At 62.6% G+C, this 65,535-nt stretch overlaps 6 protein-coding genes and 1 long non-coding RNA gene across 13 annotated transcripts in view; 4 read left to right on the top strand and 3 right to left on the bottom strand.

Moving 5' to 3' along the window:
- Nucleotides 1–712, bottom strand: part of LOC114497007 (scavenger receptor cysteine-rich domain-containing protein SCART1-like) — a 7,446-nt gene extending 6,734 nt beyond the window's left edge. The window contains exon 1 of the mRNA XM_036027539.1: nucleotides 277–712. Coding sequence (XP_035883432.1) covers nucleotides 277–712 — 436 coding nt within the window. The remainder of the gene's footprint in view (nucleotides 1–276) is intronic.
- Nucleotides 713–10,900: 10,188 nt separating this feature from the next.
- SPRN (shadow of prion protein) lies at nucleotides 10,901–13,054 on the top strand. The gene is made up of 2 exons (XM_036027480.1): nucleotides 10,901–11,137; nucleotides 11,897–13,054. Exon 2 carries the CDS (start codon nucleotides 11,913–11,915, stop codon nucleotides 12,339–12,341), a length of 429 nt encoding a protein of 142 aa, XP_035883373.1. The 5' UTR covers nucleotides 10,901–11,137; nucleotides 11,897–11,912; the 3' UTR covers nucleotides 12,342–13,054.
- A 1,805-nt stretch (nucleotides 13,055–14,859) lies between these two features.
- On the bottom strand, nucleotides 14,860–26,446 carry MTG1 (mitochondrial ribosome associated GTPase 1). Of its 2 annotated transcripts, XR_004903524.1 has the most exons (12): nucleotides 26,263–26,413; nucleotides 25,220–25,284; nucleotides 22,819–22,923; nucleotides 20,712–20,792; nucleotides 20,159–20,215; nucleotides 19,839–19,929; nucleotides 18,491–18,552; nucleotides 17,986–18,082; nucleotides 17,762–17,843; nucleotides 15,636–15,748; nucleotides 15,121–15,310; nucleotides 14,860–15,088 (listed from the first exon to the last, which is right to left on the bottom strand). XR_004903524.1 is itself a non-coding variant. In XM_028514137.2 (11 exons), exons 1-11 carry the CDS (start codon nucleotides 26,372–26,374, stop codon nucleotides 15,186–15,188), a joined length of 990 nt encoding a protein of 329 aa, XP_028369938.1. In that variant the 5' UTR covers nucleotides 26,375–26,446; the 3' UTR covers nucleotides 14,860–15,185. The 2 variants fall into 2 exon arrangements, 1 of the variants encoding a protein (XP_028369938.1); XM_028514137.2 differs by having other exon boundaries at nucleotides 14,860–15,310; nucleotides 26,263–26,446.
- A 231-nt stretch (nucleotides 26,447–26,677) lies between these two features.
- On the bottom strand, nucleotides 26,678–38,262 carry PAOX (polyamine oxidase). 2 transcript variants are annotated; one of them, XM_028514135.2, is made up of 7 exons: nucleotides 37,980–38,262; nucleotides 36,975–37,461; nucleotides 36,105–36,295; nucleotides 34,008–34,260; nucleotides 31,475–31,587; nucleotides 30,803–30,960; nucleotides 26,678–28,142 (listed from the first exon to the last, which is right to left on the bottom strand). In XM_028514135.2, the coding sequence occupies exons 1-7, from the start codon at nucleotides 38,161–38,163 to the stop codon at nucleotides 28,005–28,007; spliced, it is 1,524 nt and encodes a 507-aa protein (XP_028369936.1). In that variant the 5' UTR covers nucleotides 38,164–38,262; the 3' UTR covers nucleotides 26,678–28,004. The 2 variants fall into 2 exon arrangements, with proteins under 2 accessions (XP_028369936.1, XP_028369937.1); XM_028514136.2 differs by lacking the exons at nucleotides 26,678–28,142; nucleotides 30,803–30,960; nucleotides 34,008–34,260 and having other exon boundaries at nucleotides 31,499–31,587; nucleotides 37,980–38,246.
- A 96-nt stretch (nucleotides 38,263–38,358) lies between these two features.
- On the top strand, nucleotides 38,359–41,654 carry LOC118500938. The gene is made up of 2 exons (XR_004903523.1): nucleotides 38,359–38,962; nucleotides 39,063–41,654. It is a non-coding gene; the product is annotated as an uncharacterized LOC118500938 (long non-coding RNA).
- Nucleotides 41,655–42,900: 1,246 nt separating this feature from the next.
- On the top strand, nucleotides 42,901–49,612 carry ECHS1 (enoyl-CoA hydratase, short chain 1). The gene is made up of 8 exons (XM_028512930.2): nucleotides 42,901–43,054; nucleotides 43,911–44,108; nucleotides 44,561–44,688; nucleotides 45,446–45,545; nucleotides 46,667–46,771; nucleotides 47,233–47,352; nucleotides 48,619–48,686; nucleotides 49,466–49,612. Exons 1-8 carry the CDS (start codon nucleotides 42,967–42,969, stop codon nucleotides 49,529–49,531), a joined length of 873 nt encoding a protein of 290 aa, XP_028368731.1. The 5' UTR covers nucleotides 42,901–42,966; the 3' UTR covers nucleotides 49,532–49,612.
- Nucleotides 49,613–53,971: 4,359 nt separating this feature from the next.
- Nucleotides 53,972–63,566, top strand: CALY (calcyon neuron specific vesicular protein). 5 transcript variants are annotated; one of them, XM_036027478.1, is made up of 6 exons: nucleotides 53,972–54,216; nucleotides 59,767–59,921; nucleotides 60,900–61,013; nucleotides 61,833–61,946; nucleotides 62,852–63,194; nucleotides 63,419–63,566. In XM_036027478.1, exons 2-5 carry the CDS (start codon nucleotides 59,787–59,789, stop codon nucleotides 63,170–63,172), a joined length of 684 nt encoding a protein of 227 aa, XP_035883371.1. In that variant the 5' UTR covers nucleotides 53,972–54,216; nucleotides 59,767–59,786; the 3' UTR covers nucleotides 63,173–63,194; nucleotides 63,419–63,566. The 5 variants fall into 5 exon arrangements, with proteins under 5 accessions (XP_035883371.1, XP_035883370.1, XP_028368467.1 ...); XM_036027477.1 differs by having other exon boundaries at nucleotides 53,973–54,157; XM_028512666.2 differs by having other exon boundaries at nucleotides 53,973–54,224.
- The last annotated feature ends 1,969 nt before the right edge of the window (nucleotides 63,567–65,535 follow it).

Genomic DNA, 65,535 nt, shown 5'->3' with positions numbered 1-65,535 from the left:
CGCTGCTGTGTTTGTCACTCTGTCTGTCCCTGGGGAGCCCGGCTCTGCACAGCAGCATTTGCCGGGCTCCTCACAGCCGCTCCCCCAGCCCCAGCACGGTGCCTCTCGAGGACACGCGTGCTGGACGACTAAGGGAGGGCCCCTGGCACAGGAGGAAGGAGCAGCGACGAGAGACTGCACCGTCCCAGGGGTCAGGCCGGCTCCTGTGGCCGGAAGGAGCCCGCCCACAGCGCCCACAGGCCTGCCGCCCCCCGCCCCACCCCTGCGCTGACTTACTCGAGCACAGCACGACCACCGTCCACTCGTGGGGGCAGGGGCTGCGCGTCCACGCCCCGAGGCTGCACTCCCACAGCGAGGACTCGCCGCCCCTGCAGGACACGTTGTGGAGCACGGCCGCCGTCTTCTCTCCGGGCAGCGGGACGTACTTGGGGGCGCCCACGGCCCAGCCGCAGCCCAGCTGCCTGCAGACCACGGATGCCTCCGCCAGCGTCCACTCCCGGTTGCACACGTGTCCCCACTGGCCCTCGTGTTGGACCAGCACCACGCCATCACACGGGCTGTGTCTGTTTGCCAGCCTCAGGTTGCCTGGCCCGCCTGCGGAGGGACCCCCGGCCTCAGAGGGGCTGCACAGTCCAGCGCCAGTGGGGGGAGGTGGGGCCAGAGCTGCGTGGTGGCAGCCTCTGCATTCGTCCGGGGCCAATCCCAAGGCCATGGGAGCACCCCCCAGCCCTGCCCTGTCCAGACCTCTGATGCCTGCCCATCGACCCCTCAGCCCCTGGCACCCCCCCCCAGCCGAGTCTCATCACAGCCCCTTGACCCTCCCGCCTGGAGCCCCAGGCCTGAGCTGCGGCAGGAAAAGAAAACAGTGTCCGAGGACAGCCATGTGGGTGGGCCAGGTCACCCCAGGCCTCGCACCTCAGCACCCCCCAGGGCCGCCCTCCACTCACCTGCCCCCTCACACAGCCCAGGACCCCCCGAAGCCAGCCCACCCACTGTGGATCGGGGTTGCTGGGACAGATGCAGCCATGGCCCCTCAGTGCACCCAGCCTCTCGCCCAGCGCACCCCCAGGCTCCGAGCCCTGGGGTGGGGGCCCTGCTCAGGGCTGGGACAGGAATCCCCTGCATTTCGGACGCCCCAGGACGCCCCACCCACATCTGGGCTGAGTGAGGCCCAGGCAGCGGGTCACCCCTCAGGGTCTGGGCAGCTACAGAGCCACTGCTTCCAGAAGGTTCAGCGGATGGAGGAAGAAACTTACCAATGGGGCCTGCCCAGAGACTGAGGAGAAGGGGCCCAACTCCCAAGGCCCAGAGAGCCGCCCTCATGGCCCCTCGGCCCTGGGGCCTCAGCCGACACCTGCCGCTCAGCTGGGGCAACGGTGGGGGTGGCGGCCGGAGTCGAACCCGAAACTGCAGAAGCAAAAGCAGCGCACGGCCTCCCGGGACCAAAGGAGACGCGGGAGCCTCTGCAGAGAGCACCAGGGGCCCCACTCCCGTCTGCGAGCAGCGCAGCCAATGGGCTCCGCCGCCCAAGCGCTGCTCAGCTCAGCTCAGTGCGCGCAGGGCCCCCGGGCTGGGGTTTCCGCTCAGGCTCACGAGCTGCTGACGGGGCTGCCGCCTCCGAGCCGGGGGCAGGCGGGTGGGCCGACCTGCCCCCCGAGGCGGCAGCCCCGAAACCCAGCCGAGCCCGGCCGGCCCACCCTCCAGGGCGCGCCCTCGATCCCTGGTCAGGGAGCGTTCGGGAGTCAGACACCGAACACATGAACACGAGGAAAACAAGGGGATGCTCTCTCTCCCCCTCTTCCTCTCTCTCTCTGCAAAAAGTAAACACCAGGCCTGGTGGCCTTTGCCCCCCACGCAGACAGTGACAGAGTGACACCAGACACCCTGCAGGCCAGCAGGGCCTGAGCGGGGCCTGCAGCTCTGGGAGAGCGAGACTGGCCGGGACAGTACCGCACGGGCTGCGGAAACTCAGCTGTCACTGGACCTCAGAAGGCCGACACCTGTGCCCTCGGCGGCCGAAACAGGCGGCCACCTGCTGGAACAGAACATGCGAGGAGAATCCAGAGTCTCCTGACTCCTGTCTCCTGTCACACGAAGCTGATCCATCCAAGCTGACCATGAACTCGGTGGTCAGAGACAAGGGTGCCGCCGCCGGGCTGCACGAGGCGCCGGGACTCACGGACGCCCTTCAGAGCGGCGCCCACCGAGTTTTCCCCGCAGACGGCAGAGGCTTCTGACGCCAGTGGAAGAAAGAGAGAAGTGCAGCAAACACACAGAGGTCGTGAGGTGAGCCTAGGGCAGGCATGCGGAGACGCCGGGGTCCCCACACGCTTCGGGTGGGGCTGGGGTGCCCTGCACCTGCACCCCTCCTCCTGGGTTCACAGCAAAGAGAAGCGAAAAGCCGTGTCCACACAAAACCTGCTCCTAAGTGTCCGTGGCAGCGTCACCCATCATAACCAAAGAGACAGAAACAGCCTCAACGTTCACCGAGCGATCGACGGACACACACGCACGGTACGTCCGTGCCGTGGGGTGCCGTCCGCCCCCTGACAGGAACGGGGTCTGGACACAGGTCACGGCAGTGTGAGCCTTGACAGCGCCACGCTGAGTGAGAGAAGCCAGACACAAAAAACCACAAACATGATTCCTTTTCTGTGAAACGTCCTGAACCGGCAAATCCAAGACACAGGCCGCGGGCTGGCGGTTGCCTGGGCTGGGTGGGGGCAGGCGTGGACAGGGACCGCTAACAAGCACAGAGGGTCCTCTGGGGGCGCTGAAATACTCTGGAACTGGCAGTGGTGAGTGCTGCATGATTCTGAATGTGCAAAAAAAATGCTGGATCAAACAGCCCTGAAGGATGCATTTGGTGGTACGTGAATCAGCTCAGTGACGCTGTTAGTATTTTTTAAAGAACCACATGGATGTCAGGGAACTGAACACACAAAACCTGAAAATGGCTTTAATTCAGGGGACAGACTCAGTAGGACAGTGGAGACGGCAAAGATGGCATCCGAGACCTTGAAGACAGACCAGCAGAGTTTACGTGCTGTGGACACAGGGGAAGTGTGGGAAGCTGATGGAGCAGCAGAGGCCCCGGGGACAGCCGCGCAAGGTCTCGTGGTCTGTCACTGGGGCGGAGAAGACAGTGTCGTGCTGAAAAACTCGGGGGAAATAAAGATGCCTCAAACTTCCCAGATTTGGTGGAAGACATAAACTTACAGATTCAGGAAGCTGAGCAGACCCCACCCAGGAGAAACCCAAAGAGATTCACATTGAAGCCATCATAATTAAACTTTTGAAAACTAGAAACGAGGGAGAAGAATCCCAAAAACAGCCAGAGAACCGTGACGCATTGTCGACACAGGAGGTCCGACCTGCGTGGCTGTGTGCTTGTGGCCTGTGTGCGGGCCGGAGGCCGGAACGTGGGCTCCAGTGACGGAGGGGGGCGGTCGGAGCCCCAGTCCTGTGTCGGGGAACTGCCCCAGGGAAAGGGAGGGGAACAAAGACACCCTCCACCCTCTGTCGAAGGAGAACTGAGAGAATTGGTCACTGACAGACACGCCCGAAAAGCAAAGTAGTGGTGGGAGAAAACACTAGCGGGGAGGTGGGACCCCCAGAAAGGAGGGGGGTGCTGGTGAGGAGAAAGGGGGAGCCCCGGGCACTGCTGCTGGGAATGCAGGTGGGTGGGTGCAGCCCCTGTGAAAGGCAGTGTGGAGACACCTCAAAAATCACAAACGGAGAAGCTGCCTGATGACCCAGCGGTTCCACTTGGGGGATCTGTCCTAAGATTCCCGGAACACTGACTCAGAAGGAGACGCGCGCCCCGTGTCCACGGCAGCGTCTTCGACACTCGCCCAGTGATGGGGGTGGCCCGGTGCCCGCCGACGGGCGAGGCATCCGGAAGGCGTGGAGCACTCACGCCGGGCTGTAAAACAGGGTGAAACCTCACCACCGGCGATGGCATGGATGGGACTGAGGGCATTGTGCTCAGTGACATAAGCCAGCCAGAGAAACACGGACACTGCCTGCAGGGGAGGGCGACCCTCCCGCACAGGGGGGCCCGGGCCCGGGGCGGCAGAACCGGCGCCGTGCGCAAAGCACCCCGACGCCGCCCAGGCTGGCTGTCTCCAGTGCAAAGTCAGTCTAACATTAGAGAATCAATCACTAATTTGCGACATGAAAATACTAAGGGAGAAAAATCATGTTATCAACTGAAGAGATGCAAAGAATTTATATAAATGTCAACACCCAGTTACGATAATGGCCTTTGCAAACTAGAAATGGCAGAGAACTTCCTCAATCTGATAACAAGTATCAGCAAAGCCTCACCCACAGCACACGCCCTACTTTCTGACACCGCAAACAGCCCAGAACCCACTCTCACCGGGACGGGGCCTGTGGTCTTCACCAGGACGGCGAGCCAGGAGCGGCGAGGTTGGAGGGCCCCGCCACCCATGGACAGTGCCCCTGGGAGTGAAAAAAGTCCAGAAGAATCTACCAAGAAGTTAGTAAAAATTCATAAGAACGTTTAACGAGCTTACTGGACACAGTCAATAAACGAGAGTCACTTGTTTTTCTGCACACAGGCAATAAACAGGAAGTGAGTTCTTTTAAATAGCTAGCTAGCTATTTAAAAACCAACAAAAATATGTGCCTAGGAATAATGTAACAAAAGCTGTGGAAGATCTCCATGCACAGAACCGAGAGGCACTGGCGGGAGGCTCAGTGGACGGGAATGCACCAAGTTCATGGGCTGGAAGCCTCCACGGGCAGAGCTGGGAGCCGCTGGGGGAGGGGCCTGGGCCTGACACGGCGATTCTCAGGTTCTCACGGAAACACAATGGGGGGGGACAGCTGTCCACGTCCACACAACAGGACCGAAAGCCCCACACGGGTTAACATGATGTGGGGCTGAAGCGTGTTGGCTGGGAGTGTGGGATGGAGGGATGGCAGGGACCACGTCACAGGTCACAGGAGTCTGGGGGAGTCCTGCCCAGTGGGTGCGAGCAGGGGTCAAGAGGCAGGGATGCTGGCTGCTGAGGGGAAGAGAGCGTGGGGTTCCTCCCCTTGTTCACAGGACAGGGGGCTGGAGCCAGTTTCCAGGCTGACGTTAGAAGCCGGGAGGAGGAGATGGGGCAGGGGAAGGGTCCTCAGGGTGGGGGCAGGAGGCCCCCCCTGCTGCTGGGCAGGAGGCCCCCCCTGCTGCTGGGCAGGAGGCCCCCCCGGGGCACATAAAGATAAGGGTCACTGCAGAAAAGGCAGGAAGTGGTGCGCCACCCTGGCTTGTGTTCCAAGAAGGGTTGCAGCTCAGGGAGCCTGTGGGGAGGCTGGCGGAGGGGGGGTGGGGGGCTGCTGCAGGGCGGAGGTGGGGGCTCCACAGGTGCTGGGGGCACCGTCACTGCGGGGGGCAGGGTGTGGTGGGCCCAGGTCTTAGGTGCTCACAGAGGTGACAAGGGGTCCCCTGGGGGTGACTTGGAAATGGCAGGAACTTCATCTCCACGCCTGGACCTGGAGGGGGAGCTGAGGCAATGGGGGCCGGGTCGGGGTGGGGGGCTAGGTGGCTGGGGAGCAGGGCCCCAGAAGCAAGAGGCCAGGGGGCCAGCACCTCTGTCAGCGAGCTATCCACAGATAGCCCTGGGGTCCCAGGAAGAACATCAACCACGTGGCAGAGTCATCGACAGGAGGGGGGACTTCTGAGACTTCAGCAGCCTGAGACGCACGATGCCCAGACACGGCCCGGGGAGAGCTCCGCAGCTCCCCGCCCCCATCTTTTTGACGGGCCCCGGGGAAGGTGCACCTGCGTCTCCCAGCACTTAAAACTGCCCCCGTCAGAGCCGGCCGGAACCTGTGTGAACTGCACCTGAGACCGGGCACCGCGAGGCTCATGAGCGACTCCCGGCTGGTGGGGAGCTGTGTGCTGAAACACAGGCTCTCCCTCAGGACCAGGGCTTGGAATGGGAGACGTCCCCTCGTCCCCTCGGGTGCAGCCGTTCAGGGTTCAGGGGTGAGGCAGAGGCAGAGGCAGGCGGCCGGCCGGGCGCCGCGGGCAGCATGAGCAGCGGGGCTGGGTGGAGGCCGGCCTCGGAGCTGACCCTCCACTGGACCTCAGCCCCTCGCGGGTGGAAGCCGCCGCCCAGGGGCCCCTTCAAGACTCCCAGTGACGCACGTCCTGAGGTTCCCAGGCAGGAAGACGGGTCTCGGGCAGAGGCCCGGGGTGCCCAGTGCCACGGCTGCCGTGCAGGCAGGGCTGCTGCCTCCGGCCCGTACCTGCCGGGAGAAGCTGCCCCGGGCTGTGGCCGTGGGCCTGGAGCTGCTCCCTCCGAGTCTCTCCGGGCGCGTCCCGTCTGCTGACGGAGGGACGGCCCCACCTTCCCCCGGCCCTCGAGAGGTGACTGAGGAAGTCCCCAAGTCCCAAACACCCAACCCTCCGGGACGCCCCTCGGAGGGCCGCACCGGATGGCCGCTGTCACCAGACAGGAGGTCACCCCGGCATTACCTCCTCTTGCTCCCACGGTGCCGAGCGTGCCCTCCTGCCTAGGCCTTCCCACCAAACGCCAGGCTGCCTGCGGGGTCGCCACACGCGCTTCCTGGCTCCTGGGCGAGCTGTCCGTGCGTGCCCTGCACTCACCTCCTGGGGAGGGGCCCCAGCAGCCCCCGACCCCTCGCCTCCTTGGTGGCTGCCCGGGCTGGCGCCCGAGTTCCCGTCCCTCAACACCAGACAGAGGGCCCAGGCTCACCACCCAGCGCTGCCACCTCCACGGTGACCTCCCCAGGCCCCTCCCTCCTCAGACGGGGCCGCTGTCCAGGCTCCCCCTGCAGCCCGGCCCTCGTCCTGCCACGCACACGTCTCCTCCCCTCGCCCACACCCACGAGGGGAGCTCGGGGCCAAGCTCTGAAACCCCCGCACACCTGCTCCGCCCACACCTTCCCTGCCCCTGGGAGCGGGACCTGCCCTTCCGGCCGTTCTGGCCAAACCCGGCTGCTCCCCAGCTCTTCTGTTTCTCGAGCCCCACACTCAACCCGCCAGCAGCCGTGCAGGACCCGCTCTGAGAATACACGGCAGCTCCCTGCACCCCCGCCGTCCGACCCCACACCGCCCCCACCTGCCGCCGGGGTGAGAGCGAGGGCTGCCCGCCGGGTTCCCTGCAGGGTCTCGTCCGCACGGCTGCCCGACCCGACCTTCCACAGACAGCTGGACCCCACCACGCTCCACCCCTCACCCCCGAGGTGCACGTCCCGCCCCGAGCACAGCCGGGCCCGTCCGACCTGCATGGCCCTGTACACCCAGGTCCCGTCCACGCTGACATCCCCCCTCTGGCTCCTCAGCCCCCTCGCTTCAGACATGCAGGCTCCCAGCCGTCCCTCAAATTCCCCGCAAACACTCCCGCCCCCTGGGGACAAGCAAATCTGGGAGAGAAAGAAGTTGTAAAAATTGGAAGAAAGAGAGGAGTGGGTGGACGGGAGGGTGGATGGACAGATGGGTGTGTGGACAGCTGGACAGGTGGATGGACAGATGTGTGTGGTGGATGGACAGATGGGTGGATGGATGGACAGGTGCGTGTGGGGGTGGACAGATGGGTGGACAGATGGGTGCGTGGGTAATCAAGATGGCGAGGGAGCGGTGAAAACCTTGAGTTATAAAACCCCTAGAAGAGACTGGAAGGAGAAAGCCTTTGTGATCTCAGGTCCTCGAAGACTTTTCAGACTCAACACCGAGCGCACAGCCCACGAGGAAAACACGGACAGAAGGGACTCCGTCACTTGAAGAACGTCTGATCTTCCAAGGACACTGTTAGTAAAATAAAACACAAGTCATGGCTTAGAAAAAACACTTATAAATCCAATACCTGATATAAGATATGTATACGGAATAAAAAATTTCTCAGAATTCAATAATAAAAAAATCAACCAAGAAACCAAAGGGATGACAGACTGGGACACGTCACCAAAGAGGGGGCAGCGAGCTCACGGACAGACGCCCAACGTCACCGGGCCGGGGGACAGTGCAAACTCTTTCCACCCTCACCCGCGGACACGCGCCTGACTTCAGAGAGCAGAGGGCAGGGAAGGGGAGAGAGGGAGAGAAACAGCGGCGTGAGAGACAGAGGACGACCGGCCGCCTCTCCTCACGTGCCCGCAGCCGGGAGCAAACTCCCGCCCCAGGCGCCTGCCCTGACCCACGACCCTTCGGTTTACAGGACCATGCCCCACCCACTTAGCCACACCGGCCAGGGCGGAAAATGCGAATTTAAGCCACAAAAAGATACCACTACGAACACTTTAAATAACATTTTTTAACACTCAGTGCCAACTGGAACAGCAGCTTTGGAAAATATGTAACAGCTTCCTATAAAGTTAAACACACACGTGCCACATAAGCCAGGGCTCACATTCCACAATAAAACTCCATGCACGTGTTTACACTGACTTAACGCATAATCGACAACCCTGGGCTGGCGGACTCCGGCCGGCAGAGTCCGCCCGTCGTGACTGATGACAAGGACAAGTGCGCAGGCGACAGCCGTTCTGTGGAGGAAAGGGGGGTGGCACGGCCACTCGCTCAAGAGGAGAGCGTCCCGACCCTTGCCAAGACGAGCTTTTGTTGTTTTTCTCGGGTCTTACATCGCAGGAGAATTTATTATCTGTTACATGGAGTATCGGTGTCCACATCTCAGGTCCGTTCGAGGAAATGGAAGTAACGTGCAGGGTGAAGGGCGGCGAGCTGCTCCGCTCCGTCCTTGGGGGAATTCACACGGGCTTTGGAAATGACCTTGAAGACAGACAGCACACATGTGTTGTTTCAGACCAGGGCGAGGGAGTTTCAGCAGGAGCAAGCCGTAACCGTCAGTGTGCCTTTTCCAGGCCTGGTTCCCACGGGAAAACCCGGTTTGAGGGTCTGGCTCCTGCCCACCGCCTCGCTCCTGTGGGCTTTCCATCCAGAGCTGGGCCACACCCGCCAGACCCAAACAGGCCGGTCCCCTGCACCCTGGAGACCACCCAGAAGTCCCTCAGCAGGGGTGGGGGTGAGCCGTGGTCTCTCCACGCAGCGGAGTGCTGTTGTGCCAGCCCGGGGCGGGGCCGGGGGGCGGCAGCGGACAGCTGACCTGACATGTTCAAACCCCAAACGCCAAGTGAAGGTGGCCGGGCTGGACAACGCATGTTACTCTCAGGCCGTTCACAAGCCGTTCTGGGAAAGGCAACGCCGTAGGCGGACTTTTGATGGAGAAAAGGTTTACCTACAAAGGGACAGGGTTGGGGTGTGGGGAGTAATGACACAGCTCTAGGTTATTACCGAGGCGGCCCTGCCCGCCTGAGAGGGCCGGGAGCCACCCTGCCAAGAGCCTGGTGACAGACTTTGTCCCGCTGGGCCTCCCACAGCTGCGCCCCCCTGGAGGGCCGCTGCTCCAGTCACTCCTCACCGGCCACGCGGTGACCGTCCTGGAGAACCTGGTCACCATGGTGACCGCCCGAGCCAGCTTCTTCCTGGCCAGCGTGTCGGGTCTGGGGACTCTCTGCACCCCAGTCACCGTCCGCAAGCCGCTGGCTGACCTCAGGCACCGGTCGGGACTGGCCCCTCCTCCGCAGTCCTCACCCAGCTGCTCTCCTGGTCCAGCCCGGCTGCTCCAAGTGCTTCCCCCGGCTCCCCCTCCCGCACTGGCCACCACGGCCTGTGACCAGCACCTGGCCACCTGTTGCCCTGCACTACCTGGCCATCACGGACTCATGACTCTGCCTGCATCTGGCCCTCGGTGCCTGGGTGGGCGGCTTCCCGGCCTCCTCCCCGTCCACGGCTCTCATCTCCTGCCTCAGGTTCCCGCTGCACTGCCCCCGCCCCCATCAGGGGGCCGCCCCTCAGGTCCAGGTGGGCACCCTCCTCCCACCCTCTAACCCAGAAACGGATGACTATCTCCCGTGGGCCCCTCCGCTCCCCTTGCTCATTTCTTTCCTGTGGTTCCCATCAGGTCTCAGAAGAGAAGGGGGCTGGGGGTGTCTACAGCCAGCAGCCCTCAGTGGCCAGGGGCTCAAAGCCCAGTCGTCCCGCTGCCCCCCCCCCCCAGCAGGCTGGGATGCAAGCAGTATCCTCGCCCATCCTCAACAGTAGTACAATCTAGACGAACAAGCGTGGTTTTATTCCCACAGTGCTTCCTTCTGAATCATCTGGAAAGATGGAAGACATTTATAGAGGTGAGTGCTGATTCGCCCACTCTTCACACACTGGCTGGGCACTCCCGTGTGGCCGGCAGAGCTCTGGGAAGGTCTCGCGGGCAGGCAGGCAGGTGCCACAGCAGAGGCGTCTGGCCAGGAGGTGCCTCTAGCCCGGGTGGCATTTGAAACCAGAGAAAGAGGCGGCTCTGACCCTTTGGGGCCAGGAGGAGGGAGGTCCCGGTGCCCGCTCCTGCAGCCCCAGGCCCAGCGGCTGGGCTGGAACCCTGCTGTCCAAGGTGGGACTGGACAGGGCACCCCCCCCCCCCCCCCCCGCAACAAGACAGCACAGTCCCAGAAGTGCCCTGGGTCCCCCCAGGCGGCGGCTGAGGAGGCCTGCTGGCTTGGGCAGCTGGCTACAGGCGGCCTTGCCACAGAGGGGCCATGTCCCCTTCCCCAGACCTGGGCCGTGGGGGCGGCCTTGCAGCCACTGTTGGGGCTGCGCCGCAGGACTTGGAGCTGGGGGTGCGCAAACTCCACGGTCCCTGCCCCTGGGACATCCCCCCAGGGGCAGAGAGGAGGTTGAGGAATGTGGGGAAGGGGGACAGCTGGGGGTGAAGTGAGGACAGGTGCGGGCCCAGGGCCGGGCCTTCACTGCAGATGGAGACGTGGGGAGGTGGCAGACCCCTGGGGGCTGCTGGGCGCGAGCGAGCGGGCGGGTGGGAGGGCGGGCGCGGGCTGGGAGGTGGTAGTGCTGGGAAGGGAACGGGGCCGCGAGCTCCTGGAACTGCCTTTATCTCCTCCCTTCCCGCTCCGGAGGGACGAGCCTCTGTGTTTGCCCGCCCCCCATCCTAGGGCGGAGGCCTCGCGCGGATCCCAGCTGCACGGCTCGGCGCTCGGGCGGAGGGTCTCTGCCACAGCCGGCGTCTTTTCGCTCGGCTGCAGACCTTGGAGCAGCCCTCCGGCCCGCGGTTCGGACCAAGGCCGGTGGAGGGTAAGGCCGGGCGGCGGGATCCAGGCACGGGCCCGGGGCCGGGGATGGAGACGCCGCGAGGGGCTCAGAGGGACCGGGAGGGTCCAGCGGCGACCCGGATCGCTCGCCGCTCCTGAAGCGGGGCCTGCGTCCCGGCTGGTCCCTGTCTCCCGTCCCAGTAGGGGGCAGGGTTATCGGGGGAAGGTGGACCTCAGGGCCGGGGTCGGGTCCGGACCATCCCCGAGGTCCCCGCTTGCGGGGGCGGAGTCTGCACCGTGTCCCCAGCCACGCGTTCTCCGGGATTCTGGCCCCGCGCCCGGTAAATGCCACCCGGAAGGGCCGGGCGAAGGCTCCTGCGGTCCTTTCTCTGGATCCGGATCTGGGCCTTTGGGGGCCCTCGGCCCCTGAGACTACGGCCTCCGAACGCAACCCCCACCCCAGCGCGGGTGCGCGGGTCCTCCCAGAGCCGCCCGGGGCGGGGAGCCCAGTCTCCACCCCCCCACCCCCCACCCCCCCGCCACAACGAACTCCCCTCTCGGGCGCTGAACCTCTCGCCCCCACCTGCCCCTCCCCAGTTACTGAACAAGACCCCCGCCCCAGGCCCGAGTCCCCAGTCCGCGGGCCTTCACACCCCTCACGCAGCCCGCCCAGCCATGGGGGAGGGCGGCGGATCCTCTCACGGACCGAGCCCCAGCCCCGGGCCCTCCGCCCGGTCCCCGTCCCCAAGCGCAGCGCCCCGGGGCCTCGGAAGCTCAGGCCCTTTACTCTGTCCTCCCCCAGGTTTTGCCCCGCGAACATGAACTGGATGGCAGCCACCTGCTGGGCTCTGCTGCTGGCTGCCACCTTCCTGTGCGACAGCGGCGAGACCAAGGGCGGCCGCGGAGGGGCTCGTGGCAGCGCCCGGGGAGGGCTGCGCGGGGGCGCGCGCGGGGCCCCCAGGGCGCGCGTGAGGCCAGCGCCCCGCTACTCGGGCTCCTCCCTGCGCATGGGGGCAGCGGGGGCGGCGGCCGGGGCCGCAGCGGGCCTGGCTGCAGGTTCGGCGGGGAGGAGGGTCCTGGGGCCCTGGGAGGGCGGCCTGGAGGACGAGGACGCGGCACCCGAAGGCAACAGGACTGGCGTCTACAGTTACCGGGCCTGGACGTCGGGTGTGCGGCCCGCGTGCGGCCTGCACCTCTGCCTGCTGCTTGGCGGCGCCCTCAGCGCCCTGGGGCTGCTGCAGCCCTAGGCCCGGCCGGGCTCGGGGCAGATCGGCCCCGGCCCGTGCAGTCCCCGAGCCCCGAGAGGCTCCCTGAGTGGTGCTGCCAGGCCCAGCAGGCGAGGCTGCCTCCTGTTCACTGTCCTGCTCAAGCCCCCGCCCCCAGTCTCCCCACTCCCACCTGACCCGGGGCCCAGGGGCCCATCAGGCCCAGGACGCCCACTGAGCACTCTCGGTCAGGGTCCCCCCCCGCCAGAAGGGCAGCGAGTGCCCTGCGGTCCCTGCACTGCCCCGGCCAGCGGGCTCCCAGGGCTCCGGGGCTTCCCCAGAGACAGGTGGCAAGACCAGGTGGTTCGGGCCACTCTGTCTCTTCTGAACGCACCCCGGACACGTGGGTGGAGACGGTGCTGACCACTGGACAGAGGCACAGCCTGAGGACCGTGGTGGCCTCCCCCACAGAAGCTGCCAGAATGGACCCCGAGGCACTGAGGGTCTGGGGGGAGGAGAGGTTTGCTCACAGCTGCCGCGTGGAGAAGAATGTCCGGTGCCGACTGCGTCTGTGGACCTCGGAGCCTGGAGACACGGCCCAGCTGTGGCTCTGAGGCCGGTTTCCCAGGAACGCACCCCTGCCCCGGGCTCCGCTGTGCCCCACTCCGAGCAGACGCTCCGTGGGACCCACTGCCATGACTGCCTTGGAGCCACCACGCTCTGCCTCGAAACAGGCCACTCAGCCCTTCTTGGGACCCACCTGGGAAAACCAACGTTCCGCCTGAACTGCAAGTTTCCATTCCAGAGCCCTGGCCTTCGCTCCACGCTGCAACTGCCGCTCCCACTGAGGGGCCCACCGGCCGCGGTCCTGGCAGACGGGCAGCAGCACCCCAGTGGGCAGCGCCCTGCAGGAGGCGAGGCTATGCTGTGCACGGAGGAGGCTGGGAGCCTGGCCGGACCCAGGACCCACATGGCCGCATGCAGGAGGCTGGCAGAAGGCACAGGCAAGGAGCCCAGCACCCGGCACACGTGGGGCCATGAGAGCCTCGCCCGGCAGCAGGAAGCACCGGGGAGGAGCCCCTCCAGCACCACAGGGGAGTCTGCACACCACGAGGGCCTGGGCCAGGACCGACACCTCTGGGGTACACGGGATTTGCCTATGGCACCCCACACCCCCACCTACGGGCCAGCCCTCAGCCTCCTGAGCAGCCAGTGGCCCACCTCCCTCGGCCTGCTGGGGGCTCGGCTCTTCGCCACACCCTCCGGCTCCCATTCTCTGCCTCCGGGCACCAGACATTCTCCTCCGTGCCCCGCGGCAGGGCAGCTCCCCAGGCCTGGCCCCTTGGGACTTCACCTCCCTGGTGCTCTGCAGGAACCTCCCAGAATGCACCCTCGCTCCCCGGACCACAGGGCCTCTGGACTCAGCTGACGGACAGCAGGGCTGAGACGCGCTCCTGCTGGGAGCCTGCCCTCTGCTCTCCCTCGGGGGCGCTGGGCCGGGGAGGGTCTCCCCAGGCTCTTGAAGGCCTCCGGACTGGTGCCTTCCTCCTGAGACGGGATCGCTGAGCCAGAGGACAAAGCTCCCGGCAGCCTCCTGCGTCCACACTGCCAGTATTCTCGGGGTGCAGAGAGCCCCGCTGCCTCGCCCCGTCTGTCCCAGGTGATGTTCGATGTTACCAAGGGCCGCAGGGGCAGTGTGACCCCCTGCCTCTCTGTTTGCAGGTGGCAGGGGCGTCGAGTCCCGCACAGGGAGACCTGTGAGCCCAGCCTGGCTGCGCTCGGCCACTCGGATGCCCCGCCTCGCCGTGACCGGCTGTGTGGCCTGGCCACTGGCCTGCTCCGGGGATGAGGGGACAGCACCTTTGTCAGGAGTTCATGTCACCCCTGACTCTGGGTACACGGCTGATGTGCGGCACAGCCCTGAACCTCTGAGTCCCACCCCCACCCCCAGCGTCCACCCCCCGCCAGTGCTCAGGGTTCTGACAGGAGACAGAGGGTGCTCAGGGCAGGTCGCCTCAGGAAGGTCAGTCCGTGAGGAAGCCACGCGGCAGCAGGACCTGGAGGGACGCCTGCAGGAAGGAGGTCACCGGCAGCTCTGGGGCGGTCAGGCCACCTCCAGACACAGAGCAGCTGGGCTCCTGGCCAGGGGAAGCCCCCACCCTGCCCTCCCCTGCCCCCGGGCCCCCTCAGGAGCAATGACAAGTGCCGGGAGGGGCCTCCGGGAAGTGCCACTGTCCCACTAGCCAGAAGGTGCTCAGAAGCAGCGGGAGCCCCGGGTCCCCGCTGACCACACCAGAGGCCCTCCCGGCCTGCACACGGCACCGAGGAGACAGGCCAGACTCGGCCCCGTTCACGTGTGCGTGTGCGTGTGCGTGTGTGTGTTTCAGTGGTGCTGGGAAATAAACACTCTGCTGGCGACGACGACGGCTCCTCATTCCGGGACCCAGGGCACCGCAGCCCTTGGCCGCTGACCCGGCCCCATGCCGCTCCCCGCAGTGACAGGGCCCCACACAGCAGCCCAGGGGCTGCAGACACACGGCGGGCAGGGTGACAGCAGACAGGCTTTCAGTCTCACACGTTTAATGTACAGATCACACTCCTCCCAGGACAGCGCCAGCTCCTCCGAGCGCGACAGTGAGCTCGGGCGAGTGTCCTGGCCGGGCCGGGCTCACGGGGCTGACGCCATCGCCCATGCACCGTCCCCTGGAAGCAACAGCTGCCTGGCTGTGCAGTGGGGGCGGAGGGGGGAGGGCAGCAGGCTCCTGCAGCAGACGCTTGAGTGCGCAGTGGCCGGCCGCAGCTTCTGGCCGAGGGCACCCTGAGCGCCAGTCCCGGACGTGACGGTCTGGGACACCCCGTGTCTCGGGGCCGAGGGCCGGGCGGGGTCTACGGCGGGGCGCTCTGCAGCACGTCCCGGTCCAGCATCACGGGGCCCAGCAGCCCGCTGCGGAAGGCCCGCAGGAAGTCGTGGGCAGCGGCGGTGTAGTTCGGCTGGATGACGTTCACGTTCCCTGGGGGGATGGGGTCTGGTGGGGGAGGGGCCTCCACGCAGGGCGGGGCCCGGACCCCGTCCCACCTACCCTCTGTGACAGGGGCTCTGGGGCGGGCGTCTGTGGAGCTCGGGCCCCGGGGTCTCCTCGGAAGGGAGATGGAGCGAGCCCCCCGCGGCTGCAGGGGAGGGTGGACACACAGTGCACCCAGCACCGCCCGGGCCACGGTTGGGGGGGCTGGACAAGGGCCCCTCCCCGTGCAGAACCTTGGCTCTGGGGGGTTGGGGGGGGGCTGTCCCAGTGATACCCGCCCCGAAGGCCAATCTGCACGGGGCCCGAGCCTCACCTGTGCCCGTCAGCACCTTCACCTTCTGCGTCTTCCCCAGCCGCACGGCCACGTGTTTCAGCACGCTCCCCACGTCGTCACAGGCCCCGCCCAGGCCGTAGTGCTGCACGTACCTGCACGGGAGCCATCAGCCAGCAGGAGCCGGGCGGCCTGCAAGGCCCCACCCGGCCCCACAGAGGCCCCTGTGGGTGCGAGTGACCCCAGTGCGTGGTGGGGACTGGACCCTGAGGGCCCGCCGTGGAGTTGCTGACCTCTGACCTCCAACCTCCTGGGTGGCCATGGCCAGATCCCCCACTGGAGCCCTCGGTGGCAAAGAAACGACCGTTCTCGGCTGTCGTCCACCCCACGCAGAGCAGCCCGGGGTCGGCGCAGCGGGCCACTCCACACTCAGGCCGCACTGGGGGCTCGAGCAGCCACGCCGGCCACGGTGAAGCTCAAAACGCCGCCACCACGGCAAGAAGACGCTCGGAGACCCAGACCAGAATGCGGACCCGTGAGGAGCCCCGCTAGACGCCAGGGTCGGCAGCAAAGACGTCGGACGGGCGCGCTGACCACAGCGCACGTGCTCGCAGAGCGGGGACGCCCGAGGTACAGAAGGCGACGCCCATGGGACTCACAAAGGGGGCTCCACGGAACACGCCGGGCGGGGCTGACCGACACGTGGCCACTGCCCTCCTGGGCGGGCAGAGCGACTCCGGAGAACCGAAGGCTGCGAACCCGACAGGAGCCCAGCAGCGGCAGGCAGCCGCGAACTCGCGGCTGAGAAGAGCGCACCGGGCCCACCGTCCCGACTGCCCAGGAGGGTGAACGGAGAAAACCTAACAGCGGACACACACCCGGCCACAGATTCTCCCGAGGTGGGGGGAGACAGGACGAGGCACATGCCTCCCCAGGACGGAAAGAACCGCCACTCAGAGCTCCGTGCACAGGGCAGAGTCCCTCGGGAACAAAGGCAGAGACAGTCGCCTCAGACAACTCAACTCGGAAAGAACCAGCAGCGTCACACCAAACGCCAGAGGAGACCCCGGCGGAAGCAGCAGCCACCGAGGGGCAGGGCCACGCACAGCAGAGCGGCGGGCCCTTCGCATCCCTCTGTGTGAGCCGCAGCGGCCACCGTGCGCCTGGGTTCGCAGCCACACGGAAGCCAGGCCCAGGCCGACGGCCTCCCGGAGGTCAGGACGGAACCAGGAGCAGACTCGTGAGGCAGCCGCGCTGCCCGCGGCGTGTTGTGGCATCACTCAGAGGGTCTGCGAGCCGCAAGACACCCGCTCCAAAGTGAGGTCACAAAATGTGGCCAACGAGCCTTAAAAAAACAGCCACGGACAGACAGACAGACAGACAGAGACCCAGAGAAGGGGGCGAGAGAGAGAGAGACCCACGGGGTTTGGAATGAAGACACAAATGAGCTCCGAGGGAGGGCCCCATCAGGACAGAGAACTCTCTGAAGGGTACACGGGGTCGTGTCGGTGACACACGCATCGCATCGGCGAGAGGACGTCGCCACGGGAGCGTCCCTGCGCTGACGGCGGAGCAAGAGCTGGTGCGCTGCGCGGAAACCGGACGCGCCAGGCGTCACCAGGGACGCCAGGGCCTCTCAAGAGCCGGCCGTGAGGCAAGACGCCAGCAAAGCAGAAACGGGGCAGTGACGGAGGAACAGTGCTCAGTGGGGCCCTGGAACTCAGAAGACAAGACACAAAGCCACGAGACCACAGCCGGCTCTCTGGGGAACATCAGGAAAAGTGGCCGCTGTCCTGGAGGGGACGGAGGAGGGACGTGCGTCCCGCTCAGAGGTGACAACAAGCAACCTTGTCTGTGCAGGGCGCCGCTGCCCGGCAGTGACCCAGGGTGCCCCCGCGGACAGGCCCCCACGGACACGCCCCCGAGCACGTCCGGAGCAAGCAGCACACGGTGCGGCCCTGTCACGGGAAATTCCAGGAAGGGGCAGAAGGCAGGCGGGCCCGGGGTGTGGGTGGGGCAGGAGGGAGTGCGAAGCAGCTTCGCAGATGCATCCGTGTGTGAGAACGGGTCACACTCTGCTCGACGCACAGGCTGCTGCTGTGCCCGCACACCCTAGCCGTGCCCCTTCCTGAACCGCGTCCGGAGAGGAGAGGCCCCGCCGCACTCACCCAAACAGCTGGTGCCTGTTGAGGGTGTAGAGCAGGTAGTCAGCCAGGGTCTCCTCCCCGACCAGGTGGTCCCGCACGGTTCCTGGAAGCAGGCCACCGAGGGTCTCAGCTGGAGGCTGCAAGGGGCGGCCGTGCCCCCAGCCTGACCACTCTGCCCGTCCGCACAGGGAGGGCACTAAGGGTCGTGGTGCCGGGCCCCAGGTGGGGCCCCGAGGGCAGCTCACCACACAGGGCCAGCTTTAGGCCCGTCTCCACACTCTCGATCCGAGGAGCCAGCACCCCCGGGGTGTCCAGCAGGAACATCAGCGGCCGCTCGCACACCTGTGGGTGGAGGAGGGCAGGGCTCACCCTCAGGGAGCCTCCAGCAGCCTCTCCCACCAAGCCTCCCGCCAGGTGGCCCCCCCGCAGGAGACACGGGAGGGCTCCCCCACAGCCCCGTCTTCCCCTCCCAGGAGGAAGGGGACACGCGGGGACGCTGAGCTGTGGCTGAGACGAGAAGCGCCATGCGGCCCTGGCCTGACCGTTGTGTGACCTTGGGCTCCCATGTGCCTGCTCGCTCAACTGAAAACGGGAACAGGCGTGCCCCCCCGCCCCCACAGGTCTGGTGAGGCTGGTGCAGGGCCTGGTGCAGGGCAAGGGCCCGGGGGGAACGGAGACGGAGGGGAAGGGCGGGGCGGGCACGGCCCGTCTGTGCGTGCGGAGCCCTGGGCCCAGCAGCCGAGGCCCTACCTGAATTCTGGACATGACGGCTCTCGTGACCCCAGGCTCACCGCCCACCCTGGTGGCTTTCCCTGCAGGACAGAAAGGGGCTGTCAAACACGCACCACACACGCCTGGCACGGCAGGCGCAGAATACGCAGCAAGGCGGGCGGAACCCTGCGAGCGAAGTCCCGGACGGGCTGTATGCAGGGCTCGGCCCCAGGTCGGCTCACAGCCAGGGCCCAGCGTCTGCCCCCCACCCCCGCTGGAAGGCACCCCGACGCCCACTGGAGACAAGACAGGAGGGGCCTGACGGGGAAGGTCGGGCCACAGCTGCCCCTCCCAGCAGCCACCTGTCTCCCTGCTGGACCGGACCCTGTATGCCCTGGCCGAGCCGCCAGCCTACGCCTCTGCCCCACGGCTCCGCCCAGGGCAGGCCTGTCTGGGGGCTGCCCGGACCCAGGGGTCAGCCTGTGCTCTGAACACCGGCTGCCCAAGGTGTGGCCCAAGCAGGCTCTGCACCGTGGAACCAACTGGAGCGCAGAGGGACTCGTGTCCACTGGGGGAGGGACAGGGGCACATGTGGTCCGCCCACACGACGCAACGTGTTCAGCCGTCAAAGGAGTGAGGTTCTGACTCCTGCCACGGCGTGGGCGGACCTGGAGGACTCCGTGCTTGGTGACACAGCCCGTCCCAGAGGGACAGATGCCCATGACCCCTGCTCACGGGAGCTGCTGCACCCACAGGTGCAGAGACAGGAAGGGCACTCTGGGTCGTTGGGGCTGGGGCAGAGGGGCTGCTCAGTCACGCACCTTAATGCCACCGACCTTCCTAAGCCGCAGGGAAAGAATAATAAACTTTAAAAAGTAGACAGCAGTGACCACGTCCCAGGGAGCGTGGGGCTGTGTCCGGGGAGCAGCACCAGTGACGACCAGGGTAGGCGCGGGGGTGACGCCTGCACAGACAGGCTTTACACTTTGGAACGCTCCACAGAACAGGGACGGGCAAGGGTGAGAGGGCTGTGGACGCTCCCACGTGCCTCGTGATCGGAGAACCAGGTGGGGCATGGAGACACCTGGGGCCCCCAGGGGTGACCCCCGCAGGCTGCCACGCCAGGAGGCGCTCCTGCCTGCCCCCAGACTCCATCGGCTGCAAGGCTCTGGGTGCAGTGGGTGAACAACTTAAATAAACCGAAAGGCAAAATCACCGAGGTTTAGAAAGGCCATGTGTACAAGGGGCAGAGAGAGAACAGGTTCTGTGCAGAGTGTCACTGGGAGGACTGTCTACGGTGCAGCCGAGCCTCAGGCTGCCAGCCGGGTCCTACGGTGGCAGGAGACCAGCCCGAGGACAGAGCCAAGGAAGGGCGTGGCCGCAGTACCTTTCCTGAGGTGCTGTCTCCTGAGCGAGTTGATGAGTGAGGACTTGCCCACGTTGGGGACGCCGATCACCATGATGCAGAGCTCCACATTCTGCAGGGGCAGAAAAGCCACCGTCGGGGACGCCAGACCCCCACCGGGACCCACTGGCCCACACCGAGGGACCTGGAGCAGGAGCCAGCCGAGGGGAGAGGCCCCGCCCCCACTCCAGCAGCAGAGCCCCGAGGTGCCAGGGCCCTGTCGGGCCCAGGGGTGGAGCAGGTGAGCCTCAGGCTCCTGAGCAGCAGGGGCTGTCCCAGGGCCAGCACTGCCCCCAACCAACCTCTCCTCGGTGATAGCGGTAGCTGCTCCGCACCAGCTCCGTGACCGCCGGGATGACCTGCAACAGACACCCGCAAGGTGCTCACCTGGGACACCGGCACCCATCCCCCCCCCCCCGTTTCTGGACGTGGCGCCCGAGGGCTCTGTCCGCATCACAGACTGGGACTGCACTCTGGTGGGGGGCCCCCTGTGCCCTGTCTGTGCTGGCCTCCACCAGGAACGAGCGGGAGAGCCCCCCAGGAGGGTGACAACAACCCCCTGTGACAAAGACGCGTGTCCCCAGTGCAATTCTCCAAATCCCACCAGCAAACATGAGGTTCTGGACTCGCAGAAGGCCGTTCCCCTCACAGCCCAGCACGCGGTCTGCAGCCCGGCTCCGCGCTGTCACACCCAAGGGCCCTCGGCTCCGGGCGCCGGGATGCGAGTGAGCCGGGACGCCAGCGAGTCCACGGGGGGCCGCCCCGAAGCCCCACCTCTGGCGAAGGTGTGCAGCGCCTGTGGCGTCTCCAAATGCCTTCAGCAGATGCGTCCGGGTGTAGAACAGAAAGGCCTACCTGCTTGATGTTCTTGTCCTTGACGCAGTTGGTAAAAATGACATTTTGTAGGCCTTGTCCTTCCAAGTGCTGTATGATTTTCTGAAAGAGATATGTACTTGCATTTTATTTTTATTTTTATTAGGTTTTATTTATTTTAAGAGACAGAACGGAGGTAGAAATGGAGAGAAACGCCAATGTGCAAAAGACACATCGATCGGTTGCCTCTCTCACGCCCTCAACTGGAGACCTGGCCCTGACAGGGACTCGAACTGGCGACCGGTCGGTTCACAGGCCGGCACTCAGTCCATTGAGCCACACCAGCCAGGGCTCCATTTTAAATACCAAATAAAAGCTGGGCTGGTGTGACATTGAAGTCCGAGGACCCGAGACTGCCGGTGTGCGCTTGGGCTCAGAGCCACCGCGGCTGGGGACTCGGGGAAGGACGGGCTCAGGCGGGGTGGACCGGGTGCCATGGGCAGCACACACGCACTGTGTGAGGGGCCTGGAGAGGGCAGCCTGGTCCCCGCCGGGGCCCAGGGCAGCTGGCTGCGTGAGGACAGGCAGGAAGGGCCCCGTCTCAGCCGAGGGCCGGGCTCCTCGGGGAGGAGCCTCAGCAGACACGGCCTGCCGTCTGGGGACTGTAGGCCCCTAATAACATGCGGCCGGACTGAGCGGTTCTGAAGCCCCCTCCAGCACCGCCATGCAGCCAGGCTCCTGTCCCTCTGGTGTCCTCCCCACTCACTCCTGGGGGCCCTGACCACCTGGCACAGAGCGAACTCCGCTGAGCTGGAACCCAAACCCGTCGCAGAGCACGCGGAGACTCTCAGAGCCCAGGAGTGACCTGAGGCCAGTGGGCGTTCACCGGTCTCAGCATTCGGGGAGACCGGCGCTGCCCTGCGCAACCAGCTGCTGCCCTGCACGTGGCTGCTGCTGAGGTGGACAAAAGGTCAGCTCGGTCAGCTTCAGTCACGCGCTTCGACGAGGCAGATGAAGACACATGTGAAGCCACGCTGGGAAGTGCATGAACCCGTGGGGACGCCCCGCCCAGAGCACAGACAGCCACCCCGGGGCCTCGGCCCTCCCCTCCAAGACCTCGTGTGGCAGCACCTGGGGGCGAACACGCTGCAACCCAGGCTGGGCCACCTCGGGGCGCCCAGCACGATGCAAGAGTGAGCGTCTCAGGGCAGATGCAATCGCTGGTGATGCTCAAGTCTCCACAGAGGAGGCCACAAGAGCCTTCGCTCAGAGCAGGGGCGGCACAAGCTGGGGCTCTCGGGGAACGGGCGCCTCCGGCGGCTCAGCACGAGGCACGTCCCTGGAAACCTGTGGCAGGGGCTGTGGCCAGGGCGTGAGCAACTCAGGTGTGCAGAGAAACCCGAAATGCATTCTCGCTGCTGCAGTGCAAGGAAACCCTCTGCCTCACAACTGGGAAAAGAAGGACTTCAAAAGACCCGGGCTCTTCGCAAAGCACCCGGCCACAGGGCGTGAAGTGGAGATGCACACTCACAGCAGAGCCCCGTCTCCCCTGCACCCCGGGACCCGCGGGAAACGGCCTGCACCCGTCACCTGTGTCCCTGGCCCTGCCTGGCTCTGGAGAACCCCGCTGGCTCCTCGGGGCCTCCCCCACCTTCCCATCACACAGTGGGCAGGAGGCCACCTGCAGGCCGGGCCAGCGGTCTGGGAGGCTGTGGAATGGGTAAGTGTGGACACGAGGGGGAAGCAGACATCACAGGAGACCTACAGCCTCACGCAGCCACTGCAACACAAACTAACTAAAACGAAATAAAACGTGACAGTCAGCTCCGGGGCGCAGGAGCCATGTTGCAAGCGCTCAGCCTCACGTGCAGCCAGAGGCCACCAGGGGGCGCTGGGCGGCGGCGGCAGCGGCGGCAGCAGCAGCAGCGGCAGCAGCAGCAGCAGCAGCACATCCTGGCACCGCCCCGGGGGAGGATGCGCACTAGGGGACCGGGACCGCCAATCAAACGTCAGTGGAGCTCGCAGACCAGGGCGCAGCGCCTGAGCACGCCTGCCGGGCAGTGGGTCTGTCTTAGCGGTGACGGTGACGGCGGTGACGGCCTTGGGAGCGCAGCCAGCCGTGCGCCAGTGCGGCCGGGCAGGGCCTCACCTGCTGGTCCTTCAGGTCGGCCAAGTCCATTTTGTTGAGCACAAGCAAGTGAGGCTTGATCCCCAGGGTTTCCTTAAACAGAGGGTTTCGGCCTGAAAGGGGGATGTGGCAACATTAAGGCAGAAATTCCTTCAGAGCGTGTGCCGGCCCATTGGTCGGTCCACCTGGTCCTCTGGCCCAGCTCGCTGCTCCCTCAGCGGGGAACCTTCAGAAGGAGCCCATGCCCAGTGTCAGGGCGGGCGAGCACGCAGCCTCAGCAGCCTCGCGTCCCTGAGCCGGGGCTCTGGCCCAGCGCTGCCCTCCTCAGGTGGCCACGGAGCCCCCGAGGCCGCCTCCTGTTGGCCAGAGGCCACCGGCAGGGCCGTGGCCCTGCACAGCTTCTCACACGGGAACAGCGGCAACAGAAACAGGAGACAGATCCGTGGAATGTTTTGCATGCAGACCACTGTTTGTCCTCAAAAGTTCAAAACGAATGGCCTGGTGACCCGAAAAAGTGCTGCCCAGACATCCTCACTGGTGCGCCTCTTCTCCCACCACCACTGCCACCCAGGAGACAGGCCCCCTCCCCGGAGGCCCCACTGAAGCTTCCACCTCTTCACTCCCATCGCTGGGCCGCTCGTCTTCTCGGCCAGGGACCCTGGGCTCACTGCAGGGTCCCCCTCGTGTGACACTGACGGGAGGCCTTGGCCTTCACCTCCTGAGCACTCAGTCCCCTCCTGGTGCCTCACCTCTGACGGAGTCTGGCAGGCCTGGGCTGCAGGCAGCAGGCACCTGCTGCGTCCTCACCCAACACACAACGTCCCACTCCCCTCCCTCCGAGGCTCAGCAACCCTGCACCCACTCGAAACACGAGAAGCCTCCAGGGCCGAGGAAGTCAGGCCTTCTTGCCACATCCTGGGTAAGAAAGGCAGGATGTCTAGAGACCAACGAAGATGACCTCCCACCAGAGTGCTGAACAATGACCACAGGTTTTGTTATAATCAGACGCACAGCTGCCAGTAAACACTTCTGACCGGCATGAAGCAGGACATGAATTGTTATGCTTGCCTACAACATGAAAATCAATACTTTATTACAGACTTTCGCACAAGCCTTTGAAATGCTGAAAACTGTCCCTCACCCTCCAGTCTAAAGCTGGTGTTCTAACAATGCTCAAACCAAAACCGTCATCACATAAAAAGAATCAAAATGTGGCTCAACAGAACAAAACCCAGGTCTGAAAAGTAAACTGCTGAAGGAACAAGAGCATCGCTCCTTGCTGATCTGTGCCTCGGGCGTAGTACGGGCTCCGCTTCCCACCTGGGGAACCCCCGGCTGGCGCCTGACAAGCAGAGGCCTGGGACACATGACGCCACTAACGTATTGACGGGGAACTGCCAAAAGCAAGGGCCTGACCCCACACCAGAGAATCCGATTAAGTGTTCTGGAAAGGGGCCCAGGCCGATCCTCTTAAAAAACCTCCTGGGGGAATTTCAACGTGTAAGGAGGGATGAGAACCACTGCTTAAGATGCCTGTAACCAGGGCAGGTGAGGCTGCTGGCTGCCGTGGTGGCTGAGGACCCGAGCAGGGACCAGGCCAGGGAGGCGGGCAGAAATAGAGCCAGGAATGAGCCTGCAGCCTCAAGCCCTGCCCGACTCAGGAGCAGGGCCTCCCCTGCACCACTACAGCTCTGCACCAACTCCAGCGGGGTCCCCCCGCCACAAGCCAGTCCCCAGCACCAGCTGCCTGTCCGACCGTCCAACTTGGCTCCCCCTGGATGCGGCGTCAGGCCCCACAGGGTCCAGGCTCAGACCCCCAAGGTGGCCCCCCTGCCCCACCTCAGACTCCAGTCACAAATCCAAGTTGTCACCCGGTCCCATGTCGCCCCCCTCGGGTTCAACCAAGAGCGGATCGCAGGACTCAGGGGGATGTTGGCCTCACCAGATCGCCGGGTCACCATAGCAGGGCACACAGGCAAACGGGCAGGCAAGAGGGTCTGGGGAAGGGGCGGAGCTTCCGCGTCATCTCAGAACTGCCACCCCCCAGGCCTCCATGTGCTCACCGGCTCTCCCAGCCCCAGCCCCAGCCCCAGCCCCTCGGGGTCTGTGGGGCTTTGTTCCACAGGTGAGAAGGGTGGACTCCTCAGCCGTGGTGACCGATTCAACCTCCAGCCCCTCCCTCCCCGGGGGCCTGGGGGTGGGGACTGCACCTTCCTCCAACCCCCATGTCAGGGGGGGTCCTGACACCAGCCCCCTCCCGAGGAGCTCTCCAAAGTCGCCTCATTAGCATAAAAGACACTCTTATCTCTCTCATCACTTTGGAAACTCCAAGGGTTTTAGGAGCTCTGGGCCAGGAGTGGGGACAGAGGCCAAAAATGTATTTCTTATTATGAGTCACAGCATCACAACCAGCAAAGGATATCCGGGCATCGTGGACCTCGATGATGCAGTCCACCAGCTTCAGGCTGCTCTGCATCTTCTTCAGCCCTGGAAAACAGAACACCTAAGCCAGGTGTCCATGGCTTTTTGAGAGCACTAGCACATTTCAGCTGATCTGTCAGGAATGACACACCACTACAAGCACCCTAAAAAAGAGTGCACCTTCAGCCTCTGGGCCTCTCCATCAGGTTCAATGTGAGCGCCCTGCCTGCAGGGCCGCCAAATCTGTCTCCACCACCTGAGGCTTTGGTGCCTCTGGGTGGGAGATTTAACCTCTGTGGGTCTTCATCTGGGCCTTAAACCGGTGATGCTGTGAGGACCTGAGCTGCAGCCGACTCACCCCTAACCAAGAACAACGCAGCCGGCAAAAGTAACAAAGCTCTTCCGCCCCCAGCCCCGCCCACCCCACCTTCGGCAGCCTTCTGCCCAGCGACAGCGACACTGCAGCTCGGCCTCCCCTCCACAGCAACACTGCCACTCACGCACACCCTCGAACGTCTCGCTCCTTCTTCCCACCCCACCTGTGCCACCCTCCCCCCACCCCGCCCCCGCGTGCATAACATTGAGCAGCAGCCTGGAGTGGTTCTGAGCGACCTCGGGGGCTGGGGCAGGACAGTGGCAACCACGACACGGAAAGGGCTGGTCCGGCCCTAGACGTGCTCTTAGGACCAGATTCTGATACTTAGAAGCTCCTAGACAGGTTCAGGCAGAAGATTAGAAGTGAGTCTACGTTTTAAGGTGCTGCAGGGATCATAACTGAATACAACTTGCGAAGTGCTTTCCTACCCAGAGTTCCTTTAGTCCTCACAATATTAAGCAGGAATATTACTTGTTCTTAAAACCCGACGTGGAAACAGGCTTCGGGGAATAAAGTGGCAGAAGGGTCTTGCTGGGGATCAGGGATTAGTTCATCCCGGGTCACCCTGGGTCACCCCGGCCGCCAAAGCCGCCGCCTCCCGACGCGCTCCAGGGCGACCAGAGAGGACCCGGGCGCCGGGAAGCTGCCACCTCCTGCCAGGACCTCACCCTTGGCCATGTGGCCCGGGAACCAGCGCGCCACATCGCGACCTCCCAAAGGGAAGCTCTCCCGCCAGGCGGCCCGCGCGGCGTTGCACAGCGCGCGCGGAGTCAGCCTCATGGCTCCGGGGCCCCGAGCGCTGCGCCGTGCAGCGCAGGGAGTCGCTCCCTCCACGGACCTCTCCGCCCAGCCCGCGACCCCGCCCGAAGGTTCCGGCACTCCAAGGTTCCGCGCACGGGCGGGGCGGGGCGGGGGGGGGGGGGCGCGTGCGCACAACGCTGCCTTGGGCTTCAGACGGCGCTCAAGTGGGTAGGGCCCGGGGCTGGGGCGGGGCTCCGGGACTGCCGCAATCTGGTCCCTTTTTACCAACTTGGTTAAATTTTTCAAATATTTTAACTTTACCGTATAAATGTATTATCCTGCTTTTCAAGTACTACAGGTTTTAGTGTAACAGACATGCCCTCTGCAAGTGCGGGCTGCTGTTACTACACAGAGAGCTCGAGGCCGACACCGTGGAACCTAGTCCGGGCGCGCATCGCTACTCAACCGCACACGGGGTTACGAGACTGTTACTCTAACGGAACTGTTGAAGCGAGCTCTTCAAGACCCAACACGCTCAGGTTCTCAGCGCGAAGACATCATTACTGCGGTCTGGACGGCCTTAAACCTCCTGACACTCAGCGCTAAGTGTCCTTGGAGTTGAGACAAGCGCGCCCACCACCTGCGACAAGCCCTGTCCCGTGGCTTCTGGGCTCCTGATGAGTCAGACATCGCGGAGGGCTCAGCCCCAGCCCTCAGCCCCCAACCCCTGGGTCCTGCCTTTGCCTCCTGGGATACAGAAATGTCTCCCCGAGGCTCGTGGCTTGATGAAACTGTGGGTGTCCACAGTACAGATCAGTGCACCTGAGGGGAGCAGCCTTGGTTCACAGCCCTCAGACAGTAAGATTAATTCTGGGTTCCGCTCACAGCGCTCTGACTGGCAGCTGTCCAACAGAGCTATTCCAGTGACACACAGCAGTGGACACACAACTCCGGGGCAGGGAAGACCCCTTTCTTGGAGGGGCCACTTGACCGAAGACAGGAAAGACAAGGCTCTGTGCCAACACTCACCCCGACACTGCCCAGTGAATCCCCAACATGCTCCCCACACTCACCCTGAAACACACAGCTAGCTACCCTGTCCCTCTGCACTCGAGGTCTCACTGTTTGTTCTCTTCTTTCAGAGATCCTCAAGACACAGCATCTCCTGGGACCTCCCATCTTCTCACCCACTAGCCCTCTGAGCAGCTGCAGGTGAACAACGGGAGGTCTGTTGGCTATGCTGCGGTTCCAGCCACTAGTGAGAACTTGGGAGCACCCGGACAAGGGGCAACCACAGCACCCAGAGTCCAGGGAACACAGGGGCGGGCAGGCCGTGTACCAGGGGCACAGAACCCTGCAATGACCTGAGCCTGGGGCAAGGCAAAGACAGAAGCCACGGAAGCTGCAGCCCTGGGTGTAAGGACGACTCTGGACACAGAGGCTTTAACATGCTTTATGTGCAGCCAGCAGCATCCATGGCCAGCACACCTGTGTCTCACTTCTCCAGGAAGACCTCCCAACTCGGCTGCAGTCCAGCCCTGGCCAGACCCAGCAACAGCTGTGGAAATGACAGCACTGACCATGGCTACAACACATTCCAGTGTCCAGCCAGGCTGAGCAAAGGGAAGGATGGTGAGAGCCTCCCCCAGCACAGAACCAGCGGGCAGGCTCAGGGCCTGGGCAGCTGCACCTGGGGGTCCCGCAGAGCGATGAGCCGGTCGGCCTCCCTCCAGCCAGAAAGCAGAGCCCCGTGTGTGGTGGAGTAAAAGGTTCGGTGTGTGGCTTCTCCTGCGAACAGGACCTGGAGCTGCAGAGAAGGGGGGTTAGAACAGGGTGCCTGGGTCAGTGGAGCTGTTGCATTTGCGGCCAGGTGTGACTTGGTTTTTCACCGAATCCCACACCCTGATGCAGCCACAAAACAACAGCAGGTGCTGCTCGTGGGAAGTGGCCTCAGACGGCAAGCACTCAGGATTAAACGAGACCGAAAAGCAGAAGACACAGCAGAGGGCCTGGGAGAAAACGTTGAGAACATCCCCCGACACTCAGACACACACACACACACACACACACACACACACACACAAAACACAGAGATGGAAATCAGGAGAGAAAAAGATAAGAACACTTGAGGACCAGTCCGAAGTCCACCACCCAAACAGCAGACATCTCAGAAAAAGATAAAAGAGAAAAGCAGAGAGAAGATGACATAATTCACAAGAACTTCCCAGCTGACTGGGGGGATCAAGGTGAGCCGTGTGAGAGGAGAAACACCTGCCGAGGGTGGCAAGCCCCCAGACTCAGTGGGAGTGGGAGCCTTGCGCTCTTCCGAGCTTCCTAAGGGTTGGCACATGGGACACAAGGAAGAAGGAACTCCAGGTGGCTCTGGACTCCCCTCAGAAACGCTGGAAAAGGTTCCAACCCCGAGGGGCGTGACGCTCACGCTAGGATTTTATGTGCAAAGTGGGCTTTTGCAAGGCTGCAAGTTCTTGGAGACTCCTCCCACAGAAAAGGGGGTCTGTGTCCTGCCCCTGGAATCTGGATAGATTGGTGCCTTCTGACCCCCACACTTGGTCACAGGAGGCCGTGCAAATGTCCTGGGGCTGGCCAGCTGCAAGGAGCCCAAGCCACACAGAGCGGCCACAGCAAGGAGCTGCTCCAGGCAGTGTCCCAGGCAAGCTCTGACCTTACGCTATCCTAGCCTGCAGCAGCATGTGAGAGGAGACTCGGGTGACCCCAGGCAGGGCCCTGAGTCACCCACTGTGGTCAAGTCTTCCCACTGAGACCTGAGACACCGTGGGGCAGAATGAAACCACCCCACCGTGCCCGCCGATGGGATCGTTGTTCCTACCACTGGGTTCCGGGTTTGTTGCCTAGTGACCAGGACTGGACACCTGAACTGTAAGGGTAGAAAAAAGGCACTTTCACACAGGCAAACTTTCTCTAAAAATTCACCTTCCATACACCCCCTTCTCAGGAAGCTACTGGAATTAACAGCCCAACAAAGTGAAGGAGCAAACCCAGAGAGGACAGAGAGGGGACAGGGTCCGGGACAGGAGGAGGCACAGGGAGCACCAGGTGACAGTGGTGAGGGACAGAGCTGCGGCGGGGACAGAGGGTGTGGGCTAGACAGAGCACGGGCTAGGCGGGGTTTGGGGCAGGGGCAGGTGGGACAGAGCAGGAGGGCTGCAGGGCTGGAAGGGCCAGGCTCCGGCTCTGCCTCGGGAGCCGAAGCTGACAGTCACCAGCGCCCACGGTGACGCGAACAGCTAGCAGAGCCCAGGCCAGCTAGCAGAGGGCCCAGAAAACAGCCCTGCACACGCTCACTCACACACGTGCCTATACACACTCACCGGTACACACGTGCTCACTCATGTAAACATGCATGTGCATCCACACTCACGTGCCTCACTTGTACACATACATCCGCACACTTGCTCACAGGCGCATGCACACACACCCACACACTGACACCTACAAATGAGCAGGGAGAGACACCATGCAGTGCAGCGCGGGTGTCGGCGGTGCCCAGAGCCAGCCCGGTAACACGAACACCAGCGGTCTCACCAGAAGCCGCCGGCAGAGCGCTGGGCGGCAGAGGGTGGAAGAAACCTAAGCCCTTGCGTGCCAGTGGGAGCGGGCAGTCGGCAACGCCGGGCCCGGAGGTTCCAGAGGTGGCACCATCGGTCACACAGACTGAAAAGTGGTGACACGGCTCTCGGAGGACAACGCTGAGTGTCGGGTGACGTGTTCATTTTCATGACTAAATTGTTCATTCTAAACGTGATAACAGTGCTTTTGTTACATGTTTTAAGAGGTTGTCCTCTGCCTTTTAGAGATGAAATATGTGCAAACAAAACGTCGCCAGGGGCAGGCTGAACAGCAGCAGCGCGGGCACAGAGGGGCCCACACCCCTGGAGCCCAAAGGTTCTGCCCGCTTCTGTGCACTGCTGACGCCTCCCACAACCAGATGTTCTACGGAAAGTGGTGGGAGAGCCTTGTCTGGGTGTCAGGCCTTTGCAGTGCGTCTGTCCCCAACACCACAAGGTTACAGGTTCGACCTCCGGTCAGGGCGAGTGCAAGAGGCAACCAATTGATGTCTCTCCCTCTACCCCTCCCCCCGGCCCCTTCCTCTCCCTGTAAAGTCAATAAAAATATCCTCGGTGAGGATTAAAACCAAGCTGGTCACAGAAACCTGTTCTTCATAAGTTTAGAGACCAGAGTCAGCCAGAACAGCCTGGAGCACCCTCCACCGGCCTCCTAAATCGTGAGGCCGTGTTAGACGGATGGCTCTAGAAGTCTCGGAGGCCTTCAGCTATGTGCATGGATGATTCTGGTGAAAGTGATGCATTTAAAAATTATTCTTAATTTCAAAAAGGGGTTCTGAGTCTCAGGGTCCCAGCCCCACCCACACTCCCTTGGGTTCCAGAGGCTCCCGGGGACACGGACCGCCCAGGGCTCACATCGTACCTGGGCCTTCTCTGTGTCCGCAGGGAGGGGCTCAGCCAGCAGGTCAATGTCATCCCCGGTGGTGCCCACGGCCACGTAGCTATAGGAGCCCCTGGTGTACGGGGCGCTGTGCCAGCGAGTCCTCAGCACGCTCTTGGGGGCGGGAAGCTGCGGATCCCCTGAACCACAGAGACGCCAGGTGTGAGCCCGGGACTCCCGCCCGCTCGGCTGCGCTGGGGCCTGTATTTTCGAGGCTGGCCAGTGTAAAGTGAAAGAACCTACCCGGGAAGGAAGCCTCGGAAGGTAGGAATGACAGGCTCTCCCTATCTTCTCCGCCCTGCCCCCCTCAGGACGCCACCAAGGGGGCAGCTGCGTTCCCCCCCTGCGTGACCGCGGAGGTCACTGTGCTCTGTCCAGCCTCTGGGGCCTCGTCTGCACGGCCCTGATCAGGGACAGCTGCACTTGCTTTGGTGGCATATTTTAGAAGAAGGAAGCGGAAAGTGTTTGCAAAGCGACTTCAGTTCCTCAGAAACGAGAACCCCGGTGAGTGGCCCCACCGACAAGAGGAAGGGTTGCCCCTGGAAGTTCGTGGAGGCAAACCCGGCTCTTCCCTGCTGGGAAGCTCAGCTCCCGCTGGGAGATCAGCCCACGCGGAGCGCTGGCAGAGAGCGCCGTGGCTGTGCTGGTGAGTACCTGTCACCCTGCGAAGCAGGCGGGTCAGAGACAGAAGCACCTCCTCATCCGACAGCGTCTCCATGAACTCAGACTCCAGCCCGGCAATGAACCCGCAGAGCACGTGGGCAGACCTGCGCGGAGAACACCCACTGAGACCACCCACGTGGGGCCCAGCCCTCCGCAGTCCGGGGTCTCTCAGCCAGGACCCAGCCGCCATGCAGGCAGCCTGCAGCACCCACACACAGCGTGCCCCGGGGGCTTTCCCCGAGCCAGGGCGCTGCAGGTGTGGGCCGAACTCCTGGGCGTCCTTTCGTCACACTGGGCGGCTGCAGCGTACGTGTAAGAGCCGCGGTGGGGACAGTGCTGTCCCAGAGCTGCACCGAGGCCGCGGCAGCCTGCACGGGCAGCAACCGCCACTGCGCACGCGCAGTAAAAGAAAGCCGCCGTAGCAGAGAGCGTCCTGCAGGAGGCAGCAACAGTCACTCGTTGTGTTAAGTCTGGACTCCGTGGCACTTGTCTTTCTAAGGTTCCACGTGACGAAAGGGGAAGAGGCAGGAAGCATTTCTACTGCGCGGGGACCTGCCGCCGGCCGTGGGCTCAACCAGCCGCGTCCTTCACGGAGGCCGTTTTAAAACTGCTCACTACCCTGGTTGGCGTAGCTCAGTGGATGGAGCGCAGGCTGCAAACCAAAGCATCGCAGGTTCGATTCCCAGTCAGGCCACATGCCTGGGTTGCAGGCCCTGGCCCCCAGCAACGGCACATGGATGTTTCTCTCTCTCTCTCTTTCTCCCTCCCTTCCCTCTCTAAAAATAAGTAAATATTAAAAAAAAATAAAACCACCCACCGACAAGCCGGGCTCGGGCTTAGGTGTGAGGCAGGCGCTCTCTGGACGCCCAGCAGAGTGTTGGTCACCAGAACAACCGCAGGTGTTTTCTGCGGATGATAAAATCTAAGCCTTCGAGCAAAAGTCAGAGTTTTAGAAGACCCACGCCTGCCACCAGCAGCTGACTCGGGCCTCAGTACAGACTCTTCCGAGATCAGCGACGACACTAAGTCAGTTCCTGACGCCGCACCGCGGAGCGCACCGACATGCGGATGACCTCACGGCCGTCATTCCAGAACGGCCCCCTGAGAGCGCGGGCCGGCGAGAGATCCACGGGCGTGAGAGACCTCGGCCGGACTTCAGCGGAACAGAGTGGACCTCTCAGACCCCACACGGCAGCCAGCCTTCGGGGGACAACTGCTGGGTTTTGGTGCCTCGTCCCAGAAGACCCACAGTTATCAAGGCATTTGGACAGCACCCTCCCCCACCGGCCCGCAGGGGGCCCAGACCTCCTCCAACTCCGCCCAGAGGGGACTGCGCCAGAGACACAACGCCATCCACGGGCAGAGCCGAGGGCCTCTTCTCACTGCTCCACGTCAGAAATAGTTACTTTTCATGAAACATATTAGTTATGCTAATATGAAATAGGTGTGCTCTCTCTGTAAAAAGGAAGCATTTTGAAATTTCTCAACTTTAAGCTCCAACGTGGTGCATGGGTAGATACAACTCACAGGCACAAATGCTCTTTGGGATCCTTGACAATGTTTAAGAGTGTAAAAGGGGGTCCCGAGGCCACAAAGTGTGAGAGCCACTGTCCTGGGCCACGGCATGTCCCACGAACACCCCCAGGGTCACCAGGACTATCAGCCCCACGAGGTCCTGACCACAGAGCACAGCTGTGGGGCCTGAAGCCGGTGGCCGTGCACACCAGTGACCAAGCCACTGCTCACCCACAGCCCTGGACACAGGCCCAACCCCGGGTGTCAGCTTGATCTTCAGCGCAAAGGGGGCACGCAGGTCCCCTCACAGGATGGAGCATCGCCGTACTCTCACGGCTGCTGGGGACGAGCCTGCACTGCCCTTCCTAGCCTGAGTCCCCAGGCGGGGCTCCCCAGGCCTCCCCCCACATCTCTGCAGGGAAGCCTGGGACCACATCTACCGACTGACCACACGGGCTACCTGAGCCTTTTAATCTTGCCAGAAAAATCAGTCCCTCCCCCCACCCCCCAACGATTCGCATTCTCCTCCCTGGGTGGGCACCGAGCCCATCGACGCGGCTTTGCTGGCGCTGCGTGTCTGGGCTGCACGACTCGGCCCGAGATTCGCGAGGACCGTTTGTTCAGTTTCTGCGTCGGCTTTCAGAGCTGCCTCCCGGTCACAGTCACATCCAGGTCTCAGACTCCTGTGATGACAGCCCCAGCTCCCGAGCGCCTCAGCTACCACTTCCTCACCCATGGAGCATCCTCCGTCCATCCACCACACACTCTGGGCCCCAGCGTTGCTGACCAGCTGCACACGGCGGGGGTCCTTCTGTCCAACCAGCCCGGGGTGCCTGTCTACCATCGGCGCTTTGGGGCGCCCTTGGGATCCCCACCATTAAATCCCCAGGCCCCTCCCGGTGAATCGACACACTGCTGGATCCTCAACGAAACTGTGGCTGACGAGCCAGCCCCTCCCAGCACACGCTCACGCCTGAGGCTGCCTCGGAGAAAGGGGGAGTGCACGTACCCGAAGGCAGGCAGGACCCAGAAGCCAACCAGCTTCTTGACCCACGTGTCCTGTGGCGCGGGGGCAACGTCCTCCAGGGGCGACGTGTCCTCCCACACCAGCTGGATGTGCTGGCAGCCGGGCTCCCAGAAAGGCTCCTCAAACTCCAGGTAGATCTTGTTGTTGGTGCCAAAGCCCATTTTCCTGACGACCTCCGCCTTCTCCAGGGGCAGAGGTGGCTCGAAGAAGGTGTCCAGACGTTCTTTAAGGAAACCTGGAATTCACAATTGGACTCAACTCACAGCACATCACTCTCCTAAACTGGGGTAGACAACCCCAGGAGCCCCCCCCCGCCGAAGCCGCCCAAGGCCTCAGAGGCCTCCCAGCACACGCTGCCTGCTCGGGACCGGGAGAGGCCTGCCACCGGGGCTCACGACCCCGGGGGGCAGGCCTGCAGTGCCCGGGCATGAAAGGCCTGGCGGCCACCTGGACAGGCCCCACCCCAAATGCCCTGCAGGGACGGAGTCTCGCGTCCATTCCTTCTGCCTCTGAAGCCCTGCAAAGCACATGTGGCTCAGGATCTGTGGGGAGAAGCCATGAGAGGCACAAGCCTCAGAAGGCTACATAAAAACTATTCTGCCTGGAGAAAAAAATTAATTTAGCCCTAAGTCAAACAAAAACAGGATGAAACATTCACAGCAGAAGCCACTCTCTTCAGACGCACACGACCTGCAAGTCAATGCGACGAGGTGGCCAGCCCAGAGGAAGCAAGGCGGGCAGCGGAGAGGACCGGAAGGGCTGCCACATCGGCCGCAGCCACACCCCACCCCCGTCCAGACCCTCAGCGCAGGCCCTGCTCCTGGATTCACCCCACAGGTACGTCCGCACGAGCGTTCTTACACACACGTGGAAAACGTCGTGTGAAACAGAAAGAGGAAACACGACCTGCAATCCACCCACGTTAAGCAATGAGACCCACATACAAGGGCATTCAGTGTGGCTGTGAGGAGCAAGTGTGACATGACATGACAGTCATAACGACACACCTGCTGATCACCGCAGGGGCTCAGGAAGCACCCGCAAATCTGAAGGAGCAGAGCCGTTGGGGGCGGGCTCTGCGGTGGACCTGTGTGTGCTGCTGTGGGAACAATGGCAAAGAGACTAAGCCAGCCCTGGCCAGTGGGGCTCAGCAGCCTGGGCATTGCCTGCAAAGCGAAAAGTCGCCTGGACAGATTCCCGTCCAGGACACAGGCCTGGGTGTGGGCCAGGTCCCCTGCCTGGGGCACATGCAAGAGGCAACTGATTGATGTTTTTCCCTCACATTCATGTTTCTCTCCCTCTTTGTCCTTCCCTTCCCCTCTCTCTAAAAATAAGTAAGTAAAATCTTTTTTAAAAGATTAAGAAAAGAAAGAGAGAGAGAGAGAGAGAGAGAGACAGTGAGAGGGAGGGAGGAAGAGAGAAAAGGCCACCAGAAGGGCAGAACAACATGTTGATGTGTCTGGATGACCCCGCTGGTGGGACGTCCGGGAGACTCTTCATCTTGCCTCAGCTCTAGCACCTGCTAGCCTTGTGAACTCGGGCAATTAGGTGACTTATCTCGGTTGACTTTGGCCCAATACTGTGGGGCCTGGTAAGTCCTCAGGATGGCAAACCTGGATTTCAACGTCTCCACCTTGCACCAAATTCTCAACTCCTACTCAAAGCCTCTGTCGAAGGCGTCAGCTCTAGACGCCCACAGATCACATACTTGACCCCTTCTTTGGCGACTGCCTGGAGCTAGTCCTGAGGTGTGGCTTTCACCCCGTCTCTCAGGCAGACCTCCGTCCTTCCCCTCTGCGGGCGGGCGGGTTCCCAAACTTTCAATAAATCACCCCCAAAGGAGAGAACAGCTGACTTGCCCTTTCTCAGTGAAACTCCTGTTTGCAAAGCATGCAGACTGCTCCAAAGCACAATAGAGTAATTCTCTCCAAAACTCAGAATGAAAAATGGGAGCTTAGTAGCCAAGGAAGCCCCAGAGCCAGCTGGCGAGAGGGGGCGGGGGGCGGGGGAGGAGGGAGAAAGCCAGAGGCAAGGTGGGGGAGGGGGAGGGGGAAGACCTGGCTCAGAAAGTGGCCTTACCCAGGGGCACGGTGACGACCACGTGGTGTGCTGGGAAGCAGCCCCCGTCCTCACACTCCACCAGCACTGGGAACGTCTCCCCGGCTTCCGGGAAGGACCCATTCCAGTGGATCGTCTTCACAGGCTTGTTAAAAACCATCACGTCCTGGGGCAAAGAGGCCACCAAGCAGTTTGTGACTCCTTGGTAGCCCCTGGGGGAGACAGAGTGTCATTGATTAGAAGACCTGCCTGGAGGCAGGACCTGCTGCAGGCGACCTGGTGCCCACTTGGGGCACCGGACAGCAGAGGCGGCTGGGCAGGGGGCAGGGAGGGCCTGGGGCGGGGCTCGTGCCAGGCTCCACCCTGTGGCTTCTGAGTCACCCCGGGGGTATCAATAACAGCCTCCTGGCTAAGGGGAGGGTTCGACGGGCAACGCAGGCAGAGAACAAGCGCCCCTCCGGTCTGCCCAGCGCCCCTCGCGGCACCCCGGTTCTGAGCATGCAGACGCACAGCGGCCCTCCCCTGTGCGGGAACGTGGGCGACACCAGGGAGAGTCCAGCCGGACAGTCCTGGGAGCGTCTTCCAAGGGCCCAGGATGGGGACCGCCACCCTAATGCAGCGAAGGGCCCCTCACACTGTGCTGAGCACCTAAGGGGCCTTGTGAACACGGGGTGGGAGTTGGGGGGAGGGTTACAAGATGAATTTTTTTCATCGCTTTTTCTTGGAAATGTTTCCTCTTTCTTAAATGAGCAAAACCAGGGAAACAAATGACCGGCTCTCTGAAAAGGGGAGACAAAATGTCCCCTTGTCACTCCCACGGCTCCCCTGCCTCCCAGAACTCCACCTGAGGTAGATAAAGGGGGCCTGGGGGACGGGGAGGGGGCAGCATACCCGGGAACGGTGCAGTCCAGCCCTGGCAGCACGGTGTACTCCCCAAAGGGCCCGAGGGCCACCAGGTCCATGCTGTGGGTGCCGCTCACACAGCACTCCACGTTGAAGAAGTTGTTCAGAATGGCCAGCTTGAGCTTTTTGGCCTCCTCCGCCTCTGGCCAGCCGGCCACACGCTGATGGATCTCATTCTTAAGGTACTCCCCGACGCTGGGCACAGGGGCCTCGGCCACGTGCAGGAACTCCCGGGACTGGTCCAGGAGGCTGTAGAACAGACTGCCCATCTCCGCCACCAGCTCGAGGCTCACCCTTCCCCCCGAGCTGGCATAAGACTCAGAGGGCAGGCCCACGTGACCTCCAGTCTCTATCTGCTGGTTCTCCTCTGACAGCTCCTGGTGCCCCAGAAGCCCGTGCTTGGCGGCCAGCTGGAAGACAGGGTTGCCCTGGGAGGGCCCGTGGATCCAGTGAGCACCTATCTCCACCACACCACCTGGGAGAGGGCAGAGATGCCGCCTTAGGGTTCTGTCCCCACGAAGGAGACCCCTGCACCCTTCTCCTGGACCACAGCCAGCCCTGCCTTTCCCAAACATGCTCTGAAAACCAGCCCAAGGGCCACAGGTCCCTGAGGACCACAGTCCCTCACCGAAGGGCCCAGTTTAAGGAGAGCACCTGAGCGAGGGGGGCGGCAGGGGGCGGGGCTGGCCTGCACCTACCTGAGGACGACTCTGGAGGGGTGCCCGGGTGCGGAAGCCCGGCCTGGGAGCTCGTGCAGGCTGCAGTGGGTAAAAGCCTAGGCTACCTTCCCGCAGGGCCGGCCCTGCTAGCTACGGACAGCTGAGTCTGGGGGAACCAGTGAACTTTGGGGGATTAACTGGGGGGCGGCGGGGATTCACTCGGGCAGGTAAGGCTTCCGGGTTGGTTAACCCCGGGCGCAGGCGGGGCCAGGAGGCGGCAGAGGTCGGGCGGCACAGGCAGGGATGCGGTTGGGAGTTCAGGAGAGGCCGTTACCAAAGCTGCGCTCCGAGCGGATGCGGCCTCCGGCGCGGGCCGTGGCCTCCAGGACCCGCACGTGCGGGAAGGCAGGGTGACCGCAGAGCCTCTGAGCAGCGCCCAGCCCGGCGATGCCGCCGCCCACCACCAGCACCCGTGGGCCGCGACCCGGGGCTTCCGTGTTGCTGCCGCTCGACTTCATCGCGCCGTGCCAGGCAGTCCCCGCGGGTCCCCGCAGCTACGAGGTGCAGATCGCGCGAAGAGAAGACTCGAGGTAGGCTGAGAAGGGAGGGGATGGGATGGGGGCGGGGCGGGCGGGGCGGGGCGTAGAGGAGAAGGGGCGGGGCGGGGCTGGCGGGGGAGGGGCGGGGCCGTGCGGGAGCCTGGAAGCGGATGTAGCCATGTGATTTAAGGTACCTATTTAGCTAATTCACGGGGCTTCGGACTCGGCGGCCAGTGCTGGACGAAACCCCAGGCTTCATGGAGGTCAGTGGGAGGAGGCAAAAAACAGACATATAAACATATGACAGTTTTCTCCAGCGAAACGTGCGTGCAAGGGGTGTGTGCACTTCCAGAGAAGGATGTGGGGAGACGTGCTGCCGTCTCCCGAAGCTGTCTGAAAATTCCTGCGGAATGCCCAGCCTCAGGCTGACGGCGCTCCTGACACCGAGCAGTTTCTGTAGCTGGTCCTATAGGCCACCAAACCGGTCGAGGTGCCCCGGCAGCGGGGCACGGTGGCGTGCACGCTGCTCGCTGGGCCGGAGGCCCTGCGCGCCTCACTCCCCACCCCCCACTCCGCCGCCTCTGCGGGAGCTCGCTGGCCAATCGGAGCTCGCGGTGCTCGCGCTCCATGCGGTCAGGGCTTCCATGGCGGAACGTGCGGGTCCCGCGAGGCTCACCGCGGGTCCGGAGGCGCCCACCGGGCCACTGCACGTCACCAGGCACAGGCAAAAGTAGCACAAAGTCCCGGGAGGAGCCCCGGTGGCTGCGGGGACCCTGAGGTGGGTCCCGGGTGAGCAGCACCACCTCCCAGCGAAAGCTCTGGGCCTAGGGCCAGCTCCCCAAAAAGCTGACCGCCTGACCCCTGGCTTTCCCACTCAGCCTGACATCCCACAGCGAGGAAGGGCCCGCCGGGCAGCCGGTGAAATAGCGAGTCTGGACTGCGGCTACCCTGGCCGGGCTTGGCAAGGGGGGCAGTCCTCCGTTCGCGAGGAACTTCATCCCTCATTGTCTGAAGCAGTCTCTGGTTGGGAAGGTGTCCTTCCTCAGAGGTTCCCTATAAGCCTGGGCCATGTCCCCCCAAGGTTTAGCTGAGCCCAGGGGGGCACCGGGCTGCTGCCAATGTCCCAGGTGTCTGGCCTACCACTGGGGACACTTTCCTGAGCTGAGCACACTGACCGCTGGTCTCTGGGTCTCTCCCAGGTACTCCCAGGGTAAGTGTCCCTGGAAATCAGCACACCCCGCTGCACGGTTGGTTTCCTGCGGGGAAGGGGGCCTCCTTGCATGGGCCTTGGCTGCTCCAAGTAGACCTATGCCCTCCCTCCATGTGGCTGGTGGCTGCCACCACTCCTTTCGAGGGCGGCATTGCTGTCCTTGGGCAGGCTCTGTTGCCTGTGAAACTCTCCCGTGTCATTGTTTAGGGTCTTCTGTCCTTTACAGCCAGTGCCCACCCTGCAATGAGCCCTAGACAAGGTATCGGTTGACACTCCACCCCAGGCATGTGGCATCACTGTGAGTTGGCAACCCAGGCACATGCCCAAACTTTCGACTCAACCCACTGAGCTACGCTAGCTGGGCTCTTCCTGTTGACTGACACCCTCCTGCTCTAGGAAGGCAGGGACCACTTGGCTGAGTGCCTGCTCCACAGTCTCCCCATGGTGGCCCACAGGGTAAAAATGCCCCGTCCCACTCACACCTGACCACACCTGGGTTGGAGGCTTGAGTGCGGGTAGGGGGTGACTGGAGAAAACAGTTACACAACGAAGTTGACGTGCTAAGTTTGTGGCCGGAGAGAGGGCAGCAGCTCAGACACCTGTGGAGGAAGCGCCTGAGGCCCCAGGAGGTGCGAGGGGTCATCAGGCTGCGCCGTCCACCGGGTGCTACACCACTGCCTGGACCGAACAGAGCTGCGACCGGCACTCCGACCAGCAACGGGGTCTGTTATCCTCAGCCACGTGCTCTGAAACAGGAGACTCACGTGGCCATCCGTGGTCAGTGCGGGATCATTTTTCCGCATCTGAGGCCTCCAGCAGCAGCTTCAACACACCGAGGACTCACCTCGTTTCGATCTGACTGGCACAGAGTCACGGCTCTTCCTGATGCTGGGGGCCACCTGTGGTGATGAGGCTGCAGCTACCTGTGACACTGCCCCGGTGGCTGAACCAAATCAGGCTGTTCATTGTTTGCAAACAGCTTTAGGGATTAGAATTCTCATACCACACACTGCACCCACTTAAAGTAGACAATTCGCCATTTTATAGTGTATGTACCACAACCAAGCTCAGAACATTTCCATCCTCCAGAAGAAGCCGCCTACCCTTTAACAGTGCTCCACAACCCGTCTGCAGCCCCCGGTGACCACTACCCCCTTTCTCCCTATGGAGCTGTCTGTCCTGGACATTTCATACACACGGCATCATGCTCTCAGTGGCTTCCATCACTCGGCATGTTTTCAAGTTACATCCACAAAGTAGCGTGTAGTATGCATGTATCAGTACGCTTAATTTCTCTCCACTACCAAACAATATTCCACTGTAAATTCTCATGTACCCATTATATGGATATCTCATGTTCTGTTCATCCATTCATGAGGGATGGACAATTTTTCCCCACTTTGGCTATCATGAATGGTGCTGCTATGAACATTCATGAAAAACTTTAGTGTAGACACAAGTTTTCAAAGCGCCTGCTTCCTTTGACGTCCCCACTGGTGGCGTATGGGGCTCCAGTTTCTCCACACCCACACCAATCCTTAGTTAGCATTGTCTCTATTTCCGATTGCAGCCTTCCTGGTAGCTATGAAGTGGTATCTCCCTGTGGTCCTGATTTTCGCTTGCCTGATGACGAAGGATGTTGAGCACCTTTTCCTGTGCTTATTAGCCACTTGTATGTCTTTACTAGGGAAACGTTTGTTCAATCCTTTGCCCATTTTTAATTGGTTTGTTCTTTATCGTGGAGTTCAAAGTGTAATTTATATATTCCAGGCACAAGAGCCTTATCAGATATATGATTTGCAGAAATTTTCTCTCATTGTGTAGGTTGTCTTCACTTTCTTTTCTTTAAGTCTTGTTGTATTTTCGTCCATTACCACTTATCACCCTTAGAGCCTCTCTCCGCCACGCACTGGCCTTCTCCCCACACTCACGCTTCACTCTCCTCATTTTGTCCTTTGAAACACAGAAGTTTTTAACTTTGGTGAAGTCCAATTTATACATTTTTGCTTTGTCACATGTGTTTGTCCCTACGTTACTTCAGAGAGGACAGCAGCCATCCGACCTCAACACCAGCCCTGGGGTGCTGGAAAAAAACTTCCTTTACATCGGGGCCGCCTCCCTTTGGCTGCCTGTCCCACTAACACAGAGGCCCCTTTAGTAAGGGTTGTTGGTAACGGCTCTTTCTGCATGAAAATGTCTTTAGTCTATCCTCAGCTTCATCATGAGTTTTGCTGAACATTAAATTCTGGTTTGAACTTCATTATTGCTTACTTAAGAATTTATCAGTTTTGCTTCCCGTCTGCAGGGAACATCTCTCATCTCCAGCCCCGCATTTGCAAAGCCTGGGCAAGAACACAAATGGGGGGCGGGGGGAGCTGATACTACACGTCCAAACACTTTAAAGTTACAAATGACAATCATTTACATAAATAAAATTTTTCATCGTTAAAATTTAATAAAATCTTGTTTTCGTAAAAAATGAAACTATTCACAACCTAGTACTAATAGCTACCTAGTTGCCAATGTAAAGATTCAGTATTGTGCTTCATGCCTGTTCCACTTAGACCGATACACACATTTCGGAGTGATATGATTGTTTACTGTTCCTCAGTCCCCTTGTGCCTCTGGGCCACGAGACACAAATGCAGAGGAGAGAAGGAGGGGGAGGGGGAGGGGAGGGAGAGGGGTATTTCCCTTTTCCTTGTCGAAGCACTCAATTCTCCGCGCCGCACATTTACGGGGTTTCTACCGGCAGGGGAAGGGAAGAGAAGGGAAATGCTGGGGCTGAGCTTTGGATCCTGAGCGCGGATCCCAGGGTCACAAGCTGTGTTCCGCCCGCATGGAGCGCTGCTTGCATTTGTGGGCCCGACGGCCCGAGTGAGCTCCGAGTCTGCGCCTCCGGGAAACCGAGGTGCGGCCGGAGGTCGACACCTGGGAAGTGGGGGCCACGCGCCTGTCCCGCGGACACCCGGAAAAAAGATGGGGCCAGGGCCGAAGGCCGGGCGAGCGCCCACCACTGGTGAGGAGAGGAAAGGGGGCGACGCTGCGGGGCCGGGGGCGCGAAGCTGCGGGCCCGCGCGCGCGGGTTGCGCTCTCCTGGGGGCCCCGCCGGCCACGCCGGAGTCCCGGACCCGGGCCCGCCCAAGTTGCCGAGGATCGCCCGTGGGCGCTGAGGCCCAGGCGCGGGCGGACGGGCGGGCGTTCTCAGGTGGAAGCAGCGCGGTCCTAGGAAGGTGGCTCTGAGTCCACGCGCGGACCGACCCCTACGGTGTGTCGGGGCTCGCTGGCTCAGAAGCCTCAGGACTACTTCCCAGCTCTGGAGTTCACCCGGCAGCCGGCCCAGTGGGGGTCCGACGTCACAGATGTCGCCTTCGGCCCCTTTAACCTTAACCCAAAGCGCAGCCCCTTCCTCTGCGCTCTCCCTCCGGCTCGGGGACCCGCCCAGTCTCGCCACGTCCCTTCCGCTTCCCGGGCGCGATCTCGCGAGGCCTGCCTGCGAGGGGGGCGGGCCGTGCCCGACGCGGCGGGGTGGCTCCGCGGGCCGCGGGCGGGGCCAGTTGTCCCTGAGCGCCATGGCCGCCCTGCGCGTCCTGCTGTCCCGGGCCTGCGGCCCGCTGCTCCCCACGCTCAGTTGCGCGGCGCGGCGCCCCTTCGCCTCGGGTGAGTGCGGGTGGGGCCGCCGCAGCACCGCGCTCGCCGAGCCCTGGGGACTCGGTCCGGGCCGCGCGGCGCAGGTGGCGCCTCTGGAACTACAGGTGGTGGCCGTCCAGTCCTGCCCGCCCGCGCCCCTTCCCGCCGTCCTGCGGCGTCGCGGAGCCCTGCTCGGCTCTCTTCTCTCACTCCTGTGCCCGGTTCACGACCCAAGCACCAAGTCGTGTCGGTTTGACCCCGAGCTGTCTTTGACACCGCCCCCCCAGTCGGAACCCTGCCATCACGCGCGGGTCTTGTGACTGGCGCCCTGCCGCCGAACACTACTGTTAGACCCGGTGCTCGCCAGCACGCCCTCGGGGCAGGCGCTGTGATCCCTGTGTTCCCTGCCCCAGAAAGCAGCCACTCCGACAGGCAGGCGCTCGCCTCCTGTCCTCGCTGGCTGTCACTGCTGACCCGACGTCCAATTGGGCGGTGCAAGCCACCTGCGCCTGTGTGCGCCCCCAGCAAGGCCAGAGCTCCGTTTTGTTCCAGCTAATTCCCTTCTCCTCTTAGGCATTTGTTGAAAGAACGAATCCCGCTCATTTCTGCCGAATCACAGGCCGCCTCTCTGCTGACGGAGGCGTTCAGAAGGAAGGCTGCTGTGGGCTGCAGTTCATTGCTGTTTTTTTTTTTTCTTTTTAGCTTAAGAAAATGTTCAAACATTGGTAGAAGCAGAGAGTGGTGCAAAGACCACCTGCATGGTGGAGAGCTTCCTGCTGCAGCCACTGTGGACTGGTCAGGGTCACTCTGCCCACTAACGGAGATACATCCCCCTAGTTTGGTGCCTAAACAAATATGAAAACCTCCTTTTCTCTTCTTGCCCCAGGTGCTCGCTTTGAGTACATCATCACGGAAAAGAAGGGGAAGGACGGCAACGTGGGGTTGATCCAACTGAACCGCCCCAAAGCACTCAATGCGCTCTGCAACGGGCTGGTCAAGGAGCTCAACCAGGCGCTGGAGGCCTTCGAGGAGGACCCGGCCGTGGGGGCCATCGTCCTCACGGGCGGGGACAAGGCGTTCGCAGGTGTGGGGGGCCACGTGGTGGCAGGTCACCCAGGTCTGACCGTGGTCACACCCACAGTGTGTGGTGTTGCGGACAGACTTACATGGGTGAGACAGTGTCAGAAAAGCTCCTGCAGCTCGGGGTTTATGTGCATGTGATGTGGGGAGGGCTGGAGAGCTGCTCGGATGAGCTGCTCTGCCAGCACGGTGGGTCCGCTCAGAGCGGCCCAGGGCCTGCACGGTCAGGTGCCGCGTGCTGAGGGCTCACGTGACCGCTGGAGAAGCCCAGCCTTCTCTGAGTCCACCTCGAGTCCATTTCTGGTCCCGTGGTCCCTCCGTAGCACCTCTGAGAATACACGTCACAGTGTACCCCCACGTGCGGGTGTCCGCCCGAGCCCCGGGGTCTGCTCACGGCAGACTGTCAGGAGCTGCTGTGGCGTCTCTGCACTCTGGTGACGGGGCTCCTCTCCCCAGCTGGAGCTGACATCAAGGAGATGCAGAACCAAAGTTTCCAGGACTGCTACTCCAGCGGGTTCCTGAGCCACTGGGACCGAGTTGCCCGGGTCAAGAAGCCGGTCATCGCTGCTGTCAACGGCTACGCAGTGAGTCGGCCGAGAACCCCCTCGCTCGGGGATCCTCATGGAACCGCGCTTGTGAGGGCGCCGTCCACCGGGCATCACTTGGAAAAGGCCTAAGTCTAGTTCCCAGGCCAGCAGCCTCTCCCACTCGACGCGGAGGAGCGGGGGGCAGTAAAGAGAGGAGGTGTCTCAGCATCCGCACTTGTCAGCGGACCCCTGCGATCACAGAGAGCACCGTGACTCCCCGGAACGCTCCTCCCCTCACCTGCGTCGAGGGTGCACACGTTGGCTTTGTGCAGCTTTAACGACGTTCCACCCTGTGCCGCACCTTTCACCTTCTAGCTACCGCTGAAAGCTCTGTGTCCTCTGTGTGATGCTTCGGGGTGTCCTGCAGGTGCGCAGGCCGCTCAGAGGTGCGGGGCTGGCCGTAGCCCGTAGAGAAGTCACACTTCAGTCTGTGACTACTCAGTCAAGCTCCCCTGGGGTAAGCCAGGGTCAGCGAGTGAAGTTTATTGGGACGCCCACGCCCACTGGTTCACTGAAGCCCCACAGCAGGGACCTGAGGGCCCGAGAAGCCAAAGGGCTTGTTGTCTGGCCCTTTGTGCAAGGGCTGGGCGGCACTGGCCTGCAGTGGGTCGCTCACGGCAACGCTGAGCTAACCTTGCGAGGCGGTGTTGGTGTGCGCCAAGCCCCAGACTGTGTTTCCCTGTAACAGGACACTTAAATGAGCAAGTACAGTGGTTTTATGGGGGTTCCCCGGGTGACGCCTCCTGTTCTGCAGCTTGGTGGCGGCTGTGAACTTGCTATGATGTGCGACATCATTTATGCTGGAGAGAAAGCCCAGTTTGCGCAGCCGGAAATCCTCCTAGGAACCATCCCAGGTAAAGCGGGGGACACCGCTGTCATAGGCTCTTCAGGTCACTCCCCAGAGTCTGCCCACCGCGTACGGGCTGAGGGCTTTTCTGTGTGACGAGGGGCTGGGGGTCACCGTGTTGGCACTGGACGGGCAGTGCTCCCTCTGCCCCCAGGACACTTGGTGTGAGTGGTCACCACACTCTCCCAGATGGCCAGGGAGGTCACGGACCAGATCCCATGTCACCTGCTGGTAGGAGGGGCTGACCACACACTGGCTTAGGGTCCATGTAGGTTACAAGCTTGGAACAGGGTGACCAGGGCTCCAGCCCTGAGAGCTTGTGCCCAGAGGTGGCACATGTCACATCTGCGCATGTTACAGTGACCAGAGCAAGTTTATGGCCTCACCCAAGTTCAGCAGCGCAGGAAATCAGACCCCCACACACAGAGGTCAGCAGGAGCAGTGGGCCAGCAGTGTGACCTCTGCCCCTGGGGCCCGCCTGACCAGGGTTCCGGGCCCGTGTCCCGTGAGGTCCCTGTGCTGCAAGTGAGCCTGGAGCCCAGGGCGTCTCCCGAGCCAGCCGGGGTGGGCAGGACAGCGTGTCCCATTGGCTGCGGGCGAGGGCAGCCCCCTCGAGCTGCACCGACCACTGGGCTCTTCCGGTCCCAGTGCCCAGGTGTCCACGTCAGCAAGGCAGCGCCTGAGCCTGCTGCACTGTGGGTGTCTCCCTCAGCGGTCCTCTTATGCCTGGGGTCCACCGTGGGGCAGGCAGCTGGGCAGACTGCTCCTCTTTGAGCTGGGGGTGGGTATGTGGGCACATGGCAGGGAGCATCATGGGCTGGCACCAGTAGGGCGCCGGACAGAAGGGCACATTTAGAGTGTCCCAGGAGGCAGGGCCCCGCCCTCAGCCCAGACCCTGAGGGCAGTGGGTGGGGTGAGAGGCAGCCCCCCAGCCAGGCCTGAGGCTGGACTCCCGCGTGAGAGGCACTGACACAGGGGACTGAGGTGCCGGGTGCGGGGACTGAGTGAGGAGTGCTTCTCGGGTCTCCCGCCTCCCCAGCTGCTGGCCACCTCACCCCACCTGAGAGGCCTGTCATTGGCCCCTTGTCACTAGCCGCAAGCCTGTGACCGGCAGCCTCCGCCCTGCAGGTGCAGGGGGCACCCAGAGGCTGACCCGCGCTGTCGGAAAGTCTCTGGCCATGGAGATGGTCCTCACTGGAGACCGGATCTCAGCCCAGGACGCCAAGGAAGCAGGTGTGTCTGGGGGTGCCCCATGGAGCCCCTCTGGGGAAGGGGAGGGGGAGAGTCGCCTCCAGGGCCCCTGCCTCTGGGGCTCCTGCAGACGGTCAGCACAGGGCTTTCAGGGGTCCTGACAACCCAGGGGACCGCCGCCTTTGCTGACATCCCACGTGTGAAAAGAGCAGCTGAAACATACACTCAGGTTACAAAATGACATTAAACCACATCGTATCCCAAAGCTCAGCGTACACAGCGGGGATTGGATTCCCTGAGACCGGCAGGCCCACTCTGTCCCCGCTGCTCGGTGACCTGCAGCATACAGCTGCAGAGCCTCGCCCCGCTTTGGGGACGGGCGGAACCTCCCAGTGTTGCTGCAGCCCCTGGCTGACACCGAGAGCCCCCCGCTCTCGGAGTGTCACCATCACTCGGAGGGAAACGTAACCAGTGCTGTGTCCTTGTCCCCGTGTCGTGCTCAGGTCTCGTGAGCAAGGTCTTTCCTGTGGAGAAACTGGTCGAAGAAGCCATCCGCTGCGCAGAAAAAATTGCCAGCAATTCCAAAATCGTGTCAGCGATGGCCAAAGAGTCCGTGAATGCAGGTAGGGCTGTGCCGGGGGCACAGAGGGGCCACCAGGACCTGTGGGCTCGGTGGCCCATCCCGGACAAAAACTGCTGTGGCTCTCAGCGTTTCGAATGCAGCTCTTTGAGGAGCTCTGGTTTCTAGTTGCTGGCTCGCAAATTCTGTCGAAATGTTCTGAGCTCCCCCTGGTGCTGGGACCAAGCATGTGTCACCCTGAGGGACGGGCGGGGACAGGTGCTGGTGTGCAGGGACAAGGCCCAGACGGCCCCTGACCAGACGCAGGTCGGCTCCGGAGAAGCCGAGTGCCCCTCGGAGCCGGGGTGCAGAGGCTCCCCCCAGCTGGTCGGGGGCCATGAGAATGGCCAGCGGGGTGGCCCAAGGGGCACAGGCCCCCTGGACCCCAGGGGAGCCAGGACAGGGGCTGGACGCTCGCCGCCGCCCTGCCCTCCATCCTCTCTGCTGGCGAGGCAGCTCCGTCAGAGTTCACAGAGCTTTCACATGGCCGTGTCCTCTCAGCGTCGGGACAAGACTGTCCATTTGCTCGGTGTGGCCTGTTGGGAGGACAGGAGCCTGGGGCAGACGTGTGCCCTCGAACCTGTCCGTCCGCCCACAGGACAGCAGCCGCCTTGGGGTTCTGCCGGCCGGGGTGGGGTGAACTGGTACTTGTGGGGCGTCGGACCGGCACGCACGCAAGAGGAGGTGCTGCTGCTGGGTGTTGGTGAGGCCTGGTCACCGCACCTACTCTCCCTCCCAGAGGACACGTGGCCCCCAGTGCTGCCAGAAAGAGATGGCCCAGGCTCCGGCCACCGCACCTCTGCTGCTTTTCATCCTTCATCACTGTTACTTTTTTAAAGGTTGTTTTTAGAGAGAGGAGAAAGGAGGGAGAAAGAGAGAGAGAAACATCAATGTGTGGTTGCCTCTCACCCGCCCCCTGCTGGGGACCTGGCCCACAACCCAGGCATGTGCCCTGACTGGGAATCGAACTGGAAACCTTTCGGTTCACAGGCCAGCATTCAATTCACTGAGCCATGCCAGCCAGAGCCATTATTATTTTTAATACTGTTAAAATACAGTTTCATGGGCTGCCTCAGATGCTCTGTGATTGGACAGTTTGCATTCCTCCTTTCTCACAGCTTCTCACCCCTCCCTCTGGGAGGGGACTGAGCTGAGGGCCGGGCCGAGTCAGGGTACGAGTGTGGGGCTGTGAGACTGTGTCCTGTCCCCACAGGAAAGGGCTCCTCCCAGCCCCAGCCTCTCAGTTCCTAACATCAAGTCTCTGTTTCAGCTTTTGAAATGACACTGACAGAGGGAAATAAGTTGGAGAAGAAACTGTTCTATTCGACCTTCGCCACCGTGAGTGAACACATGCACTCGAAGGGTCTCACGTGGTGCAGCCGCGGCAGCCACGGGGTTTCCTGGTCGGCCTCACCGGCAGACCCCACTCCCCTCGGGCAGAGCTGCTGGCGCCCTTGGCTGGGTCAGCGGTCCGTCAGGGGGTGGAGGTCAGGAGGACGGGCGGAGCAGGGCCGTTTCCTGGCAGGAGAGGCCTTCCGAGGTGGCCCTTAGACGCGGTCCACTTACCCCTCATTTCCTGTCACTCCAGTCACTTGGAACAGGGTTTAGAGCAGTGCTGTCTAGGCTCTCTGCCAGCGACTGAAAGGGTGTCATTCTCCTGATAGTCACTTGAGAGAAGGTGACACTAGGTGTTTTAAAAGACAAAGATAAAAAGCAGCTCTGGCTCTTGAGGAAGCGAAGATGTGTGTGCATGCATGTGCACACACGTGAGCACACAGGGAAGGAGGCAGAGGTGGAGTCTGGACCCCTGCCTCATGGGGCCCCAGGTCCTGCTGAGTCAGGTGACCCTTCAGCGAACGACCCAGTGCGTGCACCTGAGGGTCCATGGGCAGGAGAGTGTTGGACACACCCGGCCTGGTTCCATCTCCGGGGGGCAGGGGCCGGGAGAGTATGTGAAAGCACCCATCCCCGGGCCAGCCCCGCTCGGGCAGGGAACCAGGCCGTTGCCAGGGGTCCAGGTGGTCCCGCCGCAGAGCCCTCCCCACCCCCCCACACCTGACCCACGGGGACGTGTGGCGTGCAGCTGTCCAGCTCTGCTGTGTTCCCTTTCTCACCAGGAAGACCGGAGGGAAGGGATGACGGCGTTTGTGGAGAAGAGAAAGGCGAGCTTCAAAGACCGGTGAGAGCTGCCACCGAGGCCTCCAGCCTCCGCGGAGGAGGGGACACCGTTTCAGGGGCCAATAAACCCTCTGTCTGGAAGGGCAGTGCAGGTGCCGTGCACTTCTTCCTCGGCCCCGGGGCGGCGGCCGGCACGGCCACCACGTGCCCACCTGCGCCGCCTCTTCTCCATCAGAAAGGCGCTCGCAACCCCGCGGCGTGTTGAAGCTTTGACTAGACTCCAGGAGCTGAGGGACGTGTCAGGGCCACCGTCCCTCCGGGCAGCACGTCCCCGGCTGGGCCGCGTGTGGTTGGGAGCCAGGGAAAGTGGCTCGGGGAAGGCTGGGCCGGTGGCCCTTCAGAGAGACGTGCCAACCACTACATGACAGGCTCCGAGTCACATCACGCCTCCCTGCTGATGCTCTGTCACTTCTTCCAGCTTCTGTTTCCGTCATAGTGACGGCATCCACCCAGGACGGAGGTCCTTAAACTCAGCCACCCCCGGCATACCCAGGGGAACCACTGTCAACAGGCATGTGGCTGTTGGAGACATTTCTGTACTCATACATGTTCACACGTCCACACACACACACACACACACACATGTGCACAGGTGTGTAGAGTCCAGTTTTCTTTCTACAGAAATGGGGTTCCATGTTCACCCCTCTGCAAGCACACTGGCATCTTCCTCCGTCTGTCACACTGCGCGCCTGCCTCTCCTGTTCGACCATAACTTTTTTTATCGTGGTGAAATATGTGTACCATAAAACCGACCTTTGACCCATTTTTAAATGTCCGCTCCAGCGGCACTAACGTGTCCGCAGAGTGCTGCGGCCATCACCACGTCCACTTCCCAGGTGCTTCGTGCCCCAAGCAAGCTGCGTCCCCACCAGCCCCGGCTCCCACCCCCACCAGCCCGAGCACCCTCTGCACTGCTTTCTCCCAGCCTCTGGGAGTTCAGTGCGGTGTTCTCGGGGCTGTAACGTGTGATAGTTTCGCTTCACCACCAAACAGTGCTCCTATGGCCTTCCTCTCAGCGGCCCTGAAATGCTGTGTGGTATCAGTGGGTTGCCGTTCACGTTTTCCCGGTGTTGGGTGTTTGCACCGCACGCGGTTCCTGGGTACCGGCACGGTGGGGGACAGCCCTGCAGTGACAGTGCTGTGCAGGCAGGAGAGTGGGCCGTGTCTGAGGCCGAGAAGGAAGCCTGCGCCCACGGGACTCGGGCAGGAGGCAGCACAGCCTCCTCTCAGAGCTGCGCCAGCTGCATCTCCGAGACAGATGTCCCGGCAGCCTGTGTCCGGGGCCCCGGCCTGGGTCCCAGCTGCACGGAAGCCCTGGGATCCCGAGGCCTGTGTGCGAAGGAGGTGCCGGAACAGAACTGAGCCTGGCGGCGGTCCCACTGAGTGCTGTTTGCGGTGGGACATGGAGTTTACACACCAAGGTCCCCTGGAGGCACAGGACACGGGGTGACCGAGTGACCCTCGTTGTAGGAAAGCCCCTCTGCCCCCGCCTGCCGTTTGATCCCCACATCCCAGCACAGCTCAGTGCTCTGGACCCTCTGTCCTACCCCAGGCTGCCCAGTGAACTTCCAGGGGTGGGGGTCACGCCATGCTGGGGTTGCTGGGACGAGCCCCACATCCTGCCACTGGGGAGGGCTTCATGGGTGAAGGGGCAGCTACTGCCCAGGTCAGCCCCCAAGTCTCAGCACGTCCTTGGACCCTCCAAGGGGAGGCACCCGGGAGCCCCGCAGGCTTCCCGCACTGGCACACATAACAGAGCAGCTTTCCCGATGGGCCCCGGCGAGGCCCTGCTGGCTGCCACGTGCCCCCCAGTCCCACCCCTCAGACTTGCTCTGTGGAGATGTCCCCACCTGTCAGGGCAAGAGTGGGAGCCACTTCCAGAGCCAGGGTGGATCTCTGCAAAAGCAAGGGCTCCCCAGTGAGACGTGCGCCCCGCCTGTCCCTGGAGCTGAGCCACAAGGCCCTGGCTGGCATAGCTCAGTGATTGAGCACAAGCCCGTGAACCGAAGGGTGGCAGGTTTGATTCCCAGTCAGGGCACATGCCTGGGTTGCAACCAGGTCCCCACTAAGGGGCACATGAAAGGCAACCACACATTGATGTTTCTCTCCTTCCATTCCCCTCTATAAGTAAATGAATGAATGAATGAATGAATAACGGCTTCCCCCTCCCATGTTCATGCTTAAAAGATGAAACTTTGGGGAAGTTAATTGCAAGTCTCTCCACTCACATCCTGGAGTAGAAACTGCTCAGGCACAACCCCCAACCAGGGTGGATTCGGCTGCTTTGGACGGCCCGGGTGCTGGCCCCGCCGACCAGGCTGCCCGAGGCCGTTCCCGAGTCCACTCTGCCCGGCACGGTGGGGCCAGGGCCGCGTGTTCTGGCAGACTGGGAGCCAGGCTGGGTTTCCATCGTGGCTCCTCCACCAGCTGAGGCTCCCAGGGCCCAGCTGGAAAACATGGAGACGTCTTTGTTTTCTCCAGGTTTTCCGGTGTGGCTTTGTCATCTTCCATGTGCAGGACTTTCCAGGAGCTGTCGGGCCTCAGAGTGTATCATGTCACCACAGGCCGAGGGCCCTGGCCATAGCACTACTCACAAAGTCTGGTGCCTATTTGGGAACAAAGTCGATGGTGTCATTCCGGGGGCGACAGCCCAGCCTGGGCAGTCCCATCTGGGCCCTAGGTTGGGCTGTCTCCTGCCCTCCTGCTGTGCAGGCAGCAGTGCACACTCAGGTGGCAGCTGGGCAGGTGAGCAGGGCCACCTGCAGAGTGACACTTGAGTAGCCTGAGCTCGAAGGGCGGGGGCCGAGGGAGAGCCTGTCCGCAGCCTGGGCGGTGAGTTTGGGGTGGGCTTTTCAGCCACAGTATGACCAGGCCAGCACACCTCTGGGCACTGGCCCTGGCGTCTGCCCCCAGCCTGAGTCGGGGGTGGGGGAAGCTGGGAGAGAGCGGAGACCGGGCTGCCGGCCAAGGGCAGTGTCCACAGGGCACGGGAGCCACCTGCACTGGTCAGATGTTGCTGCGTAAGAAATGACCCCTAGGTTCAGGGCTTCACACAGCCACCGTCAGGCACTCTTCCGGACACTCTGTGTGGGTCAGGAGTCCAGACAGGCCATGGTGGGTCTCAGTGGGTGCTCCTGACTGCCCCCCACCCACCATGCGTCTGGCAGCTGGCTCTGGAGAGAGCCTCGTCCAGGTGCTCCCAGCTCCCAGCTGAGCACCGGGCCTGCCAGCCTTCTGGGTCCCCTCCAGACGGGCAGGGGTGAGCCCACCATCTGGTCTCCCATTCCAGGACACAGGGATCTGGCGGGCTAGGGGTGTAATAGTGGGTGAGGAGCCCTGACCAGAAACACAGTGGGTGTGGAGGTCTTGAACCTGGTGAAGGACAAAGGCACTGAAAGATGCCTTCAGGGCTGGACCACCTCCCCAGCCACAGCCTAGCCCCGCCCACCCTCCCACAAACCCCACCCACTACCCACAGGCCCCGCCCCCTAGCACGCATGGTGGTGCTGAAGGGCGCCCCTCGCTGCTGTCCCCAGAACTGCTTTATGCCCTGGCATGCATGGGGCACGGAGACAAGACTGGTGAGGGCAGGGGACAGGCCCTCAGGAACCCCCACCCTCAGGGCAGAAGTCGGGAGAGGAGTGCCGTGGCGACTCCTGGCCCAGACTGTGCCCGGCGGGGCGAGGAAGGCGGGTAGCTCATAGCGACGACCCCAGGAATAAAAACTAAAGTGACAGGTGCTGACAAGGGTGTGGAAAAACAAGCTCATACACTGCTGGTGAGAATGCACCTGGTGCAGCCACTTTGGGGGCAAGTTCAGTATTTTCTTAAAGAGTGAAATGGGAGCTACCGCCCCACCTCGCCACTCCACTCCGAGGCCTCTACCCCGGCGACCGGAAAGGCCATGTCCGCACAGGGCAGCGCCGGCAGACTGAACCAGCCGCGGTCCCCAGGCCTGCGTGGGTGGGCGGATGGATATGGGGGCACCGCTGAATGCCCGGCGCCATTCGACAGCGAAAGGGAGCGCTGCCACAGCCGCGGCCACCGCTGCCCTCCAGCGGTGGGGGGGGGGGGGGGCAGGCTGCCCTGACACCAGAAATGTGCTGGGTGCCTTCTCTGCCGCGCTGAGCAGGTGCTGGGGCACCTCAGTGACCGGGAGTGACAGGCTTGCCCAAGGGAAGGTGACGGCCCGGGAGCTTCAGATACTGAACCGTGAGAAGGAGGCCCCTTCTGAGCGGGAGGGGGCCAAACCCAGCGGTACCCCAACCCAGCTGACCAAGGGAGGCCAGGGGCAAAGTCTGGGGCCTTGGCCAGCCTGAGAGCCGAGAGATGCCGAGGCAGAGGGGCGGCCAGGGCTCAGCTGGCCAGGGCATCTGTGCCCTGCAGCCAGGTGTATGCGCGCGCACGCGCGGACACATCTGAGTGGGTGTGAGGCTGCGAGGCGCGGTGTAGCTCCAGTGGGGGGCAAGCGCCAGGCGCCCCTCCCCCAGTCTGCGTCTCCCCAGCAACAGTAGCCTCGGTCTGGGGCTCAGCCCCTCCCCCGCCCCGCCCCAGCTGCGGCTGCGAAGCGTCTGGAACCGCATCCCTGCCTGGAGACCGCATCCCGCCGCAGCAGCCCGTCGGAGCCACCCGTGAGCCATTTCCACATTTCTCCCTGTGGAGCGAAGAGGGGGGCGGGGGGCGTGAGCAGGTGACTAGGTGCGTGTGCAGGGGTAGCAGTGTGGGGGTGGGGGGCACGGCGAGGGACCCGTTAGCGGGCAGGCCGAGCCCCGGGGGGTCCTTGCGCAGGGGCGCCACTGATCTGAGCTGGACCGTGGTCCCCGGGCCTCCCTCACGACTGGGACCCCACGGGGCGAGCTGCTGTGTGGACCTACCAGAAGGGCCGCAGTGTCTAGCAGCTCACACGTCCCCCGTCTTCAGCAGAGTGGGGAAGCTCGGGTGGGTTAGGGCTGCTGGACACCCTCCCCCTTGCTCCGTGGTGGCTGCAGCCCCTCTCTGGGAGCCGGCCCCACCCCTGCAGATGTGAGAGAGCCCGCGGGAGCTGGGAGTCCGGAGATGGGGAGGGGGCACCAGTTCCAGGACCCCGGCTCTGGGTGGGGGGGGTAAGGTGAGGGGAGAAGGGGTTTGGCAGAGAACGTGCCACAGCACCGAGAAACGCTGGGGGCATGGGAGCGAGGGGGGAGGGTGCCGTGTGGCGGCTAGAGGCAGCCTGGGGCAGGGAGGGGCGTTTCTCAGAACCACCTGCCGCTCGCAGCCAGGCGTTGGATGCGGGGCCACAGGTGGCTGGTGCGTGGGAATCCAAAGCCATTTGAAGACCTGGGCCTCCCCTACCCGCCCCCCTCTTCTGGGCCTCTGAGGGCTGGACTGCTAGCCTGCAGTCCACCTGTCCTTGAAGTAGGAGCCAAACGCACTCCGGGCCTGTCGGGCGAGGGGTGGGAGGGCACCAGGGTGGGGGCTGGGAGATCCGCTGGGTTTCAGCCAAGCCAGCCCGCCCCCTGCGCTCTGCAGTCACACGCACGCCTGTGCGCGCTAGTGCCCGTGCGCGCTAGTGCCGGAGCGCGCACCTCTCCTGACGCAGCATCCCGAGTGGGGGGCGGTGCGAAAGAGTCTGTGACGTGACCTGCAGCCGAGCTTCGTGGGCTTTCACCTAAGGGTCCGTATCCATCCATCCATCCATCCATCCATCAGCACCGACTTGCCGCTCATCCTGCGCCCCCTCCCCAAACCTCAGAGGAGAAACCTGCACCTCCCCTCGCCGCAGGAGCCATCAGCAGGTGCGGAGCGGGTGACCCGCTGGAGAAGACACAATTACAGCGCGGTGGTGGTGCGGCGGAAAGGGGCCGGCGGGAGGAGTAGGGACGACCCCTCCCCCTTTCTATGGAGTTCTGTCTGTCACGTGAATGAGCTCCGCCAGCCTTCCCGGTGGGTCCCGTGACTCAGCAAAGGAAAGACATGTTGGGGGGGGGGTCCCCACATGCGGCCTAGCCCCTCCCCCAGCATTCTGCCCGGGGCATGGGGCCTGCAACCAGATTCGGAGGGCCCAGAGGGCCCCCAATAGCCACTTTTCTTTATGGAGAAGAGCCATCGCTGGCCCGGCTCCGCTGCCATGGAAACCCCCCACGATGTAAAGTGGATGTCCTGCTGCGTCAGAGTCGGACCTTACGTTTGGCTCAAAGGGGACCGAGCCTTACGGGGGTGAGGGGAGACCCCTTTCCAGTTCATGGCCAGAACCCACCGTTCTGTAAACCACAGCCCGCGTGTTTGAACCACGGGGGCGTCAGCTTCGTGAAGACCGCCCAGGGGAAGGGGGATGGAGCCCCCCCAACCTCCCCTCAATCTCTGGGCACTTGCTGCCCCCCACATGTCACCGCCCCTTCTCCTGCATGCCGGTCCTCATCCCTGGCCCCTTTTAGGCGGGACCTCTCTTTCCTTCCTCGCACTGGATGGCCGGACCTCTGCTTCTATTCTGATGGCCTCCGTGACCACCTCTGCCTCACTGAACACGGATATCGGCGCCTGAGCCCCTGTGGGCGGAGCCCTGGCCAGGCCCCGCCCCCAGCCTGGGGGTGGGACTAGGGGGCCCAGCGTGCAGGGTCCTGACTCGGGGCCCTAGGAGAGCCTTCCTCCTCGAGCCCCTCTCTGCACTGCAGTGGTGGCCCTGTGCAATGTCCCTCTCTGCCCCTCACCCCACCCCACCCCACCGCCCCTGCAGAGCCCTGACCTCCCTGTCCTGCGCCTCTCCTGGGTGATCCTCCTCTGTTCCCATCCTGCTGGCCCACCCCCGGAACCCGATCTGGGGAGAGAAAGAGGCCACCTGAGGGCCTGGTGGGTGCAGGTGTTGGTAGGGCTGTTACAGGGAGAGCGTGTGTGGAAGGTGAGGTCGCCCTAGGACAGGACTTTGGGGGTGGAGAGGCACAGCAGCCTGCAGGGGTGCAGACAGGGGCAAAGGAGGCCCCTGCTCAGAGTCCACTGGCTTCCTTGGGCCACAGTAACAAGTGGCCACGACTGGGTGGCTCAAAACGACATTTATCCTTTCAGGGATCTGGAGGCCAGAAGTTGGACATCAAGGTGTCGGCAGAGCCGTGCTGTCCTGGGGGCTCCTTCCTGCCCCTCCTGGCCTCTGGGGGCTGGTGTGCCTGGGCCTGTGGCTGCATGCCTCCATCTGTGCCCCGTCTTCGAGTGGCTGCCACCCTGTGTGCCTGCAGCCAAGCTCCCCCTTCTTGTGGGGACTCCGTCACGGGAGCGGGGCCCCTGTAATCCAGGGCGACCTCAACTTGAGCGCATCGTACTTCCGAGTAGGGCCACACGCACAGGTACAGGTGCCGGGGTCAGGATGCAGGCAGGGCTTGTCGAACCCTCAACAGCCCTTGGTCCCTCTCAGGTTGTAAACACCGAACTGTTCTCTGTTCCTGCTCTTTGAAGGCTATGTTCTGATGTGCAGAAGTTCATAATTTTAATGCAGTCGTCTTATCAGTATTTCCTTTATTATGGTTAGTGCTTCGTTATGGTATTGAAGAACTCATTCTCTCCATGAGACCCGAGAAATATTCTATATCGCCTTCAAGACACTTCACCCACTCGGGTTGACTTACTGAGAACAGGCTTCCCCCTGTTCTGGGTGTGGTGGGAGGTGGGGATCGGGCCCAGTGTTGCCCCCTGGGCATGCGTTTACCAACAGGTGGCCGTCGGCCTTGCTGTGCAGCCCCATCTCTGTCATGGGCCCACGGGCCGTGTGTGTCAAGTGTCACCTGGGTCTTTGTCTGCCTCATCACCACACGGCTTAATCCGCCTGCTGTGAGATGAGCTGGGCGCCTGGCGTGAGACCCCCGTGTCCTCCTCGAGCTGTCAGGGGTGTCCCTCCTCTGACTTGCGCAGGCAATGACAGCAGTGCTTGTCGAGGTCACACCAAAAAGGCCTGCTGGGGTTTTGACTGGGATTTTTGAGTCTGCAGACACATCTTAAGGGGAGTTGAGATTTTAAAACATGAAACCTTCCAAGAGCCATGACCACGCCTTCCCCACCTACTTAAGGAATTCGGGTCTCGTGTGGTCTCAGTCAGTAATGCTCCGAGCGAGTTTTCCGTGGCTTTCCACGTGGAGGGCCTTCTCGTCTCTCACCAGAGCTGCTCCTGAGCGTTGGCCATTCTGATGCTGTTTAAACAAAATCCCCCCCAAAAAAATTTCTAATTTTTTTGTCACTGATATAAGTAGAACTGATTTCTGAATACCTTAAGTCCATCAACGCACTGAACTTACTTCTCAGTCTTCAGAATTTCCCTGTAGATTCTCTCGGATTTCCTACCTGCAGGAGGTGTTTTACCTGTGATGATGTGCGTGTGACCTCCTCTCGTCCAGGCCTCTCCTCTTCCTTCTTTTCCCCGCCCCTCGGCATGGCTAAGGCCTCCAGCACCACAGTCTGCAGAACTCATAGTAAAGGGCCCTTCTGTCTCCATCCTGATCTTAAAGGAAAAGCTCTTACTGTTCCCATGTAGTGAGGGTTGGTGCGGGACTTCTGTGGGTGACCCTTACTGCCTGCTGTGCTGATAGGTTTTGACACAGTAAACAGCCCTGGCTGGTGTGGCTCAGAGGATTGAGTGCCAGCCTGTGGACCGAAAGGTCACTGGTTTGACTCCCATTCAGGGCACAGGCCTGGGTTGCTGGCCAGGCTGTTTCTCTCCTCTTCCTCCCTCCTTTCCCCTCTCTCTAAAAAACAAATGAACAAAACCAGTAAACAAAAGGTGAACCTTATCAAATACTTTTTCAACTACGACTGATGAAATTGATGAGACGATTTGTCTTTTTTATTCTGTCCACATGGTGAAAAATAGTAATAGTTTCTCAGATATTAAACTAAATGCCATTTCCAGAATCATCCCCACCTTTTTGGTCACATTACCTGTATCTTCCTGGGTTCCGTTCGCTCGCATGTCCTCTGGGGCCTTTGCACGGATCTTCGTGGGGGGGCTGCAGCCAGGGTCTGAGTGCCATGTGATCCCAGCCTCACGAGCTGTTCCTTCGTTCTTTTCTCTGGAAGAGTTTTGTGTGGAACTTGCCTTATTTCCTCCTGACGTGATTGGCACATGTCAGTGGGGACGCCGTCTGGGCCTGGCGTTCTTTGTTGGAAGGTTTTCAGCACCGAGTCGAGTTCTTAGTGGACATAGGATGTCCCTTTTTTCTTGTGATTGACTTAGTTTACTCTTCTACTTGTTCAGTGTGGAGGTCATTGGCTGTGTTTCCCTGAAAGTGGAATTGCCATGCCCGCCCCCCCACCCCCAGGTCTCAGGGGCTTTTGCCCTCCTCCAGGCCCTGCAAACCTCTCCGCTCCTGTCAGGGTCTCCAGCCTGTGTGCGCCGCTGCTACTGCCTCTGTCCGGCGAGCCTCGGGTTTACTCACGAGGTCCTCTTCCGTGACTCATGTTCCTTCCTGCGTCTCCAGGACGGCTGCCAGATAGAACACGGGACGCCCAGTTAAATTTGGGTTCCAAGTAGATATGAGTAACTTTTTATTTTTTAAAAAGATTTCATTTATTAATTTCTAGAGAGAGGGGAAGGGAGGGAGAAAGAGAGAGAGAAAGATCAATGTGTGTGGCTGCCTCTTGCACGCCCCCTACTGGGGACCTGGCCCACAACCCAGGTGTGTGTCCTGACCGGGAATCAAACCAGGGACCCTTTGGTTCCAGGCACACACTCAGTCCACTGAGCCACACCAGCCAGGGCGACAATAAATAACTTTAGAAACAGTGTGTCCTCGACTGCAAGTCTCGTGGCGTGTGCTTACGCCAGCGAGCGGCAGCAGCACCCTTCTCGTCTGCGATTCTGGTCCGTCTGGGTGTGCTGTGTTTGTGTTTGCCAAGTCTGGCGGCCGCACCCTCGGGCTCCCGTCGGGGACTGTTTTCTGTTGACTGGAACCGCCGCCCCTAGAAGGTCCTCTGGCAGGTTGGCCGGTGGGAAACACTGTCGCTGTGGTGTGGCTGGTCTGGGCCGTGGCTGGTCCCAGGTGCCATGCCCTGCACGGCTCTGTGACCCGCAGGGAGCCCAGGGACCAGGAAGGGACCAGGAGCCTGCGGCTGGGCCCGCCTGGCTTGTCCTAGGGAGCCTGGCCTGACCCCTCACAGCCCGTCCCCACTCTGGTGTGAGGTGCACTGGGGCCGGCCCTCCCTGGACCCTCTCTGTCCGGAGGCAGCAGGCGTGGACATCTGCTAGGTGGCCTTGGGCAGCGACCCTGTGTCTGCTTCTGGACAGGACAAGGACCACCTCCCACCATGGTGAAGCTGGGCTGGAGCTTCTCTGGCAAGCTGGGCAAAGACATTGGGGCCCAGGATGGGGCTGCCATGGACAGTGTCCCTCTGATCAGCCCCCTGGACGTCAGCCAGCTCCAGCCGTCGTTCCCTGACCAGGTAGGGTTTGGGGCCAGTCCGGGGCCCTTCCCAGCCCGCAGGGGGACAAAGGGGTGGGGAGTGTGGTTTATGTAGAAGTGGCCCCCTCCAAGGGCCGGACAGCTGGGCGGAAACCCCAGGGCCACATGCGGTCTGCTCCCTTGTCACCCAGGGCCTCCCCTTTGCTCGTCTGTGAATGGGGTGACCTGGCCCCAGGTGACTGGGAGTTCGCTCACTACCTGGAAGACAGTGCCCAGTGCATGGCACTGCCCGGCAGGGGCTCAGCAGACAAAATTCCCACCCTCCCCTTCTGGGCACACTGTGTCTTGAGTCAAGCCCGAGACAGGGTCCTGGGGCAAGTGGCGGGGGGAGGGGAGCTTTCAGCAGGAACCCTGGGGAGCAGAGGTCAGCACAGCCCCCGCCTGGTCCCACGTGAGCTCCGGAAGATGTTCCTAGCTGCGGGGCCAGGGGGTGGCCACCTGTACCCAGGTCTGCCAGCTGTGGGCAGGGGACGGTGAGGACAGGCCCCCGATCCCCAGGCATTGGCTGACAGCAGCTCTCCAGCAACCTGGGCTTCCGCTGCATCTACAACAGTTCCAGCCCTGGGTCCCAGTGGGAAAGCTCCGCCCGGTCCCCAGGGAGCCCACAGATCACCTGCCTCTGCCCCCTGTGGAAGGGCCCTCCAGACTCTGGGAGCCAGAAGAGAAGTCAGGGGCAACTTCCTGGAGGAGGGAGCCACGCTGTGGGGCCGCAGAAGGGGGAGCTCCAGGCGGGGAGAGCTGGCACCCTCAGAGCTGACAGCAGTCCAAAGATGAAGGGGGTCCACCCGTGGCCTGGCCTGGCGCCGTGGCTGCCGTGGACCCAGCAGACTTGCAGCATGCCCCTTCCCTTGGCCTCGGCCACAGGAGCCTGGCCATGGGACAGTCCAGGCAGCTGAGCCCCAGTCCCCACCCTCCCCACCCCTCCCAACGGTGTGCCCTGGGCCATCTCTTTGCACAGGTGGTCATCAAGACCCAGACGGAGTACGGACTGCCCTCCACAGGCCAGTTGAAGAAGTTCCCGGACCTGGAGGCCCAGAAGTTGGCTGGCACCAACTCAGAGGAAAGACACGGGGTAACCAAACCACCCTTCCCAGTGCCTAGTGCTGCCCGGGCCAGTCCCTTGGGGAGTGAGATCAGGGCCGAGGTGCCAAGGCAGCCATGGGCCGTGAGCACCCAGGGCTGGGGCCCTCACTCAGGCGCCTGCTGTCAGAGAAGCTGGACGAGGACTCAGCCATTCAGAGGCACGGTGGGGTGGGGACCAGGGACCGGTGTTGGGGGGCGGGGCGGCACCAGGCTGACCTGGGGCTGGCAGGCCTGCAGCCCCCGCCTCCCAGTGGGCTGTTTCTCTCCCTTGGTGACTGGTTGGTTTTCTACACTGTGCAGTCACTTTCCCTGCTGTATACTCTGGCAAGTATTTCCTCCCACCCTTTTTTATATTTTTTAAGATTTAATTTTTTTTAGAGAGAGGGGAAAGGAGGGAGAAAAAGAGGAAAACATCAATGTATGGTTGGTTCCCTCTCTCGAGCCCCCTACTGGGGACTTGGCCTGCAGCCCAGGCCTGTGCCCAGACTGGGAATTGAACCGGCGACCCTTTGGTTCACAGGGCAGTGTTCAATCCACTGAGCCGCACCAGCCAGGGCTCTCCCAGCCTTTTTTAGCTCCTCACTCTTCCAGTGGTGACAGTTCTCATTCTTCCTGTACTGTTTCTAAAGCCTTCCATTTTTCAGTAGTAAAACCTATTGTTTCGGCGACCGAGATGGCGGCGACCCTGCCCCTAGGCCAGCAGGGCGAGGGGGCTCAGTGGTGTGCGCAGCCCCGCCCTGAGGGCTGCCCCAGGAGCCAGGCTGGGTCTGGTGCCCCCCAACCCCCCTCCTCTCCTTGCCCACCGCAGATGCCCGCAGCGCGGATGATCGCCTTTGCCATGGCGCTGCTGGGCTGCGTCCTGATCATGTACAAGGCCATCTGGTACGACCAGCTCGCCTGCCCCGATGGCTTCCTGCTGCGGGTAAGGGGGGCCGGCGGCCCCAGGCTGGGGTGGGGCCCCAGAGGGAGGGCCGGGCAGGAGCCCCAGGCGGTCTCCTGGGGCAGCATCCCCCTCCCCTGGGGACCTGATCTCCAACGTTCCTGTGCCCCCATGACCGCCCCCCCTCCCCCGCACACTCAAACCCTCTTTTGAAGGAGTCGAGGAAAAGGTGTTGTGGCGAGAGGTTTTACCTCCCTGTACTTGAGAAGTAAAACCTGGGCCCGGAGGTGCAGGGGCTGGGGGGGAAGTGGGGGGGGGGGGGCACCAGCCTTTCCTCGCTCAGCACCTGCCCTGCCCGGAGGCTGGTCTCTGCCTCACGGACTGGGGCCTGGCCTGTCTGGAATGGGGCATTAGCATTTTCTCCATAGTCTGTAAGCAGTGTCTCCCTTCTGTTTTCTCTCTTTAACAAGGATTTTTATCATTTTTAGTGTCTTTTTCTAAAGCCTCTGACCTACCAGCAGTGGACTAGGCTCCCTTCACCCTAACCCCTGGTTTCTGAGACCAGCCCGGCTGGGGCCCGCCCGGAGGGCTCGCTGTGCTTCCCCCGGGGTCCCTGTCTGCGGTGCAGGCGCTCGCGGCCCCCTCCCTCCCTGCCCTGAGGGGCAGCGGCCACCCTGGTTCTGAGGTTCTGAGAAGGGTTGAGCTCCCCGTGGAGCCTGCCCTTCCGAATGGGAGGCACACCTGTGGGGGCTTGAAATTCGGGCGGAAACGAACGTGTTGAGGGCAGTTGTGCGAAGCATCGCCCAACCGCACAAAGGCAGCGGGGCGGCCGTCCCTGGCGGCCCACAAACGTGGCTCCCGCGTCCGGTCAGTTCCCCGCGTCCTCGCGCCCCCGGGCCCGGCCGCAGCGCCCGGGCCCAGCCCCCACCCCGCTGTCCCGCCCGCAGCACAGGATGTGCACCCCGCTGACCCTGGAGATGTACTACTCGGAGCTGGACCCGGAGCGCCACCGCCGCATCATGGCCGCCCTGGGCGCCTACCAGCCCAGCGGAAAGCCGGGCGCCGAGCTGCCCGCGCCCTGGAGGCCCAGCCGCCGCGCCGGCAAGGAGGCACCCAAGGAGGCTCCGAAGGAGGCGCCCAAGGCGGCCGCCCAGGCGGGCACAGCCACGGCCACCGTGCCCCCCGGGAAGCCCGCCACGGGTGGAGAGAAGGACCCCGTGGTGCCGCCGGAGGGGAGCGCGCCACCCCCCACCCCCGCCCCGCAGTGATGGCCCGCGCGCAGCCCGGCAGGTGAGCCCCGGATGGTGGGTGATCCCCGACCACCGCTCAGACCCGGAGACCCTCCTTCCTTCTGCCCAACCACCGCGCCCCCACAACCCGCCCGGCCCGCCAGCCATACCTGGGAATGCTGTTCGTCCGCTTGGCCTCTGGGACCCGGGGAGGGGCAGAGGGGGCGTCAGGAGAACAGGGGGCGGGACCCTCCGCCCCGCTCACCCCTTCCCGTCGCCCCGCAGCGCCCCGACCGCGGCACCTGTGACCACCCCTCTGACGCCGCCCTGCCTCGTGGTCGTGCCCCATCCCCAGGACCCCGCTGATGCCCGCCGCCCGGCGCCCCATGCTCTGTCGCTTTTCTCTGAGTAAAGATTCACATCCACGCCCACCGGACCTCCGTTTCTCCTGAGCACGCTTGTCCCGCTGACCTTTCCCTGCCCTCCCGCCCCACCTGGGTGACCCCGCCTCAACTCCCCACTGCCGAGGGGCCCCTGAACTACGGGGGCGGGGCCGTGAGCTGGGTCTTGGGCACCCGGTTCACGCAGGCAGGCAGGCAGGCAGGCAGGCAGGCAGGCAGAGAGGGACCCTGCGCGTCTGCCTGGGGGCCGGAGCCACCGGTGTCCAGGGCCTGTGGCTTCTAGCGGCTGCAGTGCAGTCACCTCGCTGCACCCACGGGAGCCCGGGGTCTGCCTTGGCACCAGGCAGCACCCACAGCTTCCTGCCCCCAGCCGTCCCCCAGATCGGAGGGGCACATGGGGCCTGTAGGAGGGGTGGGGGTGGGGCCATTGCTGGGGTTTGGGACGGCCAGGCGGCCCCAGCACACCCCCTCCCCTGGCCTTGGAGGGGAGGTGGGGGTCTGAGGGGCCACCGACCCCAGAGCTATCAAATGTTCCCGCCCATCCTGGCGGCTCGCATCCAGCAGCTCCAGAAACAGCCCCCACCATGGCAGCCCCCCACCCCCCTCTGCTTCTGGCCGTGGGGCTCCCTGGGTCTGCCCCAGCCTGGGCAGGCCAGACCTGTGTCCCCCTCGCCCCCAGCACCTGTCCTCTTCTCGTGGCTTTGGTGCTGGGCCCAGGTCCTCCACCTGGCGGGAGGTGAGCACAGGCCTCGGGACTGAGGGTGCAGGTTGGAGGTGGGGGTGACAGAGCCTGGGGAGGTCTCACAGCCAGAGGAGCCAGCTGCTGTGCCCAAGGGCACAGGTGCGCACAGCACGCAGGGGTCAGGGTTCTGGGGGAACCCCCCCAGCCCCAGCATGGAACCCCATGACATGGATGAGAGCCTGGAACGGTCTCAGTGGTGTTCGGGGACCCATCCAGAGCCAGTGTCAGCGGGTCTGACCCAGAGCTGGGCACTGGGGCCAGGCAGTTCCCGGGGTCCTGGTAGGGGGACAACCTCCAGGCCTGGGTGGCAAGGTGGGGGGTGCAGGCAGCACGGGACCAGGGAGCGGTGCCCAGAGGTGGAAGCGTGAGGGAAACTGTGGGCACACTGGTGGATGAGGGGGGCGAGGGGGTGGGAGCAACCTTGGGGGTATGGGGGGACAGGGGTCAGGGAAGGCTTGGCCAGGCCCAGTGACCTTCACTGCTGGGGTCATGTCCATCCTTCCATCCCTGCATCCCTCCATCTGTCCATCATTATTACCTATCCCTGTATTATTGTATATCAGTTCATTCATGTCTGTTTATCATCTGTATGTCTCTCTCTCTGTCTGTGTGTCCTGCTGGCCTGTATCATCTGTCTGTCGTCGATGGAAAGGTTCTTCTGAGTCCTTTGAGAGGTGGTTGCCTCTTCACCCTGAAATACCTCTGTGTGCATTTCCTAAAAACAAGGGCGTTTTCTGTTATAACTCCATACAGTTGCCACAATCGGAATTGAACTTTCATGCCAAACTACTATCTAATTGACCTGCCTTACTAACAATTTGCTAATTGTCCCAATAATGGCCTTTGTTGCGGGAAAATGCGACCCAGGATCTGACCCGGGACCCACGTCTCGGGGTCTCTTACCCTGCCGTCTGGGATGGCGTGGGCTGCCCTGGCCGGGGCAGTTCTGGGGTGTCACTGTCAGCTGGAGAGGGTGTGTTTTAGGGTTGCATCCCCGGAAGTGCGCTATGTCCTCCTCGGTGTCACTGGGACGCACAACAGGTCTGGCGTCCATCCCTGGAGAGGTCAGCCTGGGTCACTGGGCTGGGGCAGCTTCTGACAGGGCTTTTCCCTGGAAAGCGGCCACTTTCCCTTTCCAAATCCGTGCACTGTTTGTGGGAGGTGCTTTGAGACTGTGTAAGTGTCTCGTCCCGCAGCACCGCACCTGGCTTTGCATCCACCGCTGACTCCTGCCGGCACCACAGGCACCGTCTCCAGGG

This window comes from Phyllostomus discolor, chromosome 5 (genome assembly GCF_004126475.2).
Source record: "Phyllostomus discolor isolate MPI-MPIP mPhyDis1 chromosome 5, mPhyDis1.pri.v3, whole genome shotgun sequence".
NCBI classification, from domain to species: Eukaryota; Metazoa; Chordata; class Mammalia; order Chiroptera; family Phyllostomidae; genus Phyllostomus; species Phyllostomus discolor.
Note: the sequence above shows the minus strand (reverse complement) of the source record. Positions and strands in the feature narration are given on the sequence as shown.

Bases quoted from the DNA above. Each gene is read 5' to 3' on its own strand.
- SPRN (XM_036027480.1), top strand. From the start codon at position 11,913: ATGAACTGGATGGCAGCCACCTGCTGGGCTCTGCTGCTGGCTGCCACC.
- MTG1 (XM_028514137.2), bottom strand. From the start codon at position 26,374: ATGAGGCTGACTCCGCGCGCGCTGTGCAACGCCGCGCGGGCCGCCTGG. The intron at 25,285-26,262 runs GTGAGGTCCTGG...TCTGTTTTCCAG, and splicing joins CCCGGGCCACATGGCCAAGG to GGCTGAAGAAGATGCAGAGC. The intron at 19,930-20,158 runs GTTGGTTGGGGG...CTGCCCCTGCAG, and splicing joins ACCGCTATCACCGAGGAGAG to AATGTGGAGCTCTGCATCAT.
- PAOX (XM_028514135.2), bottom strand. From the start codon at position 38,163: ATGAAGTCGAGCGGCAGCAACACGGAAGCCCCGGGTCGCGGCCCACGG. The intron at 36,296-36,974 runs GTATGCTGCCCC...TGTCTCCCCCAG, and splicing joins CTGGACTGCACCGTTCCCGG to GGGCTACCAAGGAGTCACAA. The intron at 30,961-31,474 runs GTACTCACCAGC...TCTGTGGTTCAG, and splicing joins CCTGCTTCGCAGGGTGACAG to GGGATCCGCAGCTTCCCGCC.
- ECHS1 (XM_028512930.2), top strand. From the start codon at position 42,967: ATGGCCGCCCTGCGCGTCCTGCTGTCCCGGGCCTGCGGCCCGCTGCTC. The intron at 45,546-46,666 runs GTAAAGCGGGGG...TCCGCCCTGCAG, and splicing joins CCTCCTAGGAACCATCCCAG to GTGCAGGGGGCACCCAGAGG. The intron at 47,353-48,618 runs GTAGGGCTGTGC...TCTCTGTTTCAG, and splicing joins CAAAGAGTCCGTGAATGCAG to CTTTTGAAATGACACTGACA.
- CALY (XM_036027478.1), top strand. From the start codon at position 59,787: ATGGTGAAGCTGGGCTGGAGCTTCTCTGGCAAGCTGGGCAAAGACATT. The intron at 59,922-60,899 runs GTAGGGTTTGGG...CTCTTTGCACAG, and splicing joins AGCCGTCGTTCCCTGACCAG to GTGGTCATCAAGACCCAGAC. The intron at 61,947-62,851 runs GTAAGGGGGGCC...TCCCGCCCGCAG, and splicing joins CCGATGGCTTCCTGCTGCGG to CACAGGATGTGCACCCCGCT.